The following is a 72,089-nucleotide window of genomic DNA, read 5'->3' as shown; positions in this document are numbered from 1 at the left end:
ACCACTGTACATCAGTCAACCGGGCTAACACCGGCTAAAGCCATGTTCGGGCGGGAGCTGCCAAACCAGTTGGACCTCATCATTGCATCGGAAGGACAGGAGGCTGCACAACCTGACCTACCCAAGAGTCGTCAACTCGTGCAAGGAGAAGCCGTATGGGTAAAACAATTCGGCAAGGGGCCAGACTGGGCAGAAGGAACTCTGGTTAAAAGGATAGGCCACAGATCCTGGCTTGTGAAATGCGCAGGAAGAATTGTTAGACGCCATCTAAACCAGCTCAGGAAGCGCACTGGCGAGACAAAGCTGGACAGACAAGCCTCAGCAACGCTCACGTGGGGCATGGACAGTAATCCAGCGGAAAGCGCACCAGCTATGCCATCTTCACGTCCACTCGAATCCGAATCGAACATACCGAAACGACCAGCACGGATCAGACGGCAGCCTATTTGGTACAAGGCATCCTTCTAAGGGGGGAAAGGTGTTGTGTCTGTGATTAGTTCTGGTTTCGGTCCTCGAATGCGGACGGGTGCAGCCGCGTAGTGGGAGTGTCCGGAACTATGTGTGAACCTTCCCCACTGTGCCGATGGGTGGAGCCACATCCCTGGCAAAGCCTGGTGTGGGACAATGACGTGGACAGTGTGTTCGTGCCGTGTGATGTAGTGTGGTCGCCATCTTTCCGAGGCTACGTTCTTTATGTGTTCTATGTGTGGAATAAAGTAATTCCCGAGGCGTCGCTGTGGAATACGTTACACATGCTACATGATATGTTACATCTAACCAAACTGCTGGCCCGCAATTTCTTTAACGGTATTAGAGTCAAACTTCCACCCTGATGAACAAAGGAAAGTTATTGAGTAAGACGTGCGACATGACATCTGAAAGGTTGTCTTGAGAGAAACGCAGTGGCGTTTCCCTTGAAGATAAAATGTTCAAAATTTTAAATCGCGGAGCTATGAGGCGTCGCTGTGGAATACGTTACACATACTACATAATATATTGCATCTAAACAATTTGCTGGCCCGAATTTTCTTTAACGATATTAGAGGAAAAATTCCGCCTTGATTAACAAAGGAGGGTATTGATTAGGACGTGCGACATGACACCTGAAAGGTTGTTTTGAGAGAAACGCAGTGGCGCTTCCTATGAAGAGAAATTTTCTGGATTTTAAATCACGCCGCTATGAGGCGTCGCGGTGGAATACGTTACACATGCTACATAATATATTGCATCTAACCAGTTTGCTGACCCGGATTTTCTTTAACGATATTAGAGGAAAACTTCCGCCTTGATTAACAAAGGAGGGTATTGTTAAGGACGTGCGGCATGACACCTGAAAGGTTGTTTTGAGAAAAACGCAGTGGCGCTTCCTCTGAAGAGAAAATGTTCTGGATTTTAAATCACGCCTCTATGAGGCGTCGCGGTGGAATATGTTACACATGCTACATAATATATTGCATCTAACCGGTTTACTGACCCGGATTTTCTTTAACGATATTAGAGTCAAACTTCCACCCTGATGAACAAAGGAAAGTTATTGAGTAAGACGTGCGACATGACATCTGAAAGGTTGTCTTGAGAGAAACGCAGTGGCGCTTCCTTTGAAGAGAAAATGTTCTCAATTTTAAATCACGCAGCTATAAGGCGTTGCTGTGGAATACGTTACACATGCTACATAATATATTGCATCTAACCAGTTTGCTGACCCGGATTTTCTTTAACGTTAATAGAGGAAAACTTCCGCCTTGATGAACAAAGGAAGGTTATTGATTAAGACGTGTGACATGACACCTGAAAGGTCGTCTTGAGAGAAACGCAGTGGCACTTCCTTTGAAGAGAAAATGTTCTGAATTTTAAATCACGGAGCTATGAGGTGCCGCTGTGGAATACGTTACACAAGCTACATAATATATTGCATCTAACCAGTTTGCTGACCCGGATTTTCTTTAACGATATTAGAGGAAAACTTCCGCCCTGAGTAACTAAGGAATGTTATTGATTAAGACGTGCGACATGACACCTGAAAGGTTGTCTTTACAGAAACGCAGTGGCGCTTCCTTTGAAGAGAAAATGTTCTGAATTTTTAATCACGCAGCTATGAGGCGTCGCTGCGGAATACGTTACACATACTACATATTATATTGCAGCTAACCAATTTGCTGGCCCAGGTTTTCGTTAACGATATTACAGAAAAACTTCCGCCTTGATGAACAAAGAAAGGTTATTGATTAAGACGTGCGACATGACACCTGAAAGGTTGCCTTGAGAGAAACGCAGTGACGCTTCCTTTGAAGAGAAAATGTTCAGAATTGTAAATCACGCAGCTATGAGGCATCGCTGTGGAATACGTTACGCATACTACATAATATATTGCATTTAACCAATTTGGTGGCCCCAAGTTTCTGTAACGATATTAGAGGAAAACGCCCGCCCTGATGAACAAAGGAATGTTATTGATTAAGACATGCGACATGACACCTGAAAGGTTGTCTTGAGAGAAATGCAGTGGCGCTTCCTTTGAAGAGAAAATGTTCATAATTTTATATCACGCAGCTATGAGGCGTCGCTGTGGAATACGTTACACTTGCAACATAATATATTGCATTTAACCACTTTGCTGGCCCGGATTTTCTTTCGCGATATTAGAGGAAAACGTCCGCCTTGATGAACAAAGGAAGGTTATTGATTAAGACGTGCGACATGACACCTGAAAGGCTGTCTTGAGAGAAACGCAGTGGCGCTTCCTTTGAGGAGAAAATGTTCCGGATTTTAAATCACGCAGCTATGAGGCGTCGCTGTGGAATACGTTTCGCATACTACATGATATATTGCATTTAACGAATTTGCTGGCCCGGATTTTCTTTAACGATATTAGAGGAAAACGTCCGCCTTGATGAACAACAGAAGGTTATTGATTAAGACGTGCGACATGACACCTGAGAGGTTGTCTTGAGAGAAACGCAATGGCGCTTCCTTTGAAGAGAAAATGTTCAGAATTTTAAATCACGCAGCTATGAGGCATCGCTGTGGAATACGTTACACATAATACATAATATATTGCATTTAACCAATTTGGTGGCCCCAAGTTTCTTTAACGATATTAGAGGAAAAAGCCCGCCCTGATGAACAAAGGAGTGTTATTGATTAAGACATGTGACATGACACCTGAAAGGTAGTCTTGAGAGAAATGCAGTGGCGCTTCCTTTGAAGAGAAAATGTTCATAATTTTAAATCACACAGCTATGAGGCGTCGCAGTGGAATACGTTACAGATACTACATAATATATTGCATTTAACCACTTTGCTGGCCCGGATTTTCTTTCGCGATATTTGAGGAAAACTTCCGCCTTGATGAACAAAGGAAGGTTATTGATTAAGACGTGCGACATGACACCTGAAAGGCTGTCCTGAGAGAAACGCAGTGGCGCTTCCATTGAGGAGAAAATGTTCTGGATTTTAAATCACGCCGCTATGAGGCGTCGCGGTGGAATACGTTACACATGATACATATTATATTGCATCTAACCAGTTTGCTGACCCGGATTTTCTTTAACGATATTAGAGGAAAACTTCCGCCTTGATTAACAAAGGAGGGTGTTGTTTAAGACGTGCGGCATGACACCTGAAAGGTTGTTTTAAGAAAAACGCAGTGGCGCTTCCTCTGAAGAGAAAATGTTCTGGATTTTAAATCACGCCGCTATGAGGCGTCGCGGTGGAATACGTTACACATGCTAAATAATATATTGCATCTAACCGGTTTACTGACCCGGATTTTCTTTAACGATATTAGAGGATAACTTCCAGCTTGATGAACAAAGGAAGGTTATTAGGACGTGCGACATGACATCTGAAAGGTTGTTTTGAGAGAAACGCAGTGGCGCTTTCTTTGAAGAGAAAATGTTCAGAATTTTAAATCATGCAGCTATGAGGCGTCGCTGTGGAATACGTTACACAAGCTACATAATATGTTACATCTAACCAATTTGCTGGCCCCATCTTCTTTTCCGTTATTAGAGCATAAATTCCGCCTTGATTAACAAAGGAGGGTATTGATTAAGACGTGCGACATGACACCTGAAAGGTTGTTTTGAGAAAAACGCAGTGGCGCTTCCTCTGAAGAGAAAATGTTCTGGATTTTAAATCACGCCGCTATGAGGCGTCGCGGTGGAATACGTTACACATGATACATATTATATTGCATCTAACCAGTTTGCTGACCCAGATTTTCTTTAACGATATTAGAGGAAAACTTCCGCCTTGATTAACAAAGGAGGGTGTTGTTTAAGACGTGCGGCATGACACCTGAAAGGTTGTTTTAAGAAAAACGCAGTGGCGCTTCCTTTGAAGAGAAAATGTTCTGAATTTTATATCACGCAGCTATAAGGCGTTGCTGTGGAATACGTTACACATGCTACATAATATATTGCATCTAACCAGTTTGCTGACCCGGATTTTCTTTAACGTTAAAAGAGGAAAACTTCCGCCTTGATGGACAAAGGAAGGTTATTGATTAAGACGTGTGACATGACACCTGAAAGGTCGTCTTGAGAGAAACGCAGTGGCGCTTTCTTTGAAGAGAAAATGTTCAGAATTTTAAATCACGCAGCTATGAGGCGTCGCTGTGGAATACGTTACACATACTGCATAATATATTGCATCTAAACAATTTGCTGGCCCGAATTTTCTTTAAAGATATTAGAGGAAAGCATCCGCCTTGAAGAACAAAGGAAGGTTTTTGATTAAGACGTGAGACACACACCTGAAAGGTTGTCTTTACAGAAACGCAGTGGCGCTTCCTTTGAAGAGAAAATGTTCTGAATTTTTAATCACGCAGCTATGAGGCGTCGCTGTGGAATACGTTACACATACTACATATTATATTGCAGCTAACCAATTTGCTGGCCCAGGGTTTCGTTAACGATAATACAGAAAAACTTCCGCCTTGATGAACAAAGAAAGGTTATTGACTAAGACGTGCGACATGACACCTGAAAGGTTGCCTTGAGAGAAACGCAGTGACGCTTCCTTTGAAGAGAAAATGTTCAGAATTTTAAATCACGCAGCTATGAGGCATCGCTGTGGAATACGTTACGCATACTACATAATATATTGCATTTAACCAATTTGGTGGCCCCAAGTTTCTGTAACGATATTAGAGGAAAACGCCCGCCCTGATGAACAAAGGAATGTTATTGATTAAGACATGCGTCATGACACCTGAAAGGTTGTCTTGAGAGAAATGCAGTGGCGCTTCCTTTGAAGAGAAAATGTTCATAATTTTAAATCACGCAGCTATGAGGCGTCGCTGTGGAATACGTTACACTTGCAACATAATATATTGCATTTAACCACGTTGCTGGCCCGGATTTTCTTTCGCGATATTAGAGGAAAACTTCCGCCTTGATGAACAAAGGAAGGTTATTGATTAAGACGTGCGACATGACACCTGAAAGGCTGTCTTGAGAGAAACGTAGTGGCGCTTCTTTGAGGAGAAAATGTTCCGAATTTTAAATCACGCAGCTATGAGGCGTCGCTGTGGAATACGTTACACATACTGCATAATATATTGCATCTAAACAATTTGCTGGCCCGAATTTTCTTTAAAGATATTAGAGGAAAACATCCGCCTTGAAGAACAAAGGAAGGTTTTTGATTAAGACGTGAGACACACACCTGAAAGGTTGTCTTTACAGAAACGCAGTGGCGCTTCCTTTGAAGAGAAAATGTTCTGAATTTTTAATCACGCAGCTATGAGGCGTCGCTGTGGAATACGTTACACATGATACATATTATATTGCATCTAACCAGTTTGCTGACCCGGATTTTCTTTAACGATATTAGAGGAAAACTTCCGCCTTGATTAACAAAGGAGGGTGTTGTTTAAGACGTGCGGCATGACACCTGAAAGGTTGTTTTAAGAAAAACGCAGTGGCGCTTCCTTTGAAGAGAAAATGTTCTGAATTTTATATCACGCAGCTATAAGGCGTTGCTGTGGAATACGTTTCGCATACTACATGATATATTGCATTTAACGAATTTGCTGGCCCGGATTTTCTTTAACGATATTAGAGGAAAACGTCCGCCTTGATGAACAAAAGAAGGTGATTGATTAAGACGTGCGACATGACACCTGAAAGGTAGTCTTGAGAGAAATGCAGTGGCGCTTCCTTTGAAGAGAAAATGTTCATAATTTTAAATCACACAACTATGAGGCGTCGCTGTGGAATACGTTACAGATACTACATAATATATTGCATTTAACCACTTTGCTGGCCGGGATTTTCCTTCGCGTTATTTGAGGAAAACTTCCGCCTTGATGAACAAAGGAAGGTTATTGATTAAGACGTGCGACATGACACCTGAAAGGCTGTCCTGAGAGAAACGCAGTGGCGCTTCCTTTGAGGAGAAAATGTTCTGAATATTAAATGTCGCAGCTATGAGGCGTCGCTGTGGAATACGTTTCATATACTACATGATCTATTGCATTTCACCAATTTGCTAGCCCGGATTTTCGTTAACGATATTAGAGGAAAACGTCCGCCTTGATGAACAAAGGAAGGTTATTGATTAAGACGTGCGACATGGCACCTGAAAGGTTGTCTTGAGAGAAACGCAGTTTCTCTACCTTTGAAGAGAAAATGTTCAGAATTTTGAATCACGCAGCTATGAGGCGTCACTGTGGAATACGTTTCGCATACTACATATTATATAGCAGCTAACCAATTTACTGGCCCGGATTTGCTTTAACGGTATTAGAGGAAAACTTCCACTGTGATGAACAAAGGAAGGTTATTGATTAAGACGTGCGACATGACACCTGAAAGGTTGTCTTGAATGAAACGCAGTTTCGCTTCCTTTGAAGAGAAAATGTTCAGAATTTTGAATCACGCAGCTATGAGGCGTCACTGTGGAATACGTTTCGCATACTACATGATATATTGCATTTAACGAATTTGCTGGCCCGGATTTTCTTTAATGATATTAGAGGAAAACTTCCGCCTTGATGAACTAAGAAAGGTATTGAATAAGACGTGCGACATGATACCTGAAAATGTGTCTTGAGAGAAACGCAGTGGCGCTTCATTTGAAGAGAAAATGTTTAGAATTTTAAATCACGCAGCTATGAGGCGTCGCTGTGGAATATGTTTCACATACTACATGAAATATTGCATTTAACGAATTTGCTTGCCCGGATTTTCTTTCGCGATATTAAAGGAAATCTTCCGCCTTGAAGAATAAAGCAAGGTTATTGATTAGCACGTGCGACATGACACCTGAAAGGTTGTCTTGTAACAAACGCAACGGCGCTTCCTTTCAAGAGAAAATATTCTGAATTATAAATCACGCAGCTATGAGGCATCGCTGCGGAATACGTTTCACATACTACATGATATATTGCATTTAACGAATTTGCTGGCCCGGATTTTCTTTAACGATATTAGGCGAAAACGTCCGGCTTGAAGAACAAAGGAAGATTATTGATTAAGACGTGCGACATGACACCTGAAAGGCTGTCTTGAGAGAAACGCAGTTTCGCTTGCTTTGAGGAGAAAATGTTCAGAATTTTGGATCACGCAGCTATGAGGCGTCGCAGTGGAATACGTTTCACATGCTACATGATATATTGCATTTAACGAATTTGCTGGCCCGGATTTTCATTAACAATATTAGAGGGAAACGTCCGCCTTGAAGAACAAAGGAAGGTTATTGATTAAGACGTGCGACATGACACCTGAAAGGTTGTTTTGGATGAAACGCAGTTTCGCTTCCTTTGAAGAGAAAATGTTCAGAATTTTGAATCACGCAGCGATGAGGCGTCACTGTGGAATACGTTTCGCATACTACATGATATATTGCATTTAACGAATTTGCTGGCCCGGATTTTCTTTAATGATATTAGAGGAAAACTTCCGCCTTGATGAACTAAGAAAGGTATTGAATAAGACGTGCGACATGATACCTGAAAATGTGTCTTGAGAGAAACGCAGTGGCGCTTCCTTTGAAGAGAAAATGTTTAGAATTTTAAATCACGCAGCTATGAGGCATCGCTGTGGAATACGTTACGCATACTACATAATATATTGCATTTAACCAATTTGGTAGCCCCAAGTTTCTGTAACGATATTAGAGGAAAACGCCCGCCCTGATGAACAAAGGAATGTTATTGATTAAGACATGCGTCATGACACCTGAAAGGTTGTCTTGAGAGAAATGCAGTGGCGCTTCCTTTGAAGAGAAAATGTTCATAATTTTAAATCACGCAGCTATGAGGCGTCGCTGTGCAATACGTTACACTTGCAACATAATATATTGCATTTAACCACTTTGCTGGCCCGGATTTTCTTTCGCGATATTAGAGGAAAACTTCCGCCTTGATGAACAAAGGAAGGTTATTGATTAAGACGTGCGACATGACACCTGAAAGGCTGTCTTGAGAGAAACGCAGTGGCGCTTCTTTGAGGAGAAAATGTTCCGAATTTTAAATCACGCAGCTATGAGGCGTCGCTGTGGAATACGTTTCACATACTACATGATCTATTGCATTTAACGAATTTGCTAGCCCGGATTTTCGGTAACGATATTAGAGGAAAACGTCCGCCTTGATGAACAAAGGAAGGTTATTGATGAAGACGTGCGACATGGCACCTGAAAGGTTGTCTTGAGAGAAACGCAGTTTCGCTTCCTTTGAAGAGAAAATGTTCAGAATTTTGAATCACGCAGCTATGAGGTGTCGCTGTGGAATAAGTTACACATACTACATATTATATAGCAGCTAACCAATTTACTGGCCCGGATTTTCTTTAACGGTATTAGAGGAAAACTTCCACCTTGATGAACAAAGGAAGGTTATTGATTAAGACGTGCGACATGACACCTGAAAGGTTGTCTTGAATGAAACGCAGTTTCGCTTCCTTTGAAGAGAAAATGTTCAGAATATTGAATCACGCAGCTATGAGGCGTCACTGTGGAATACGTTTCGCATACTACATGATATATTGCATTTAACGAATTTGCTGGCCCGGATTTTCTTTAACGATATTAGAGGAAAACGTCCGCCTTGATGAAAAAAAGAAGGTTATTGATTAAGACGTGCGACATGACACCTGAGAGGTTGTCTTGAGAGAAACGCAATGGCGCTTCCTTTGAAGAGAAAATGTTCAGAATTTTAAATCACGCAGCTATGAGGCATCGCTGTGGAATACGTTACACATAATACATAATATATTGCATTTAACCAATTTGGTGGCCCCAAGTTTCTTTAACGATATTAGAGGAAAAAGCCCGCCCTGATGAACAAAGGAGTGTTATTGATTAAGACATGCGACATGACACCTGAAAGGTAGTCTTGAGAGAAATGCAGTGGCGCTTCCTTTGAAGAGAAAATGTTCATAATTTTAAATCACACAGCTATGAGGCGTCGCTGTGGAATACGTTACAGATACTACATAATATATTGCATTTAACCACTTTGCTGGCCCGGATTTTCTTTCGCGTTACTTGAGGAAAACGTCCGCCTTGATGAACAAAGGAAGGTTATTGATTAAGACGTGCGACATGGCACCTGAATGGTTGTCTTGAGAGAAACGCAGTTTCTCTTCCTTTGAAGAGAAAATGTTCAGAATTTTGAATCACGCAGCTATGACGCGTCACTGTGGAATACGTTTCGCATACTACATATTATGTAGCAGCTAACCAATTTACTGGCCCGGATTTGCTTTAACGGTATTAGAGGAAAACTTCCACCGTGATGAACAAAGGAAGGTTATTGATTAAGACGTGCGAAATGACACCTGAAAGGTTGTCTTGAATGAAACGCAGTTTCGCTTCCTTTGAAGAGAAAATGTTCAGAATTTTGAATCACGCAGCTATGAGGCGTCACTGTGGAATACGTTTCGCATACTACATGATATATTGCATTTAACGAATTTGCTGGCCCGGATTTTCTTTAATGATATTAGAGGAAAACTTCCGCCTTGATGAACTAAGAAAGGTATTGAATAAGACGTGCGACATGATACCTGAAAATGTGTCTTGAGAGAAACGCAGTGGCGCTTCCTTTGAAGAGAAAATGTTTAGAATTTTAAATCACGCAGCTATGAGGCGTCGCTGTGGAATATGTTTCACATACTACATGAAATATTGCATTTAACGAATTTGCTTGCCCGGATTTTCTTTCGCGATATTAAAGGAAATCTTCCGCCTTGAAGAATAAAGCAAGGTTATTGATTAGCACGTGCGACATGACACCTCAAAGGTTGTCTTGTAACAAACGCAACGGCGCTTCCTTTCAAGAGAAAATGTTCTGAATTATAAATCACGCAGCTATGAGGCATCGCTGTAGAATACGTTTCACATACTACATGATATATTGCATTTAACGAATTTGCTGGCCCGGATTTTCTTTAACGATATTAGACGAAAACGTCCGGCTTGAAGAACAAAGGAAGATTATTGATTGAGACGTGCGACATGACACCTGAAAGGTTGTCTTGAGAGAAACGCAAAGGCACTTCCTTTGAAGAGAAAATGTACAGAATTTTTATTCACGCAGCTATGAGGCGTCGCTGTGGAATACGTTACACATGCTACACAATATACTGCATCTAACCAGTTTGCTCACCCAGATTTTCTTTAATGATATTATAGAAAAACTTCCGCCTTGATGAGCAAAGGAAGGTTATTGATTAAGACGTGCGACATGACACCTGAAAGGCTGTCTTGAGAGAAACGTAGTGGCGCTTCTTTGAGGAGAAAATGTTCAGAATTTTGAATCACGCAGCTATGAGTCGTCGCTGTGGAATACGTTAGACATACTACATGATATATTGCATTTAGCAAATGTGCTGGCCTGGATTTTCTTTAACGATATTAGAGGAAAACGTCCGCCTTGATGAACAAAGGAAGATTATTTATTAAGACGTGCGACATGACACATGAAAGGTTTGTCTTGAGAGAAACGCAGTGTCGCCTCCTTTGAAGAGAAAATGTTCAGAATTTTGAATCACGCAGCTATGAGGCGTCGCTGTGGAATACGTTACACATACTACATGATATATTGCATTTAGCAAATGTGCTGGCCCGGATTTTCTTTAACGATATTAGAGGAAAACGTCCGCCTTGATGAACAAAGGAAGGTTATTGCTTAAGACGTGCGACATGACACATGAAAGGCTCTCTTGAGAGAAACGCAGTGTCGCATCCTTTGAAGAGAAAATCTTCAGAATTTTGAATCACGCAGCTATGAGGCGTCAGTGTGGAATACGTTTCGCATACTACATATTATATAGCAGCTAACCAATTTACTGGCCCGGATTTGCTTTAACGGTATTAGAGGAAAACTTCCATCTTGATGAACAAAGGAAGGTTATTGATTAAGACGTGCGACATGACACCTGAAACGTTGTTTTGAGAGAAACGCAGTGGCGCTTCCTTTGAAGAGAAAATGTTCTGAATTTTAAATCACGCAGCTATAAGGCGTTGCTGTGGAATACGTTACACATGCTACATAATATATTGCATCTAACCAGTTTGCTGACCCGGTTTTTCTTTAATGTTAATAGAGGAAAACTTCCGCCTTGATGAACAAAGGAAGGTTATTGATTACGACGTGTGACATGACACCTGAAAGGTCGTCTTGAGAGAAACGCAGTGGCACTTCCTTTGAAGAGAAAATATTCTGAATTTTAAATCATGGAGCTATGAGGTGCCGCTGTGGAATACGTTACACATGCTACATAATATATTGCATCTAACCAGTTTGCTGACCCGGATTTTCTTTAACGATATTTGAGGAAAACTTCCGCCCTGAGTAACTAAGGAATGTTATTGATTAAGACGTGCGACATGACACCTGAAAGGTTGTCTTGAGAGAAACGCAGTGGCGCTTTCTTTGAAGAGAAAATGTTCAGAATTTTAAATCACGCAGCAATTAGGCGTCGCTGTGGAATACGTTACACATACTGCATAATATATTGCATCTAAACAATTTGCTGGCCCGAATTTTCTTTAAAGATATTAGAGGAAAACTTCCGCCTTGATGAACAAAGGAAGATTATTTATTAAGACGTGCGACATGACACATGAAAGGTTTGTCTTGAGAGAAACGCAGTGTCGCCTCCTTTGAAGAGAAAATGTTCAGAATTTTGAATCACGCAGCTATGAGGCGTCGCTGTGGAATACGTTACACATACTGCATGATATATTGCATTTAACAAATGTGCTGGCCCGGATTTTCTTTAACGATATTAGAGGAAAACGTCCGCCTTGTTGAACAAAGGAAGATTATTTATTAAGACGTGCTACATGACACATGAAAGGTTTGTCTTGAGAGAAACGCAGTAGCGCTTCCTTTGAAAAGAAAATGTTCAGAATATTGAATCACGCAGCTATGAGGCATCGCTGTCGAATACGTTTCACATACTACATGATCTATTGCATTTAAGGAATTTGCTGGCCCGGATTTTCTTTAATGATATTAGAGGAAAACTTCCGCCTTGATGAACAAGGGAAGGTTATTGATTAAGACGTGCGACATGACACCTGAAAGGCTGTCTTGAGAGAAACGCAATGGTGCTTCCTTTGAAGAGAAAATGTTCTGAATTTTAAATCACGCAGCTATGAGGCGTCGCTGTCGAATACGTTTCACATACTACATGATCTATTGCATTTAACGAAATTGCTGGCCCTTTTTTCTGTAAAGATATTAGAGGAAAACGTCCGCCTTGATGAACAAAGGAAGGTTATTGATTAAGACGTGCGACATGACACATGAAAGGTTTGTCTTGAGAGAAACGCAGTGTCGCATCCTTTGAAGAGAAAATCTTCAGAATTTTGAATCACACAGCTATGAGGCGTCAGTGTGGAATACGTTTCGCATACTACATATTATATAGCAGCTAACCAATTTACTGGCCCGGATTTGCTTTAACGGTATTAGAGGAAAACTTCCACCTTGATGAACAAAGGAAGGTTATTGATTAAGACGTGCGACATGACACCTGAAAGGTTGTCTTGAGAGAAACGCAGTGGCGCTTTCTTTGAAGAGAAAATGTTCAGAATTTTAAATCACGCAGCTATGAGGCGTCGCTGTGGAATACGTTACACATACTGCATAATATATTGCATCTAAACAATTTGGTGGCCCGTATTTTCTTTAAATATATTAGAGGAAAACATCCGCCTTGAAGAACAAAGGAAGGTTTTTGATTAAGACGTGCGGCATGACACCTGAAAGGTTGCCTTGAGAGAAACGCAGTGACGCTTCCTTTGAAGAGAAAATGTTCAGAATTTTAAATCACGCAGCTATGAGGCATCGCTGTGGAATACGTTACGCATACTACATAATATATTGCATTTAACCAATTTGGTGGCCCCAAGTTTCTGTAACGATATTAGAGGAAAACGCCCGCCCTGATGAACAAAGGAATGTTATTGATTAAGACATGCGACATGACACCTGAAAGGTTGTCTTGAGAGAAATGCAGTGGCGCTTCCTTTGAAGAGAAAATGTTCATAATTTTATATCACGCAGCTATGAGGCGTCGCTGTGGAATACGTCACACTTGCAACATAATATATTGCATTTAACCACTTTGCTGGCCCGGATATTCTTTCGCGATATTAGAGGAAAACTTCCGCCTTGATGAACAAAGGAAGGTTATTGATTAAGACGTGCGACATGACACCTGATAGGCTGTCTTGAGAGAAACGCAGTGGCGCTTCCTTTGAGGAGAAAATGTTCCGAATTTTAAATCACGCAGCTATGAGGCGTCGCTGTGGGATACGTTTCACATACTACATGATCTATTGCATTTAACGAATTTGCTAGCCCGGATTTTCGTTAACGATATTAGAGGAAAACGTCCGCCTTGATGAACAAAGGAAGGTTATTGATTAAGACGTGCGACATGGCACCTGAAAGGTTGTCTTGAGAGAAACGCAGTTTCGCTTCCTTTGAAGAGAAAATGTTCAGAATTTTGAATCACGCAGCTATGAGGTGTCGCTGTGGAATACGTTACACATACTACATATTATATAGCAGCTAACCAATTTACTGGCCCGGATTTTCTTTAACGGTATTAGAGGAAAACTTCCACCTTGATGAACAAAGGAAGGTTATTGATTAAGACGTGCGACATGACACCTGAAAGGTTGTCTTGAATGAAACGCAGTTTCGCTTCCTTTGAAGAGAAAATGTTCAGAATATTGAATCACGCAGCTATGAGGCATCGCTGTGGAATACGTTACGCATACTACATAATATATTGCATTTAACCAATTTGCTGGCCCAGGTTTTCGTTAACGATATTACAGGAAACCTTCCGCCTTGATGAACAAAGGAAGGTTATTGATTAGGACGTGCGACATGACACCTGAAAGGTTGCCTTGAGAGAAACGCAGTGGCGCTTCCTTTGAAGAGAAAATGTTCATAATTTTATATCACGCAGCTATGAGGCGTCGCTGTGGAATACGTCACACTTGCAACATAATATATTGCATTTAACCACATTGCTGGCCCGGATATTCTTTCGCGATATTAGAGGAAAACTTCCGCCTTGATGAACAAAGGAAGGTTATTGATTAAGACGTGCGACATGACACCTGATAGGCTGTCTTGAGAGAAACGCAGTGGCGCTTCCTTTGAGGAGAAAATGTTCCGAATTTTAAATCACGCAGCTATGAGGCGTCGCTGTGGAATACGTTACGCATACTACATAATATATTGCATTTAACCAATTTGCTGGCCCAGGTTTTCGTTAACGATATTACAGGAAACCTTCCGCCTTGATGAACAAAGGAAGGTTATTGATTAGGACGTGGGACATGACACCTGAAAGGTTGCTTAGAGAGAAACGCAGTGGCGCTTCCTTTGAAGAGAAAATGTTCATAATTTTATATCACGCAGCTATGAGGCGTCGCTGTGGAATACGTCACACTTGCAACATAATATATTGCATTTAACCACATTGCTGGCCCGGATATTCTTTCGCGATATTAGAGGAAAACTTCCGCCTTGATGAACAAAGGAAGGTTATTGATTAAGACGTGCGACATGACACATGAAAGGTTGTTTTGAGAGAAACGCAGTGGCGCTTCCTTTGAAGAGAAAATGTTCTGAATTTTAAATCACGCAGCTATAAGGCGTTGCTGTGGAATACGTTACACATGCTACATAATATATTGCATCTAACCAGTTTGCTGACCCGGTTTTTCTTTAATGTTAATAGAGGAAAACTTCCGCCTTGATGAACAAAGGAAGGTTATTGATTACGACGTGTGACATGACACCTGAAAGGTCGTCTTGAGAGAAACGCAGTGGCACTTCCTTTGAAGAGAAAATGTTCTGAATTTTAAATCATGGAGCTATGAGGTGCCGCTGTGGAATACGTTACACATGCTACATAATATATTGCATCTAACCAGTTTGCTGACCCGGATTTTCTTTAACGATATTTGAGGAAAACTTCCGCCCTGAGTAACTAAGGAATGTTATTGATTAAGACGTGCGACATGACACCTGAAAGGTTGTCTTGAGAGAAACGCAGTGGCGCTTTCTTTGAAGAGAAAATGTTCAGAATTTTAAATCACGCAGCAATTAGGCGTCGCTGTGGAATACGTTACACATACTGCATAATATATTGCATCTAAACAATTTGCTGGCCCGAATTTTCTTTAAAGATATTAGAGGAAAACGTCCGCCTTGATGAACAAAGGAAGATTATTTATTAAGACGTGCGACATGACACATGAAAGGTTTGTCTTGAGAGAAACGCAGTGTCGCCTCCTTTGAAGAGAAAATGTTCAGAATTTTGAATCACGCAGCTATGAGGCGTCGCTGTGGAATACGTTACACATACTGCATGATATATTGCATTTAACAAATGTGCTGGCCCGGATTTTCTTTAACGATATTAGAGGAAAACGTCCGCCTTGTTGAACAAAGGAAGATTATTTATTAAGACGTGCTACATGACACATGAAAGGTTTGTCTTGAGAGAAACGCAGTAGCGCTTCCTTTGAAAAGAAAATGTTCAGAATATTGAATCACGCAGCTATGAGGCATCGCTGTCGAATACGTTTCACATACTACATATTATATAGCAGCTAACCAATTTACTGGCCCGGATTTGCTTTAACGGTATTAGAGGAAAACTTCCACCTTGATGAACAAAGGAAGGTTATTGATTAAGACGTGCGACATGACACCTGAAAGGTTGTCTTGAGAGAAACGCAGTGGCGCTTTCTTTGAAGAGAAAATGTTCAGAATTTTAAATCACGCAGCTATGAGGCGTCGCTGTGGAATACGTTACACATACTGCATAATATATTGCATCTAAACAATTTGGTGGCCCGTATTTTCTTTAAATATATTAGAGGAAAACATCCGCCTTGAAGAACAAAGGAAGGTTTTTGATTAAGACGTGCGACATGACACCTGAAAGGTTGCCTTGAGAGAAACGCAGTGACGCTTCCTTTGAAGAGAAAATGTTCAGAATTTTAAATCACGCAGCTATGAGGCATCGCTGTGGAATACGTTACGCATACTACATAATATATTGCATTTAACCAATTTGGTGGCCCCAAGTTTCTGTAACGATATTAGAGGAAAACGCCCGCCCTGATGAACAAAGGAATGTTATTGATTAAGACATGCGACATGACACCTGAAAGGTTGTCTTGAGAGAAATGCAGTGGCGCTTCCTTTGAAGAGAAAATGTTCATAATTTTATATCACGCAGCTATGAGGCGTCGCTGTGGAATACGTCACACTTGCAACATAATATATTGCATTTAACCACATTGCTGGCCCGGATATTCTTTCGCGATATTACAGAAAAACTTCCGCCTTGATGAACAAAGAAAGGTTATTGATTAAGCCGTGCGACATGACACCTGAAAGGTAGTCTTTAGAGAAACGCAGTTTCGCTTCCTTTGAGGAGAAAATGTTCAGAATTTTGGATCACGCAGCTATGAGGCGTCGCAGTGGAATACGTTTCACATGCTACGTGATATATTGCATTTAACGAATTTGCTTGCCCCGATTTTCTTTAACGATATTAGAGGAAAACGTCCGCCTTGAAGAACAAAGGAAGGTTATTGATTAAGACGTGCGACATGACACCTGAAAGGTTGTCTTCAGAGAAACGCAAAGGCACTTCCTTTGAAGAGAAAATGTTCAGAATTTTTATTCACGGAGCTATGAGGCGTCACTGAGGAATACTTTACACATGATACACAATATACTGCATCTAACCAGTTTGCTCACCCGGATTTTCTTTAATGATATTATAGAAAAACTTCCACCTTGAAGAACAAAGGCTGGTTATTGATTAGGACGTGCGACATGACACCTGAAATGTTGTCTTGAGAGAAACGCAGTAGCGCTTCCTTTGAAGAGAAAATGTTCAGAATTTTTAATCACGCAGCTATGAGGCGTCGCTGTGGAATACGTTACACTTGCAACATAATGTATTGCATCTAACCAATTTGCTGCCCCGAAGTTTCTTTAACGATATTAGAGGAAAACTTCCGCCTTGAAGAACAAAGGATGGTTATTGATTAGTACGCGCGACATGACACCGGAATGGTTGTCTTGAGGGAAACGCAGTTTCGCGTCCTTTGAAGAGAAAATTGTCAGAATTTTGGATCACGCAGCTATGAGGCGTCGCTGTGGAATACGTGTCACATACTACATGATATATTGCAATTAACGAATTTGCTGGCCCGGATTTTCTTTAACGATATTAGAGGAAAACGTCCGCCCTGATGAACAAAGGAATGTTATTGATTAAGACATGCGACATGACACCTGAAAGGTTGTCTTGAGAGAAATGCAGTGGCGCTTCCTTTGAAGAGAAAATGTTCATAATTTTATATCACGCAGCTATGAGGCGTCGCTGTTGAATACGTCACACTTGCAACATAATATATTGCATTTAACCACTTTGCTGGCCCAGATATTCTTTCGCGATATTAGAGGAAAACTTCCGCCTTGATGAACAAAGGAAGGTTATTGATTAAGACGTGCGACATGACACCTGATAGGCTGTCTTGAGAGAAACGCAGTGGCGCTTCCTTTGAGGAGAAAATGTTCCGAATTTTAAATCACGCAGCTATGAGGCGTCGCTGTGAAATACGTTTCACATACTACATGATCTATTGCATTTAACGAATTTGCTAGCCCGGATTTTCGTTAACGATATTAGAGGAAAACGTCCGCCTTGATGAACAAAGGAAGGTTATTGATTAAGACGTGCGACATGGCACCTGAAAGGTTGTCTTGAGAGAAACGCAGTAGCGCTTCCTTTGAAGAGAAAATGTTCAGAATTTTGAATCACGCAGCTATGAGGTGTCGCTGTGGAATACGTTACGCATACTACATAATAGATTGCATTTAACCAATTTGGTGGCCCCAAGTTTCTGTAACGATATTAGAGGAAAACGCCCGCCCTGATGAACAAAGGAATGTTATTGATTAAGACATGCGACATGACACCTGAAAGGTTGTCTTGAGAGAAATGCAGTGGCGCTTCCTTTGAAGAGAAAATGTTCATAATTTTATATCACGCAGCTATGCGGCGTCACTGTGGAATACGTTTCGCATACTACATGATATATTGCATTTAACGAATTTGCTGGCCCGGATTTTCTTTAACGATATTAGAGGAAAACGTCCGCCTTGATGAACAAAAGAAGGTTATTGATTAAGACGTGCGACATGACACCTGAGAGGTTGTCTTGAGAGAAACGCAATGGCGCTTCCTTTGAAGAGAAAATGTTCAGAATTTTAAATCACGCAGCTATGAGGCATCGCTGTGGAATACGTTACACATAATACATAATATATTGCATTTAACCAATTTGGTGGCCCCAAGTTTCTTTAACGATATTAGAGGAAAAAGCCCGCCCTGATGAACAAAGGAGTGTTATTGATTAAGACATGCGACATGACACCTGAAAGGTAGTCTTGAGAGAAACGCAGTTTCTCTTCCTTTGAAGAGAAAATGTTCAGAATTTTGAATCACGCAGCTATGAGGTGTCACTGTGGAATACGTTTCGTATACTACATATTATATAGCAGCTAACCAATTTACTGGCCCGGATTTGCTTTACCGGTATTAGAGGAAAACTTCCACCGTGATGAACAAAGGAAGGTTATTGATTAAGACGTGCGACATGACACCTGAAAGGTTGTCTTGAATGAAACGCAGTGGCGCTTCCTTTGAAGAGAAAATGTTTAGAATTTTAAATCAATCAGCTATGAGGCGTCGCTGTGGAATATGTTTCACATACTACATGATATATTGCATTTAACGAATTTGCTTGCCCGGATTTTCTTTCGCGATATTAAAGGAAATCTTCCGCCTTGAAGAATAAAGCAAGGTTATTGATTAGCACGTGCGACATGACACCTGAAAGGTTGTCTTGTAACAAACGCAACGGCGCTTCCTTTCAAGAGAAAATGTTCTGAATTATAAATCACGCAGCTATGAGGCATCGCTGTGGAATACGTTTCACATACTACATGATATATTGCATTTAACGAATTTGCTGGCCCGGATTTTCTTTAAAGATATTAGACGAAAACGTCCGGCTTGAAGAACAAAGGAAGGTTATTGATTAAGACGTGCGACATGACACCTGAAAGGCTGTCTTTAGAGAAACGCAGTTTCGCTTCCTTTGAGGAGAAAATGTTCAGAATTTTGGATCACGCAGCTATGAGGCGTCGCAGTGGAATACGTTTCACATGCTACATGATATATTGCATTTAACGAATTTGCTTGCCCCGATTTTCTTTAACGATATTAGAGGAAAACGTCCGCCTTGAAGAACAAAGGAAGGTTATTGATTAAGACGTGCGACATGACACCTGAAAGGTTGTCTTGAGAGAAACGCAAAGGCACTTCCTTTGAAGAGAAAATGTTCAGAATTTTTATTCATGGAGCTATGAGGCGGCGCTGAGGAATACTTTACACATGCTACATAATATACTGCATCTAACCAGTTTGCTCACCCGGATTTTCTTTAATGATATTATAGAGAAACTTCCGCTTTGATGAACAAAGGAAGGTTATTGATTAAGACGTGCGACATGACACCTGAAATGTTGTCTTGAGAGAAACGCAGTAGCGCTTCCTTTGAAGCGAAAATGTTCAGAATTTTTAATCACGCAGCTATGAGGCGTCGCTGTGGAATACGTTACACTTGCAACATAATGTATTGCATCTAACCAATTTGCTGCCCCGAAGTTTCTTTAACGATATTAGAGGAAAACTTCCGCCTTGAAGAACAAAGGATGGTTATTGATTAGTACGTGCGACATGACACCGGAATGGTTGTCTTGAGGGAAACGCAGTTTCGCGTCCTTTGAAGAGAAAATTGTCAGAATTTTGGATCACGCAGCTATGAGGCGTCGCTGTGGAATACGTGTCACATACTACATGATATATTGCATTTAACGAATTTGCTGGCCCGGATTTTCTTTAACGATATTAGAGGAAAACGTCCGCCTTGAAGAATAAAGGAAGGTTATTGATTAAGACGTGCGACATGACACCTGAAAGGTTGTCTTGTAACAAACGCAACGGCGCTTCCTTTCAAGAGAAAATGTTCTGAATTATAAATTACGCAGCTATGAGGCATCGCTGTGGAATACGTTTCACATACTACATGATATATTGCATTTAACGAATTTGCTGGGTCGGATTTTCTTTAACGATATTAGACGAAAACGTCCGCCTTGAAGAACAAAGGAAGGTTATTGATTAAGACGTGCGACATGACACCTGAAAGATTGTTTTGAGAGAAACGCAGTTTCGCTTCCTTTGAGGAGAAAATGTACAGAATTTTGGAACACGCAGCTATGAGGCGCCGCTGTGGAATACGTTTCACATACATGATATATTGCATTTAACGAATTTACTGGCCCGGATTTTCTTTAACTATATTAGAGGAAAAGTCCGCCTTGAAGAACAAAGGAAGGTTATTGATTAAGACGTGCGACATGACACCTGAAAAGTTGTCTTGAGAGAAACGCAATGGCGCTTCCTTTGAAGAGAAAATGTTCAGAATTTTTAATCACGCAGCTATGAGGCGGCGCTGAGGAATACTTTACACATGCTACATAATATACTGCATCTAACCAGTTTGCTCACCCGGATTTTCTTTATTGATATTATAGAAAAACTTCCGCCTTGATGAACAAAGGAAGGTTATTGATTAAGACGTGCGACATGACACCTGAAATGTTGTCTTGAGAGAAACGCAGTAGCGCTTCCTTTGAAGAGAAAATGTTCAGAATTTTTAATCACGCAGCTATGAGGCGTCGCTGTGGAATACGTTACACTTGCAACATAATATATTGCATCTAAGCAATTTGCTGCCCCGAAGTTTCTTTAACGATATTAGAGGAAAACTACCGCCTTGAAGAACAAAGGAAGGTTATTGATTAGTACGTGCGACATGACACCTGAAAGGTTGTCTTGAGGGAAAGGCAGTTTCGCTTCCTTTGAAGAGAAAATGTCCAGAATTTTGGATCACGCAGCTATGAGGCGTCGCTGTGGAATATGTTTCACATACTACATGAAATATTGCATTTAACGAATTTGCTGGCCCGGATTTTCTTTAACGATATTAGAGGAAAACGTCCGCCTTGAAGAACAACGGAAGGTTATTGATTAAGACGTGCGACATGACACCTGAAAGGTTGTCTTGAGAGAAACGCAATGGCGCTTCCTTTGAAGAGAAAATGTTCTGAATTTTAAATAACGCAGCTATGAGGCGTCGCTGTGGAATACGTTACACATACTACATAATATATTGCAGCTAACCAATTTGCTGGCCCAGGTTTTCGTTAACGATATTACAGGAAACCTTCCGCTTTGATGAACAAAGGAAGGTTATTGATTATGACGTGTGACATGACACCTGAAAGGTTGTCTTGAGAGAAACGCAGTGGCGCTTCCTTTGAAGTGAAAATGTTCAGAATTTTGAATCACGCAGCTATGAGTCGTCGCTGTGGAATACGTTACACATACTACATGATATATTGCATTTAGCAAATGTGCTGGCCTGGATTTTCTTTAACGATATTAGAGGAAAACGTCCGCCTTGATGAACAAAGGAAGATTATTTATTAAGACGTGCGACATGACACATGAAAGGTTTGTCTTGAGAGAAACGCAGTGTCGCCTCCTTTGAAGAGAAAATGTTCAGAATTTTGAATCACGCAGCTATGAGGCGTCGCTGTGGAATACGTTACACATACTACATGATATATTGCATTTAGCAAATGTGCTGGCCCGGATTTTCTTTAACGATATTAGAGGAAAACGTCCGCCTTGATGAACAAAGGAAGATTATTTATTAAGACGTGCGACATGACACATGAAAGGTTTGTCTTTAGAGAAACGCAGTAGCGCTTCCTTTGAAAAGAAAATGTTCAGAATTTTGAATCACGCAGCTATGAGGCATCGCTGTCGAATACGTTTCACATACTACATGATCTTTTGCATTTAAGGAATTTGCTGGCCCGGATTTTCTTTAATGATATTAGAGGAAAACTTCCGCCTTGATGAACAAGGGAAGGTTATTGATTAAGACGTGCGACATGACACCTGAAAGGCTGTCTTGAGAGAAACGCAATGGTGCTTCCTTTGAAGAGAAAATGTTCTGAATTTTAAATCACGAAGCTATGAGGCGTCGCTGTCGAATACGTTTCACATACTACATGATCTATTGCATTAACGAATTTGCTGGCCCAGTTTTCTGTAAAGATATTAGAGGAAAACGTCCGCCTTGATGACCAAAGGAAGGTTATTGATTAAGACGTGCGACATGACACATGAAAGGTTTGTCTTGAGAGAAACGCAGTGTCGCATCCTTTGAAGAGAAAATCTTCAGAATTTTGAATCACGCAGCTATGAGGCGTCAGTGTGGAATACGTTTCGCATACTACATATTATATAGCAGCAAACCAATTTACTGGCCCGGATTTGCTTTAACTTTATTAGAGGAAAACTTCCACCTTGATGAACAAAGGAAGGTTATTGATTAGGACGTGCGACATGACACCTGAAAGGTTGTCTTGAATGAAACGCAGTTTCGCTTCCTTTGAAGAGAAAATGTTTAGAATTTAAATCACGCAGCTATGAGGCGTCGCTGCAGAATATGTTTCGCATACTACATGAAATATTGCATTTAACGAATTTGCTTGCCCGGATTTTCTTTCGCCAAATTAAGGAAATCTTCCGCCTAGAAGAATAAAGCAAGGTTATTGATTAGGACGTGCGACATGACTCCTGAAAGGTTGTCTTGTAACAAACGCAACGGCGCTTCCTTTCAAGAGAAAATGTTCTGAATTATAAATCACGCAGCTATGAGGCATCGCTGTGGAATACGTTTCACATACTACATAATATATTGCATTTAACGAATTTGCTGGCCCGGATTTTCCTTAACGATATTAGACGAAAACGTCCGCCTTGAAGAACAAAGGAAGGTTATTGATTAATACGTGCGACATGACACCTGAAATGTTTTCTTGAGAGAAACGCAGTAGCGCTTCCTTTGAAAAGAAAATGTTCAGAATTTTGAATCACGCAGCTATGAGTCGTCGCTGTGGAATTTGTTACACGTACTACATGATATATTGCATTTAGCAAATGTGCTGGCCTGGATTTTCTTTAACGATAATAGAGGAAAACGTCCGCCTTGATGAACAAAGGAAGATTATTTATTAAGACGTGCGACATGACACATGAAAGGTTTGTCTTGAGAGAAACGCAGTGTCGCCTCCTTTGAAGAGAAAATGTTCAGAATTTTGAATCACGCAGCTATGAGGCGTCGCTGTGGAATACGTTACACATACTACATGACATATTGCATTTAGCAAATGTGCTGGCCCGGATTTTCTTTAACGATATTAGAGGAAAAGTTCCGCCTTGATGAACAAAGGAAGGTTATTGATTAAGACGTGCGACATGACACCTGAAAGGTTGTATTGAGAGAAACGCAATGGTGCTTCCTTTGAAGAGAAAATGTTCTGAATTTTAAATCACGCAGCTATGAGGCATCGCTGTCGAATACGTTTCACATACTACATGATCTATTGCATTTAACGAATTTGCTGGTCCAGTTTTTTGTAAAGATATTAGAGGAAAACGTCCGCCTTGATGAACAAAGGAAGGTTATTGATTAAGACGTGCGACATAACACATGAAAAGTTTGTCTTGAGAGAAACGCAGTGTCGCATCCTTTGAAGAGAAAATCTTCAGAATTTTGTATCACGCAGCTATGAGGCGTCGCTGTCGAATACGTTTCACATACTACATGATCTATTGCATTTAACGAATTTGCTGGCCCAGATTTTCTGTAATGATTTTAGAGGAAAACGTCCGCCTTGATGAAGAAAGGAAGGTTATTGATTAAGATGTGCGACATGACACCTGAAAGGTTGTCTTGAGAGAAACGCAATGGTGCTTCCTTTGAAGAGAAAATGTTCTAAATTTTAAATCACGCTGCTATAAGGCGTCGCTGTGGAATACGTTACACATGCTACATATCATACGCATCTAACCAGTTTGCTGAGCCGGATTTTCTTTAACGATATTAGAGGAAAACTTCCGCCTTGATGAACTAAGAAATGTATTGATTAAGACGTGCGACATGATACCTGAAAATGTGTCTTTAGAGAAACGCAGTGGCGCTTCCTTTGAAGAGAAAATGTTTAGAATTTTAAATCACGCAGCTATGAGGCGTCGCTGTGGAATACGCTTCACATATCCCTATTGAAAATCCCAGCATTGCCCATCATGAATTTTATGCTGGGCATGATGTAAAATGTGCTGGGCATGATGGAAAACATGGTGGTGATGGTGGAATAGATCCTGGGTATAATGGGTGGATGGTGGTTACAGTGGCAGATGGTGGGATGTATTGGTGGGATACACACTGGGTGACTTGTCTCAATGGTGGGCGGGCTGGGTGAATGGTGGGTGTAGTGAGTGGATGGTGGCATGACTACTGGGTGACCTGTGTAAATGGTGGGTGAATGCTGGGCGTGCTGGGAGGATGGTGGGTACATACTGGGTGAACTGTGGGAATGGTGGGTGAATGATGGATGTGCTGGGTGAATACTGCATGTACGTACTGGGTGAAATGTAAATGGTGTGCATGCTGGGTGAATGGTGGGTGTTCTCGGTGGTTCGTGAAACACATAGTGAAGAAAAATTAACATTATAGTACGATTTCTACAGCTAGATTGCTATGATATTTCAACCCCACTAGAGGCATTTTACTGTCAAGCAGGAACAGCTTTAAAAGGACACTTATTGAAGAAGGCGAAGACAAAATTAGTCACAATGTGACGTCAGGTCCCACTTTAAAAAAAACAACATGATCAATATATAATTAAAAATTGAGAGACCTCTTTAAGGAAAATGTAAATTGATTAGTTCAAAAAAAAGAAAAGTATAAAAAATTACCCTTTCAAACGCGATTCGAACCTGAAACCTAAGGATCACGAGCCTAGCATCTTACCACTGCACCACGACGCTTTTTTTTTTTTCTTTATTGCCGACTTCAACACGTCAGTTTACAAAATCAGTCCGCGCGAAGAACACAACACGTATGCTAAAAATACGTCACCCTCACTTGGGGTTACGTGATGAGATTAAAATTCACGCATGTGTAGCAAAGCTTCCATTCTTGGAAGCCACTCAGGCACTGGGTCTTGTATCTTGTATCCTTCAATAGCTCTGCTAACAGATTCACAAAAATACTGTCTTATCGGCCTGGCATCAATGTCTGCGTGGCTGACCGCCATCCTGGATCGCCAAATACTGTACAGGCCCAATATCATAATCATGTCAAAAGGAACCCCGTCTTCACTCTCGACGGGCAGAAATCTAATTCCGAAAGCATCAACCGGTAAGTCTTTTTTAATCGTGCGTTGGAGAATGTCCCAAAAGAAAAGGGCTTCCCAACAATCTAAGAAAACATGTTCGATAGTTTCCGGCTTCCGGCATATGAAACAATGATTTCCCCAAGGCACAAAGAAACCCTTCGCTTCCAAATACGTCTTGACTTCAAGAGTGTTCGTATGGAGCTTAAAGAAGAAACTTTTAACTCCGCCTGGTACAGTCATTCTTTTCACACGTTTTAGAACTGACTGCCATGGACCTGCACAGTACAACGACCTGTACAACGGTACCGGAAGAAAGACCTCACACAGGTCCTTACAAAGTTTCTTTCGCGACACCACTGACAAATATTCAAACGAAAATCGCACTTGCAAGACGCGACATGCCATGTATACCTCTTTAAGGAAGCCAAAAATGCTCCCTTGCATACTCTCCGAACTAACAACCAAATTTGGCAAAACCCTGCCCAACCTAACCTGACACACAGTTCGCAAAAAGGGGTCATTCGTGTCACGAAAAAACATAAATCGGTTAACCAACTGGCGCAGATATAAATGGGCCAAACCTAGTCCTCCAGAGCGGACGCGGTGAAACAGATTGGTGCGTCGTGTCCGCTCCCAAGTGCTTCCCCACACAAAAACCGCAAATACACGGTGCAGCTTCTGCACATTGACGCGAGAACAATGAATTGCTTGCAAGACATACCACAGCTTGGTTACGAAAAAAAAAGGTTACAAATTGTGGCACGCGCGAAAATAGACCAGCTGAAGCCTTTGAGCCTGTCGGCCTTCTCACGCATTTCAGCAACTTGGCATTTCCAATATGGCTCACTGTCGCGATAATTCTCCAGCGGCACTCCTAAATATTTTACTGGGGTTGCTGTCCAAGTCATGTTTGCGAAATTCGTTGGGGTTAAGGGCCAGTCGCCGTGCCAGAACCCCAAACACTTAGCCCAGTTCACAGCACTCCCGCTCACAGAACAAAAGTCTTTCACAATTTGAACCACGACACGAACGCTTTCGTAGTCAGCACAGAATACGGCAATGTCATCAGCATACGCGAGAATGCGGACCTCCGCCGCATGCAAACGAAAACCATGAACGCTGTTGCTTTCAATAACGCTCAAAGAAAAAGGTTCAATATACAAACAAAAAAGCAATGGTGACAGGGGGCAACCCTGACGCACAGAGCGTTGCACTTGGATGCGCGCTCCCACCCCCTTATTTACTAACAACCGCGTCGTGCATCCTCTGTACGCCATGGCTACGCCTTGGCAGATGACTGATCCGACATTAACGTGCTCTAAAACAGAGAACAAGAGGTCATGCGGCACCCTGTCGAAGGCTTTCTCTAGATCGAGCTGGAGCATTGCGATGCTTTCATGCAAAGCGTCGCAACACTCGAGCACGGACCGGGCTGTGTGTATGTTGGTATATATGGTGCGACCTTTGATACCACAGGTCTGATGTGGTCCCACTAATTCTTGCATCACGGCTTGGAGTCTTTTAGCCAGAATTTTCATGAAGATCTTGTAGTCTACATTAGTCAGGGATATGGGTCGGTAAGCGGTAACCTGTCGCAGTCTAGCTTCATCTTCGCTTTTTGGTATTAAAATTGTATGGGATGTTAAAAATGAAGGAGGAAGCATATCCTTGTCATAAGCCTCATTAAACAGTGTGGCTTATGACAAGGATACGCACTTATCTTTCAGCGTACATTTTGGCTATGTCAACAGTAAAAACCACGGTCTGCGTAGCTGTTTACATTTGTGTTTTAAAAGCCAAGATGCGGGTTCCCTCCACCACGTCAGCTGCCGCATCTCTAGAAGAGCACAAGTGTTGTTACCATCGACAGGTGGTAACAACATCGTGGAGTGATAGAACATCGATTTTGCTGTACGATATACATATTGAATAAGAAATTCTGAAATAGACAACGGTGACCGGGGACATTGTTAGGGTTGTTACTGCTAATTTCGACAGTTGTCTATCGCTCTTTACACTTTTGAGCGCGCACATAATTCGTGTGCTCAACGCAAAATAGCTACGTAAACACTCGTGGATGAGTCTTCATTCTGACAGCATAGTGGCTTCTCACGGCAGCGCTGTACCAGATTAATGAGACCCGAGCGAGACAGGTTTTCACGCAACTTTGTGGAATAACCGAAAACTTCTTTTCCGCTTCGCATAAGCTTGTGAAATAATTCTGGGAAATTAACTAATGTGTCAGTGTAACCGCACATGTAAGTCCACAGGCTTGTGTGCCACATCTTACCAAATAAAACAAAACGGATAAGCAGCCATTCCCGCAGATGGTATGATCTTGATCAGCGGCCGATTTTGAGGAGGCGGGTAGGTGCCGCGTCGTCATGGCACAATTATAACAATTGGCCACGTCGACTTTAATACCGGTGTCGGTGCTGTCAGCATTGCCGGCTTGAGAGAAGCACGGTTGAATAGCGCGCAAGAGAAAAGTACAGTGCACACCACCGATGCGAAACTGACAATTTTAAATGGCAGCGACGGAAAGCGCTTCTGTTGCGACTTCAGAACTCTTGGCGGTCGCGACCGAATGTTTCTGTTGCGACGTCAGAATTGCTGTCGTAACGTCACAGTCGCTGTCATGATAGAAAGCTGTTGTTCCGACTTCAGAACTCTTGTTGTCGCGACAGAACGTTTCTGTTGCGACTTCAGAGATCTTGGTCTTTGCGACAGAATGCTTCTGCTGCGACATCAGAATTTCTGTCGTAACGTCAGGAATGTCTGTCAACTACGGAAACGTGAGGAACTTCTGTCGTACAACAGAAATTTCTCTAGTTGCGACATGAATTCCTGTTGTCTTTTTCAACTGGGGTACCTTGTGGATTCTATCGCAGACGCAAGTAAATCACAAAGCTAATGAAGAAACACTGAATAAAACCGTGCACAAGCAGCCGCGTCAATTCGCAGGAATGCACGGTAGCACTTGGCTGCGAACATATTGTACACCGCCGCACATTTCTGGCACCCACCACATAGAACACATTCACGCGGCAGAGACATGTGGTTTTTTCGAGGAATATTCGTGGGCCGCACGATAAATACAGAAGGCATGGACGACCGGAGCGCAATACGCACACATTCACCACACCAACACGAAAGCAATGCGGATGACACGGGTGTAACCCGCGCCACACGAGCGATTAATCCTCGTAGATTTGATGCTTTCTGACTGAATAAATTACAACGCGCACGGAAACATCGCACACTGGACGTGTACCTCCGAGATCATGTCAACAATTTCTAATGCTGCAATAGAGGGTGACGAAAGCAACAAGTCGTTTAAAACGAAGTGACGGCGCAGGCAGCACGGGCCAATGCACGGGCAGTAGCGCAAGGCGTCGTGGGTGGGCATGGATGGGCTTCAAAACAGCTGAAAGTAGGCGGCAAACTTTCCGGAAGGGAGCAATGGGAGACCTGGCTCGCCAGCCTCGACCAGGCGCGGCGGACCGCACAAGCCAGTGGAGTTCTGGGCTAGGGGCTCCACCCCCTCGCTTTCCACACGTTTTTTTTACTTTTTTTACTAAACCTTTTTATATATATTTCTTCAAATTAAAGCCCAGAGAAGGCTTCCTAAGAATGGCATACGCGAATCTCGAAGGCCATCTTTTTACTGCCCGCATGCGACGGAAGCTACTGGAAATCGAAAATACGTCATAGAATTTCTTTCTGCGCTAAAGTATAGCAGATAATATAACCTGTGCGATGGTTGTTTATGTATTGCAACATCTATATGTAGTTCGGCGCAACAAGGCACAAAGCGAGTGTGTGCTGGTTATTATTTTAGTCATCGCAGAGGCCAAACAAACTCCCCATTTCACAGGTGGCGCCACCCACCGCTTCGTTTCAAAGAGGTTGCTCATAGTATCCATCCACCAGTCTTGTTCCCTTGTTTACATGTGCTGTCGGTCGTACGGGTTGCTACGATGTGTTTGTTTGATCGTGTTTTTGCGTTTGCTGTAATGAATTGCGACTTAGTTCGCGTGCACAAAAGTGCCAGAAGATAGCTTGTGTCTCGCTGCAAACTCGCGGTATGCGTGGTGCGCCAGGCAAACGTGGACCAACGATTTTCATGCCATGGAGTGCGTTCCCTTTGTCCGTGGTGGTTGTGGAGAGTTCGGTGGACGCCGCAAAGAAATGATGCGCATTATTAGCGTTCCGCAGGTCGTCCACTACGCAACGGCATGTGTGCGGGAATAACTTTGCAGCTCCGGCAACTTGGAGGGCGCTTTTCGACAGCATCATACCATTTAACAGGTGAGTACACGCATGCTGTGCTTGCTTCTCGTGTGTGCATAGAGTGCCTTGCGAGCGTATAAGAAATCGAACTCTCACGACGACATTGACTGTGCCGATGCTTGCTGAGCGTTGGTTGACATAATTTGCTTGCGCAAGTTTATTGGCTTAATGCTAAATTGAAAATCTTGGTGAGCGCTTCCTTCCGGTGAGAGGGATTAGGTTCGGCAACAGTCCTCATTTGCGCGAGCTGCCACTTTTCTGCTGACGTTGGATAATAAAGACTCATCTGCCTCTTTACCTATTCTTACTGCAATGACGTTTCCTCTCTTACTTATGCTTCGAGGTTGTAAATAATGTCTGTTTACGCGATTGTCGGTTTGTGAGCAGTTATTGGGAAAAAGTATAAACACCATGCAAGTGATCTTGCGCGCGACAGCGACGCGATGTAGATGGCTGTCGCGCTCGCTCGTTCCCTACAAGTCGTACCCCATGCGAGCAGTCTTGCGCGCGACAGAGACGCGATGTAGATGACTGTCGCGCTAGCTCGTTCCGTACAAGTCGTACCCTATGCGAGCGACGACATTGAGAGCCGACTCCCCGGTGTTGCCGGTATGAGGGCAACAAATACGCGCCAAAAGTGTGCTTTATTAATTTAGGTTGCTGTGTTTTACTCAAAGGAGCAGCGTAAAACATTTCTTTAAAGTCTTGCAGTAGGTTCTTAACCTTGCACGTATCAAAATAGTCGTTTGCTTGTTCCGTGCCACAAGCGGTAGTACTCGACTGATGTACATCCAGTTCCGGCTTCGCGCTATTGTCTGTTCGCTCATAGCACTTCTGGGCGACGAGCGACGAATTCTAGATTTCCAGAACCAGGCGACAAGAACGAGCGATATGTTCGCGCGACGGCCCGTTTTCTCGCTCAAAGCCGTCGCGCGTCGCCGTCGCGCACAAGATCTCCCTCATAGGCTTCGGGCAAAAAAATTTAAGCAATTACGGCTTGCTACTACTACAGCTTACGTTTTGAGACAAGGTGTTTTGACATAACTTTGACATAACTAGAGATGACAAGGGAAAGTTGCTTAACTGATAGAAAAAAATGAATTGTTACGTAAACAAACATTTGTTTGTAATGTACTGTAGCTGTAGGTCTTAAAAATTTTATTGTCATGAAGAGGTCCCTATTATCACAATATTCATCAGTAACTTTGACATTGTGCTCTGTTCCCACCCTGCAGTGGTGCAAACATTGTTTTTGTGACTTTTTCTGTGCTCCTTGCATGTGTTCACGATGACTTCTTTAATGTGCCACTGCTATAAGTTAACACAGAACCTATCTTGCAGTGGCAAGGCCGTGACCAACAACAGTGTCCACGTCAGGGAGGAGCTATGGCTGCAGCAGCGCTGTGTGTAATCGGATGGTCTGGTCAGGTATGACTGAAGTGTATGTGTTTGCAAAAGTAGGATCTCGGTATCATTCGTCAATAAGTTTATGGACATATTATTCAGAAGTGCTTACTAGAGAAGCTAAATATCTGCTCAACTTTATTCAACTTGCTGCTTATTTGTGTTTGTAGACATTATGTACACATTACCTTGTTCACTTTAAAACTAGACCTAACATGTCTTGAGGTTTATTTTTTCTTGCATCAATCACTTGGCTGCGCGTTACATTTTATTTTTCTTAGTACACATTATATCTACCTCTTGTTATTTTGTTTTATTGATTTGAAACTTTCCTGTGTTATACCTTTTATATCCACTTTCTTTTGTTTAGGCTACACACTTGTGCAGTTTCTGCACACGTAAGGATTAAAAGTGTAATGGGCCAAATATGTCACAGGTCTAAGCATGCAGCATGCTTACCATTGTTTAACATTGGTATTACAATTATTGTGATGGTTACTTGCACGAACAAGACTAATTGAAAAAAGTTGGACATGACAGTGCAGACTTCAACTTACAAGCTTTATTTAGAAAACACACAATGAGGCCCCACCTTATGCTCAAAAATATCTGCAGACAGATGCATAAATAAATGTGCCACATGGGAGGAAACCAACTGCGCAACGAAGCCAATACTGCCACAACAAGCCATTACAAAGCATTCAGCAGGGTCTTCTCAAGGTACAACAAACACTCCTTTATCAGTGAGTTCCAGTGAAGGAGTGCTTACACATTCATCAGCAGCCTTTGAAATGCCAAACACCAAATATTTCCTTATCTAACTGCCTGCCAAACCGTCTGAGCACTTGCTTGTTTTGAAAACACAGGTAGCATTTACGAGCACATCTTCGGCAGTGGTCAGCCAAATGGGCAGTGCCTGCTAGAGCGTTTGCAGCGTTCCGGTGCTCCCTAAGCCTCTCAGTCAAGAACCTGCCCTTTTGTCCAATACAGCACTTTCTACAGGGAAGTGAAATTTTGTATACCACCCCCACATTGCAGTTAAAAAAGTGGGTGACATGCTCCTTTGTGCATGTACCCTGATTCCCGGCGTTGCTTACCAACCTGCACATTCTTGCGAGCTCTAGTGGCGCTGAAGAAAACACCTACACTGCACTGGCTTGCCACATTGTTTAGGTAGTGGGACACCCCATGTACAGATGGCACAGCCACAGAGCGCCCACTGGGATGTGCGTTATTGCACCGAGCAGCTGCCAGATCTGTTTTTACCTCTTTAATGAGGCTCCCAGTAATTGACACCAAGGTGTTATCGAGATACCCGGCCCTACATAAATGGCTCGCTTGTTGCTGAGCGCTGAGGAAACCTGGTGCACAAGATTTAACCAGAACAGCTCTCGAGCAGCTAGGAGCTATGCATCTTTTAACATGGAGTATGCCAAACGGTGGTCGAGCAAGGGCTTCTTTTTCCTAAAAGAGTATATATAATAAGGGAAAGTATGATTTAAAATTATACGAATATCGAATGATTGCAGGTGATCATCTTCTGGCAACTCATGTGTGAACTTGAGTCCTACTGAACACTGTTCGAAAACACCCACAATGTTTTTAACAGCAAAGCCAGCACAACAAGAAAGTCATTGGCACTACCACATTGCCCACTGGACGTGCAGTAATGCATATCCCAGTGGTAGCCGTGCAGCTCTGCCATACATACACAGGGTGTCCCACCGCCTAGAAGAAAGGTGGCGAACAAGTTTGGTGTAGGCATTTTTTCAGCACCGCTAACGCTCACAAGAATATGCAAGTTGGTAAACATTGCCGAGCGTCAAGGTACATGCACTAAGGAGCATGTCACCTGCTTTGTTAACTGAAATGTAGTGGTGGTATACTACATTGCGCTTCCCTGTGGAAAGTGGTATATTGAACGAACAGGTGCCTGAATGAGTGGCTTGGGGAGTACCGGAACGCTGTAAATGCTCTCACAGGCACTGGCTACTTGGCTGATCACTGTTGAAGTACCCATAAATGCTCCCCATGTTTTCATAACACACAAGTGCTCAGTCAGTTTGCCAGGCAGTTATATAGGGAAATGTTTGAGGTGTTTTGCATTTCGAAAGCTGCTGATGAATGCATAAGCACTCCATCACTGGTACTAGCTGATAAATAAGTGTTGTGTCTTCAGAAAAATCTGGTGAATGCTTTGTAATCGCTTCTTGTGGATGCTTATCAGCTTCTATGTGCATTTGGTTATCCCCTATGTGGCACATTCGTTTATGCATCTGTCTCCACCTTAACTGAGCATGCGGTGGCCTGTTTGCATGTTTCTTCTGAATAAAGCTTGTCAGTTGAAGTCTACTGCTTTGACTAGTCCGACCTTTATTCCATTCGCCTTGTTTGTGCTAGTAGCTATGTCACAGGAGCTGTGTCAATGCCAACTAGCCCAGCCTTCTGCATTAATTTCCCAATTATTTCTCAAGTTCCCAGAACAATGGACACGAGCTTGAATTTCTTTAAATGGTACATGAAGGCCAGTATTCACTGTGCTGTAAGTACTACAGCAGTGAGGAGTTTTCTAGTAAGCTTGCTTTCTTTCTCTACATTTTTTTATACTCTTCTTAAGCTATACCCATTCATGCAAGTAGGCATTGTGGCAGAGTCTGTGCCCAGTTGCATCGTTTTCGACTTTGTCTATACTGCATAGACCACATAGTTGGTACATAGTTCAGTCTATTGATGCACTCTCATTAAATAAGCATGCAGTTTTGCACATGCAAGATTGCCTGCTCGCTATTGCTAAAGCATTTGCTGGTTATTGCTATGTTGCTCATCAAGTGAACTTGATTTCAACAGCACCACACAGAACATCTGCTTGGCAGTGGTGTAATTTTAATAGTGATTATCAGCCAACAAGCTCTAAGTCTACAGCTGTCCAGAAATAATTCTATTACTTTGGGTCTCTCCACATATTTGGTTAGCACAGTGGGCAGTTTTCTATTTATTCTGCTTGTTGCTGTTCAGGTGAGAATATTTTCAACTCGCAAGTACAAAGTGGAATGCTGTCAAAAGCCTTTGATTACTGGGCAAATCAATTGGAAGCATTGTACGTAATCCAAAAAGTATTTTTCACAAAATACTAGTGTCAAGAACAAGCATCATATGCACTGCAACTCATGGTTTTATGTTGGTATGCAGGTATCTCAAGCTAAGGGTGCTTGTGCATGTATTTTCCACATATTAGCTAATGCTTTAGCTACATGAAACTGCCTATGTTGTGGCTGCTGAATTCAAATTTGTGGTTGATGAACCTGCTTGTTTTTGATGTGCACTTACATTTCTGTTGTTTCTTAAGGGTTGTAGCCATGTGACAACTGATGTATTGCAGCAATGTCAAAGGTAGCTTGCACTCATTATTGCTACAGTGTGCCCACAGACACCTGTTTCCGTATTTGTGCATTTTCTGAGAACCAGTCGTATCCTCTAGGTAAAATTTGTAGTGTCGTTTTGAGTTTGCCAGTCAGCTCACATAACTCTTGAGGACAAAATTTACACAGTGAAGGAAGGGAGACCATACAACATGACCAGTGATGACTGAATATTTTGATAGAAGGAATAAAAACACTGAATGTGTGCTTATATTGTGCACAAGTTCCTTCAGAAGGAAAATGTGAGTTGTAATACAAAGGCAAAAAATCATAATAAACAGTATTTGCGTAAAAAAAGGTGAATAGTCAGACTAATTTCTATCCCTTGTCATCTAGAAAGGGCGCCTTTTTTCATGCATTCATAATGGGGGCTTGCTCACACGTCTTGTGGTATGCCTCTGATTTCTCTTGTCAATTTTTCACCGTGGGTGGAAACAGATAAACTAATTTAATCTGGCCTAAAGCCCTATCGCGGCAATGCACGGCCAAGTCATACGAGCATGCCGGTCTTCTCAGTAAAATGTGGTGATTTCTTTGGTACATATTTAGTTCCTGGCCTGTCAGCTTCCTAACATTGGAATGCAGTACACTCCCCCTAACACGCACTAGACATATTTCGTGGTATGTTTAACCAAGCGTACCTCGCTTGCCTGCTCGCTTTTCTCAGTTCACTTGTGGACTGTGCTGCATACCTGCCTACTTTATTTTTTCGCTCGAAATATGTGTGCATAGCATTTCACAAGCGCATTGAGAATGACGTCCAGGCAAAGGAGATTTGTATAAATTACCACTAAATATGTCTTGTGTCCGTCATTAGTAGTGTAGTCTATGCCTCTGTTCATGTGTATGTTTGGTCAAATGTACAGGGTCGTCAACTCTTGGCACGAACACGACTCAGCGTGACCACGCCCCGCGAAGTGCCAGCGTGCATGGCGCAGGGGGGATGTGGAGCTTCGTGTCATCTGCTAAGTGCGGGAGCATGCCATGCTTTAGCGGATGACACACGACATGAAGTCCCACCTCTAAGCCCCTGTGCGCCTGCGCCGCTTAGCTCCGTAACACAGCCATGCCATGCGCGCTGGCAACCCGCAGAGTTCGGCCACTCTGCACCATCTTCGTACTAAGAATCATCATCATCATCATCAGCCTGGTTACGCCCACTGCAGGGCAAAGGCCTCTCCCATACTTCTCCAACAACCCCGGTCATGTACTAATTGCGGCCATGCCGTCCCTGCAAACTTCTTAATCTCATCCGCCCACCTAACTTTCTGCCGTCCCCTGCTACGCTTCCCTTCCCTTGGGATCCAGTCCGTAACCCTTAATGACCATCGGTTATCTTCCCTCCTCATTACATGTCCTGCCCATGCCCATTTCTTTTTCTTGATTTCAACTAAGATGTCATTAACTCGCGTTTGTTCCCTCACCCAATCTGCTCTTTTCTTATCCCTTAACGTTACACCTATCATTCTTCTTTCCATAGCTCGTTGCGTCGTCCTCAATTTGAGTAGAACCCTTTTCGTAAGCCTCCAGGTTTCTGCCCCGTAGGTGAGTACTGGTAAGACACAGCTATTATACACTTTTCTCTTGAGGGATAATGGCAACCTGCTGTTCATGATCTGAGAATGCCTGCCAAACGCACCCCAGCCCATTCTTATTCTTCTGATTATTTCCGTCTCATGATCCGGATCCGCCGTCACTACCTGTCCTAAGTAGATGTATTCCCTTACGACTTCCAGTGCCTCGCTGCCTATTGTAAATTGCTGTTCTCTTCCGAGACTGTTAAACATTACTTTAGTTTTCTGCAGATTAATTTTTAGACCCACTCTTCTGCTTTGCCTCTCCAGGTCAGTGAGCATGCATTGCAATTGGTCCCCTGAGTTACTAAGCAAGGCAATATCATCAGCGAATCGCAAGTTACTAAGGTATTCTCCATTAATTTTTATCCCCAATTCTTCCCAATCCAGGTCTCTGAATACCTCCTGTAAACACGCTGTGAATAGCATTGGAGAGATCGTATCTCCCTGCCTGACGCCTTTCTTTATTGGGATTTTGTTGCTTTCTTTATGGAGGACTACGGTGGCTGTGGAGCCGCTATAGATATTTTTCAGTATTTTTACATACGGCTCGTCTACACCCTGATTCCTTAATGCCTCCATGACTGCTGAGGTTTCGACAGAATCAAACGCTTTCTCATAATCAATGAAAGCTATATATAAGGGTTGGTTATATTCCGCACATTTCTCTATCACCTGATTGATAGTGTGAATATGATCTATTGTTGAGTAGCCTTTACGGAATCCTGCCTGGTCCTTTGCTTGACAGAAGTCTAAGGTGTTCCTGATTCTATTTGCGATTACCTTAGTAAATATTTTGTAGGCAACGGACAGTAAGCTGATCGGTCTATAATTTTTCAAGTCTTTGGCGTCCCCTTTCTTATGGATTAGGATTATGTTAGCGTTCTTCCAAGATTCCGGTACGCTCGACGTCATGAGGCATTGCGTATACAGGGTGGCCAGTTTCTCTAGAACAATCTGCCCGCCATCCTTCAACAAATCTGCTGTTACCTGATCCTCCCCAGCTGCCTTCCCCCTTTGCATTTCTCCCAAGGCTTTCTTTACTTCTTCCGGCGTTACCTTTGGGACTTCGAATTCCTCTAGACTATTTTCTCTTCCATTATCGTCGTGGGTGCCACTGGTACTGTATAAATCTCTATAGAACTCCTCAGCCACTTGAACTATCTCATCCATATTAGTAATGATATTGCCGGCTTTGTCTCTTAACGCATACATCTGATTCTTGCCAATTCCTAGTTTCTTCTTCACTGTTTTTAGGCTTCCGCCGTTCCTGAGAGCATGTTCAATTCGATCCATATTATACTTCCTTATGTCAGCTGTCTTACGCTTGTTGATTAACTTCGAAAGTTCTGCCAGTTCTATTCTAGCTGTAGGGTTAGAGGCTTTCATACATTGGCGTTTCTTGATCAGATCTTTCGTCGCCTGCGATAGTTTACTGGTATCCTGCCTAATCGAGTTACCACCGACTTCCATTGCACACTTCTTAATGATGCCCACAAGATTGTCGTTCATTGCTTCAACACTAAGGTCCTCTTCCTGAGTTAAAGCCGAATACCTGTTCTGTAGCTTGATCTGGAATTCCTCTATTTTCCCTCTTACCGCTAACTCATTGATCGGCTTCTTATGTACCAGTTTCTTCCGTTCCCTCCTCAGGTCTAGGCTAATTCGAGTTCTTACCATCCTGTGGTCACTGCAGCGCACCGTGCCGAGCACGTCCACATCTTGTATGATGCCAGGGTTAGCGCAGAGTATGAAGTCTATTTCATTTCTAGTCTCGCCGTTCGGGCTCCTCCACGTCCACTTTCGGCTATCTCGCTTGCGAAAGAAAGTATTCATTATCCTCATATTATTCTGTTCCGCAAACTCGACTAATAACTCCCCCCTGCTATTCCTAGTGCCTATGCCATATTCCCCCACTGCCTTGTCTCCAGCCTGCTTCTTGCCTACCTTGGCATTAAAGTCGCCCATTAGTATAGTGTATTTGGTTTTCACTCTACCCATCGCCGATTCCACGTCTTCATAGAAGCATTCGACTTCCTGGTCATCATGACTGGATGTAGGGGCGTAGACCTGTACAATCTTCATTTTGTACCTCTTATTAAGTTTAACAACAAGACCTGCCACCCTCTCGTTAATGCTATAGAATTCCTGTATGTTGCCAGCTATATTCTTATTAATCAGGAATCCGACTCCTAGTTCTCTTCTTTCCTCTAGGCCGCGGTAGCACAGGACGTGCCCGCTTTTTAGCACTGTATATGCTTCTTTTGGCCTCCTAACTTCACTGAGCCCTATTATATCCCATTTACTGCCCTCTAATTCCTCCAATAGCACTGCTAGACTCGCCTCACTAGATAACGTTCTAGCGTTAAACGTTGCCAGGTTCATATTCCAATGGCGGCCTGTCCGGAATGGACTAAGAATGGACGGTCTTGTATATGGGGCAGACTGGCCGGTGTATAACCATGTGCCCAGGAGAGCACCATTATTCACTCAAGGGACAAGCATGCTCGTCCCACTTGACAATGCATTGACACAACTGGTGATGCACGCCAGATTTAGATTGTTCATCTCTTTTGTTTACTTAAGGCAACCGATTGATCAACATCACTGAGGCATACCATTTAAAAAAGAGGGACACCTGTCAGCAAGTGCTCATTATGATTGCATTACAAAGAGGAATACTATCTAAATGACACGGAATAGTGATCACTCCGTGCTTATTTGTTATATTTTTGTGCAAGTACTGTTTATCATGATTTTGTACATTTGTATTGCAACTTGTGCCCTTTGTCTTAAAAGATTGCTTGTGCAGTGCAAGAGCACACGCAGTATAAATATTATCTTTAATTTTTGCATCAAAATTAATGTTGAATTGGTAGCTTTTGTGTCCTGTTGTCTTCTTTCTGTCCCTTGTATCACTCAAAAGGTAAACATTAACGTACACCAACTTTCTTAATTAGTTGCCCGTCAGTGTTGATAAACATGAAATGGGGGGTTGTTTTCAGCCAGAATATTCTTACCATTTCTAATTTCCGGTCAGCATAGTGCTAATCCTTTGGCTTTTTATAAAGCGTGCTAATATGTACTTCTGATTAATGCAAAAGTTAGTTCTAGTTGGTGGTAGCTGAACTTGGACATCATGAAAAGTGCAAGGGCACACACACACACAAAGAGACACAGTCTGAACGGGCTCTAGGCATCAACTGAAGGGCTTAATGACAAAAAACAGCAACGCACATATTGCGCAAAAACCTACAAAAAGATGTAGAAGGTGCAATTGTCCCTAAAGAGAATTCCACTGCCGCTGTACTAGCGCTGTACTGTTACAACAAACATTGCAAACCTGGTCGCAGTAAAAGGAGCGTGCACACTGAGTTCTGAAGTTTGAAGTTGTGACGGGACTTGGCGCATTTGTCGCTGCAGTTTAGTCATGACGAAAATATAACTGCTGAGATGAGTGAGTGGTGCGAGTGGTTTTCAGAGCCCACAAGGGAATTCACTTGTTTTCAGCCATGCAAGAGCAATCATACTTTCAAGGCATGTCTCCAGTGTTCTTTAGAACAAGGCCATGTAGTGTGTGATGGTGGTGGCCAAAGCTTTGGAGACTGGCGCGCGTAGGTCTCTAGGTAACATGTGCTGCACTGTTCTCCGTGTGACACTGCAATTTTGGAGGCCTTGACGTCACTTGTTCTTGCACTGTTCTCTGCATGGTGGTGCGCCTATTTGAATCAATTGTTTCGCTTTCTCTGTTAATTTTATTATTGCAAGGTTAGACTGTACGAAATATGAGTGCTTGCTGCCCTTAAAATGGGAAAATTTTATTAGTTTATTCCTTTACTCAAAAATGAATTTCTTGGTGAGGTTGGGTTTAACCCCATTTTTTTTTAAAACTTGTTCGAGGGGCAGAAATTGGAAATTATAGAGTTGCATCAGAAATTGACGGACCTAATTAACCTATATCATATTGTTTTATACAAGTGTGTTTTAGTGTTAAGAATACTGCTCAGGAAAAAAACACTTCATATCTATTGCAGGTACAGATTGGTGTGGGATTTGTGATGCCACTCAACAAGTGGCATTACATATTCAAGTCTGCTTCCGGCGGAAAGTGCCCATTAGAGCTGGCATGGCACCTGTGGACACCAGTGCAAGCAGGTGAAAGCAGCGTGACTGGACAGGCCTGCCGGACAATGTGCCGCGCATCTGGGAAGCTTCCGGCAACACCGGAGAAAGTGGCTGCTTTGAAGAGTAAGTCAACAGTCACCTCATTTAAGAAACATAACTGCATATCTACAAGCTATCTGAATGAGTTAGCATTGCATGATGTATACAGAGCGACATGAAATGCCTAAGCAAGAATAAGGCAAGTGCCTATATGTATATCTTTTTCTTCTGCTGTATATGCACTGTGTCTCGACACACAATTTAAATGTCTCTGTGGGTATGAAAAGCAGAACAAGATAATTTCGGGATATGGGTTTCTTGCGAAAACCGCCCACAAAGTTTCCCCCATAATCAGTTTGAATTAAAAAACAATCAAGAAAGTCGGGTGGCTACACGAGCGGTTAATTTTGACAGGACCTTGATAGCTTGCATTCACCTGCTGCTCATTGTCTTAACAGAAGTGAACATTTAAGCACCTCATTGTCTTTGAAATTTCTAATGTAGACTTGGCATGCGTTATTGTAGCTTTTCACGCTGCAGCTTTCATTTCACTTTTTTGAAATAATGCTTCTCAAGAAAATTGGGTTCCGACAAAGCTTGGCAAATTGTATGGTCTAAAAGAAGCTTTTTAAACCACTGCCTTCCAAAGTGTTGACTGTGGTCACCTGATGTGCTGCTTTACAATCTGCAGCGTTCACAGCCATGCAATTTCAAAACACTATTCTGATTATTGGGATGTAAAAGTTATAAACAGGGATAAAGTGCCTCAGAAAGGGTGGCCAACGTTCCGTTAGGAGGACCTATCTTCTCAAAGGCTGCCTCGTCATCCTTGTCATGTTAGTTTTAAAGTGTTAGTAGAGTGACGTCACATGCAGTTGTCGGGAGTGGCTGGTTGTAAAGGGAGAGACTTGAAGGAGAATGAGTGTGGTCACCTGATGTCTGTAAGCATGATTCCTAAGATGTAGGAACAAGAGTGGGAGTGGGAAGGTTGGGAGAAAAGGAGAAAAAAAGAGACACCAAGAGGGAAAGAAAGAACAAGAAAAGAAAAAGAAGGGCATATGAGGGTGTTGGGGAAGCAAGAGGTTAGGGAGCATTCAGGGGTGTCTTTGGCAGCATGTTCTTGTGGCTTTAATGGAGCCGGTGAGGCGGTCAGTGCTCGAGTAACAAAAACAACCCGAAAAGACATTAGTTGAAAGAATGACTTGAGTAGCATAGCAGCAAGGCGTCGGATAATTTAAAAGGAGTTAAGATGGCAGCAAGGAGTCCAGAATGCAGTGCATAGGGTAGCTGAAAGGCATCGGCATGGTCTTTCTATGGACGTTAGTCCCAGTAGCTCAACGTAGGTGTCGTCACAGCGGTATACAGAAGTGGCGATACCCTGTGTGGCTGAGGCACCGAAGAAGGTATCCTGGTGCCTGGGACTTTGGAATGTGTTGGTGAGGGTGTTTCGAAAAAATTTAATAAAGAACAGACAAATATGGGGGTGAACTGAAACTGGAATAACAAATAAGAGGGTGGCATGAGCAAAAGCGGGCGGAAGCAGATGTACATGGGAAAACATTTATGCGAACATATTTATGGGGATTCTACAGACTTCCTATTGCGCTGCACTGACAGGCCCCACACATACCTACGATACATAGACGACATATTCATAATATGGTGACACGGTCAAGACAGCCTAGATAAATATGTAGGATTTCTAAATTCTTTTCACCCAACAATAAAATTCACATCAAAATCTTCAATGGAGCGCATAAACTTTGTGGACACAACAATATACATTGACACTGGGAAACTAATGACAATGCTGTATGGAAACCTTTTGACAAACAACAGTACCTAGAATATACAAGCCACCATCAAGCCACATTGCAAAGAAGGCATCTTTAAAGGCCAAGCACATGGCTACGTCACATGTGTGTTGAAAACCAAGACTACATAGATAGACTTGATCACCTTAAAGAAACCCTATCAAACGGGAACCACCCAAAGAGTGCCCTTCAGAAAGCCTGCACCAATGCAACCAAACTTGACTGAGCCGAGGTGCTCAAGCCCCACCCTAGGATCACAAGAACAGCGCCTCTTACTACTAAATTCTCAAACACACTCCCAAACATGACCAACATCCTCAATAAATACTACCCAATTCTCACCAGCAACCAGAAACAAGATTTTTTACGCCCTACCCAGAGTAGTTTTGAGATTAAACACTATAATATTAAGGATATTCTTGTACGTGCCAAACTAAAAACAAAAACGAAGTTAGGAACCAGTCCCTGTGGCCGCCCGGGTACTCTACATGCGAACATATTTAATCTACTACTACAGTAATAAGTACAGCATCAAATTACTCAAACAAGGTAACTTCGAGTTTCATCTGCACATCAAGCAATGTAGTCTACTGTCTAGAATGTGACGCTTGTAGCAAATAATGCATAGGTAAGACAGGACAAAAAATTCATAAAAGACTGAACGGTCACCGCGCAGATACAAGACAATTTACCTAAAGCAGTAGCCAGCCACTTCCATGAACATGTCATATGTGACAAAGCAAGGCTCTATAGACCACAAATTTCCGCTCACCTCGCTAGAGGAAATATATGGAATCATACCTCATACACAAGTTTAAATGCCTACATCTAATGGGAATTAATTTAACACATAGCAGCTTAGAATCTTTAAAAACTTTAAAGCTGTAACTTAAATCGGAAAGCCTCATGTCATCAACCAAGGCACAAAACACATGGTGCCACCAGCTAAACCTAATTCTTAACCTCGCCTATTCCACCGTTTCTAATTTTTACCTGCTTACTACTCAATTTATTATATTTTTTCATGTTTTAATGTTTATATCAACTGTATGACCCCTTTTCCCATGTACACCTGCCTCCACCCGCTTTTGCTCATGTAACCCTCCTATTTCTTATTCCACTTTCAGTTCCCCCCTTTTGTCTGTTTTCTAGCATATTTTTTTAACACCCTCACCACCACAATCCAAAGTCCCAGATGCCAGGATACCTTTTTCTGCGCATCAGTCACACAGGGTATCACCAGCTCTATATACCACTGTGACGACACCTACGTTGAGCTACTGAGGCTGACATCCCTAAAACACCATGCCTCTGCCTGCCAGCTACCACATGCATTGCATACGAGACACCTTGTCGCCATCTTAACTTCAAAATTACCCGACGCGTTGCTGCTACGCTACTCAAGTCATTCTTTCAACTGATGTCTTTTGGGGTCTTTTTTGTTACTCGCACACTGACCGCCTGACCAGTTCTAAAACGGCAGAAACATGCTGCCAATGACACTCCTGAATGCTCCCTAACCCCTCACTTCCTTAACACGCTCCCATGCCCTTCTTTTTCTTGTCTTTCTTTTTTTGCCTCTTGGCATCTCTTTTTTCTCCTTTTCTTTCGTTTCTTTTCTTGCCGCATTCCTATTCTCACGGTCTTGTGCCCTCGTCTTAGGAACCATGCTTACAGACGTCAGACGACAGCGCTCATTCTCTTTAAAGTCGCTCCCTTTACAACCAGCTGCCACTGACAACAACCGCACGTGACGACACCCTACTAGTCCTTTAAAACTAACATGCCAAGGCTGACCAGGCCGCTTTTGACAAAGATAGCTCCTATCGAAACATTGGCCAGCCTTTCTGAGGCACCTCATCCATATTTATAACCTTCATACCACAGTGTGCTATCCCATCTGTCAGCCGCTTTCTTGATTTTAGATGTTCTGATTATTGAAGTTTGTAAGATATGACCTATCAGCACTTTCGGCATACTTTCAGTGATCTCATTTTATTTAAGCATAAGAATGAGGAAAGAACTGCTACACAAAGAAAGCACCTCATACATAAGTCGCATGTACGCTCTGATCTGCATAGCTGATCTTGTTCTACGCAAAGCATCCTAAAGTTTTCATGCCTCTCGTCGGTGCCAAGAAAAGCAAGGTGCTGGGCATCATGCGGAATTCCAGCACTTTCCGCCAGCCTGGATTAGAAAGGACTATATAGTGTGGCTGTAACTGGCATTCTTCTGCCAAGATTCAATTGTTTTATGGATCAAAGTACCAGTTACTCTCGTAGTCACATCAACACTCTGCCGCAGATTTCATTTCCTACAGAAATGTGTTTTTTTTAAACAGACGAGCATGAAAGATTGTATTACGTTAAGGTGCTTCTTTAGGCATTTTTTACATTGAAGATGTAGGTTAGCTTAGCAAAGTAGCAATATGGAGATTGAAAAGTAGAACAAAAAAAAATGGCAGATCCCATGCACTGTGAGAATCGATGTACACGAAGCACACAGTGTTTGCTTTGATTGACAATAATTAACGGTGATGTTAATGGCAAGTTTATAATCTTTCAGCGTTTAGTCCAATACGAAAGTGGCGAGTTGATGTTAAGCGTTACCTTGCATGCACCACTTCTGTTTGTCTGCATAGTCCACAGAACACACAGGGAGATGTGTTTGCTTGAGGCGTTGTTGCGAGTCATTGTTCATAATCTCAGAGAGGGAATTGAGCATTGTCATTGCCTCACATGGCACACCGCATCATGGCAGAAATATTAAACTTTAATTGAATTATGAGGCTGTGCATACTTCAATTACGTATTGTAATTGTATGTATACAATGTATACATAAGTTCGCGGTCTGCACTACATTTCACTGCGTAGCGAAGACGGTCCTGTTCTGTGTGACGCTTCTTTCAAGTCTGGGTGTCCTCGACGTCGAGTGCGCGCCTTGCTGGCGCGTGTTAATGGGCTCCTTCTACATACATGGCCAACACACTGTTGAGATTCCAGCTCAAAGCGCTCTCTTCAGACTAAGGACGATTCTAATGTTTACACTATCACAGCCCAGCAACTGCATTTTTCTCGCATAGAAATTAAAACCAGCACAGCACGTGTGATACACACTAACGGTGAAATGCAGGGGCAGGAGCGCCGGTCAGGATGTGCAGAGGTGAGCGCCATCTGGTAATGTTGCAAGAAATCCAACGGCACGCATGACAAGACCTTAGCAGCTGCAGCGCCCGTAATGTTGGGAGAAGAGGCAAAAAAAGCTTCACTTTAAAACATTGGTTTGCTTGCAAGCCAGCCATTATACAGCTTTTACATGAAATCTTTTATGCCTATATGGCAAATGCTAAAGTTACGACTTCCTCACCAACTGCACGAGCAACAAGTAAAGATAACAAATGATAGAATGGACAAACCAGACAGTTTGCACCTTGCAGCTCTCCTACATGCGTTAGAGAAAGTGTAGCCAAATTGTGGCTCTCCAAATTTGACAGGAATTTGGGTGGTCGAAGAGCAGACAAATTATGCAAAATCAGAAGCCAAATATCCGCCCCATAAAGCTTTGAGTACAGCTCCCATGTAAATCTGCAAAACAATGTGATGCATGTATATGCATTCTCACTGCAAATAAATCTGTGCTGGCTTGCGCCCTGGGTAGCATGTTTGTGTGTAACATTTGCTGCATTTTGTTATCTGAAACTTTTGTTGAAGTGATTAGAGCAGATTTCCTTCATTCACTTATTGCTAGAAATCATTGGAAAAACAATTTACTTATATATTTATTGCACTCTCCTTTTAGACTGCCTGGAGAAATACATAAGTGACCATCCAATGATGCCACCTGCACCACATCCGGAGAACCACCTTGCTTCCCTGCGAAAGCAACTTTGGAGCTTTCTTTTACACAAGCAGGACGCCAGGGCAAGCGAGTGGAAAAGTAAATACAGTACAAGTCCAGTGATGCTTTTTCAATAAAGTGTGATGATATGCTACGTAGTATGGTGCTTTACAGATTGATTCGTTATGGCATGAAAATAGCTGCATCTTGGCAACACGTATATACAGACGGGACACTTCACAAGACTCAACATCACATAAAGATAGCCCGTCATGAGCTTCCGAATAGCAATGGTTGCTCCTTCAATTCATCACACAACTTGCCTTTGACGTGCTGCGCCCACGATGATATCCAACCCAGTGCCCATCGTGCCACCCATCACCCACCGTGCCGCCCAGCACCCACCGTGCCACCCAGCACCCACTGCCCAGCAACCACCATGCCGCCCAGCACCCGCCGTGCCCAGCAACCACCACGCCCAGCAACCACCATGCCCAGCACCCACCATGCCACCCGTCACCCAGCATGCCACCGACTACCATAATCCACCATGATGATGGATGATGGATTCCACTATGCCCAGCATCGGGCAAATTTTCAATAGGGATACTACATGAAAAATTGCATTTAACGAATTTGCTTGCCCGGATTTTCTTTCGCGATATTAAAGGAAATCTTCCGTCTTGATGAACAAAGGAAGGTTATTGAATAGGTCGTGCGACATGACACCTGAAAGGTTGTCTTGAGAGAAACGCAATGGCGCTTCCTTGAAGAGAAAATGTTCAGAATTTTAAATCACGCAGCTATGAGGCGTTGCTGTGGAATACGTTACACATGCTACATAATATATTTCATCTAACCAATTTGCTGACCCGGATTTTATTTAGTGATATTAGAGGAACACTTCCGCCTTGATGAACAAAGGAAGGTTATTGCTTAGGACGTGCGACATGACACCTGAAAGGTCGGCTTGAGAGAAACGCAGTGGCACTTCCGTTGAAGAGAATTGTTCTGAATTTTAAATCACGCAGCTATGAGGCGTCGCTGTGGAATACGTTTCACATACTACATTAAATATTGCATTTAACGAATTGGCTTGCCCTGATTTTCTTTCGCAACATTAGAGGAAAATTTCCGCTTTGATGAACAAAGGAAGGTCATTGATTAAGACGTGTGACATGACACCTGAAAGGTTGTCTTGAAAGAAACGTAGTTTCGCTTCCTTTGAAGATGAAATTTTCAGAATTTTAAATCACGCACCTATGAGACGTCGCTGTGGAATACCTTTCACATACTACATGAAATATTGCATTTAACGAATTTGCTTGCCCGGATTTTCTTTCGGGACATTAGAGGAAAACTTCCGCCTTGATGAACAAAGGAAGGTTATTGATTAGGACGTGCGACATGACACCTGAAAGGTTGCCTTGAGAGAAACGCAGTGGCGCTTCCTTTGAAGAGAACATGTTCTGAATTTTAAAACACACAGCTATGAGGCGTTGCTGTGGAATACGTTACACATGCTAGATAATATATTGCCGCTAACCAATTTGCTGGCCCAGGTTTTCGTTAACAATATTAAAGGAAATCTTCCGCCTTGATAACCAAAGAAGGTTATTGATTAGGACGTGTGACATGACACCTGAAAAGTTGCCTTGAGAGAAACGCAGTGGCGCTTCCTTTGAAGAGAAAATGTTCTGAATTTTAAAACACGCAGCTATGAGGCGTTGCTGTGAAATACGTTACACATGCTACATAATATATTGCATCTAACCAATTTGCTGACCCGGATTTTCTTTAGTGATATTAGAGGAACATTTCCGCCTTGATGAACAAAGGAAGGTTATTGATTAGGACGTGCGACATGACACCTGAAAGGTTGTCTTGAGAGAAACGCAGTTTCGCTTCCTTTGAGGAGAAAATGTTCAGAATTTTGGATCGCGCAGCTATGAGGCGTCGCTGTGGAATACGTTTCACATACTACATGATATATTGCATTTAACGAATTTGCTGGCCCGGATTTTCTTTAACGACATTAGACGAAAACGTCCGCCTTGAAGAACAAAGGAAGGTTATTGATTAAGACGTGCGACATGACACCTGAAAGGTTGTCTTGAGAGAAACGAAATGGCGTTTCCTTGGAAAAGAAAATGATCAGAATTTTAAATCACGCAGCTATGAGGCGTTGCTGTGGAATACGTTACACATGCTACATAATATATTGCATCTAACCAATTTGCTGGCCCGGATTTTCTTTAAAAATATAAGAGGAAAACTTCCGCCTTGATGATCAAAGGAAGGTTTTTGATTAAGACGTTCGACATGACACCTGAAACGTTGTCTTGTGAAAATCGCAGTGGCGCTTCCTTTGAAGAGAAAATGTTCTGAATTTTAAAACACGCAGCTATGAGGCGTTGCTGTGGAATACGTTACACATGCTACATAATATATTGCATATAACCAATTTGCTGGCCCGGATTTTCTTTCGCAACATTAGAGGAAAACTTCCGCTTTGTTGAACAAAGGAAGGTCATTGATTAAGACGTGTGACATGACACCTGAAAGGTTGTCTTGAAAGAAATGTAGTTTCGCTTCCTTTGAAGAGAAAAAGTTCAAAATTTTAAATCACGCAGCTATGAGGCGTCGCTGTGGAATACGTTTCACATACTACATAATATGTAGCATCTAATCAGTTTGCTGCCCCCGATTTTCTTTAACGATATTAGAGGAACATTTCCGCCTTGATGAACAAAGGAAGGTTATTGATTAGGACGTGCGACATGACACCTGAAAGGATGCCTTGAGAGAAACGCAGGGGCGCTTCCTTTGAAGAGAAATTGTTCTGAATTTTAAAACACGCAGCTATGAGGCGTTGCTGTGGAATACGTTACGCATGCTACATAATATATTGCAGCTAACCAATTTGCTGGCCCAGGTTTTCGTTAACGATATTACAGGAAATTTACCGCCTTGATAACCAAAGAAGGTTATTAATTAGGACGTGCGACATGACACCTGAAAGGTTGCCTTGAGAGAAACGCAGTGGCGCTTCCTTTGAAGAGAAATGTTCTTAATTTTAAAACACGCAGCTATGAGGCGTTGCTGTGGAATACGTTACACATGCTACATAATATATTGCATCTAACCTATTTGCTGACCCGGATTTTCTTTAGTGATATTAGAGGAATATTTCCGCCTTGATGAACAAAGGAAGGTTATTGATTAGGACGTGCGACATGACACCTGAAAGGTTGTCTTGTGAAAATCGCAGTGGCGCTTCCTTTGAAGAAAAAATGATCTGAATTTTAAATCACGCAGCTATGACGCGTCGCTGTGGAATGCGTTACACATGCAACCTAATATATTGCATCTAACCAGTTTGCTGACACGGATTTTCTTTACGGATATTACAGGAAAATTTCCGCCTAGATGAACAAAGGAATGTTATTGACAAAGAGGTGCGACATGACACCTGAAAGGTAGTCTTGAGAGAAACGCAGTTTCGCTACCTTTGAAGAGAAAAAGTTCAGAATTTTAAATCACGCAGCTATGAGGCGTCGCGGTGGAATACGTTTCACATACTGCATGATATATTGCATTTAACGAATTGGCTCGCCCGGATTTTCTTTTGCGATATAAAGAAAATTTTCCGCCTTGATTTACAGAGGACGGTTATTGATTAAGACGCGCGACATGAGACCTGAAAGGTTGTCTTGAGAGAAACGCAGTTTCGCTTCCTTTGAAGCGAAAATGTTCTGAATATTAAATCACGCAGCTATGAGGCGTCGCTGTGGACTACGTTACACATGCTACATAATATATTGCATCTAACCAGTTTGCTGACTCGGATTTTCTTTAACGATATTAGAGGAAAACTTCCGCCATGATGAACAAACGAAGGTTATTGATTAAGACGTGTGACATGACACCTGAAAGGTTGTCTTGAGAGAAAAGCAGTGACGCTTCCTTTGAAGAGGAAATGTTCACAAATTTGAATCACGCAGCTATGAGGCGTCGCTGTGGAATGCGTTTCACATACTACATGATATATTGCATTTAACGAATTTGCTGGCCCGGATTTTCATTAACGATATTAGAGAAGAACGTCCGCCTTGAAGAACAAAGGAAGGTTACTGATTAAGACGTGCGACATGACACCTGAATGGTTGTCTTGAGATAAACGCAAAGGCGCTTCCTTTGAAGAGGAAATGTTCAGAATTTAAATCACGCAGCTATGAGGCGTCGCGGTGGAATACGTTTCACATACTACATGATATATTGCATTTAACCAATTTGCTGGCCCGGATTTTGTTTCGCGATATTAGAGGAAAACGTCCACCTTGATGAACAAAGGAAGGTTAATGATTAAGACGTGCGACATGAGACCTGAAAGGTTGTCTTGAGAGAAACGCAATTTCGCTTCCTTTGAAGAGAAAATGATCAGAATTTTAAATCACGCAGCTATGAGGTGTCGCTGTGGAATACGTTTCACATACTACATGAAATATTGCATTTAACGAATTGGCTCACCCGGATTTTCTTTCGCGATATAAAGGAAATTTTCCGCCTTGATTAACAAAGGAAGGTTATTGATTAAGATGTGCGACATGACACCTGAAAGGTTGTCTTGAGAGAAACGCAGTTTCGCTTCCTTTGAAGAGAAAATGTGCTGAATTTTAAATCACGCAGCTATGAGGCGTCGCTGTTGACTGCGTTACACATGCTACATAATATATTGCATCTAACCAGTTTGCTGACTCGGATTTTCTTTAACGATATTAGAGGAAAACTTCCGCCTTGATGAACAAAGGAAGGTTATTAATTAAGAGTTGCGACATGACACCTGAAAGGTTGTCTTGAGAGAAACGCAGTTTTGCTTCCTTTGAAGCGAAAATGTTCTGAATTATAAATCTCCCAGCTATGAGGCGTCGCTGTGGAATACGTTTCACATACTACATGAAATATTGCATTTAACGAATTTGCTCGCCCGGATTTTCTTTCGGGACATTAGAGGAAAACTTCCGCCTTGATGAACAAAGGAAGGTTATTGATTAAGACGTGCGACATGACACTTGAAAGGTTATCTTGAGAGAAACGCAGTTTCGCTTCCTTTGAAGAGAAAATGTTCTGAATTTTAAATCACGCAGCTATGAGGCTTCGCTGTGGAATACGTTTCACATACTACATGATATATTGCATTTAACGAATTTGCTGGCCCGGATTCTCATTAACGATATTTGAGAAAAACGTCCGCCTTGAAGAACAAAGGAAGGTTATTGATTAAGGCGTGCGTCATGACACCTGAATGGTTGTCTTGAGATAAACGCAAAGGCACTTCCTTTGAAGAGGAAATGTTCAGAATTTAAATCACGCAGCTAAGAGGCGTCGCTGTGGAATACGTTTCACATACTACATGATATATAGCATCTAACCAGTTTGCAGACCCGGATTTTCTTTAGTGATATTAGAGGAAAATTTGCGCCTTGATGAACAAGGGAAGGTTATTGATTAGAACGTGCGACATGACACCTCTAAGGTTGTCTTGAGAGAAACGCAGTGGCGCTTCCTTTGAAGAGAAAATGTTCTCAATTTTAAATCACAGAACTATGAGGCGTCGCTGTGGAATACGTTACACATGCTACCTAATATATTGCATCTAACCAATTTGCTGGCCCGGATTTTCTTTAAAGGTAACAGAGAAAAACTTTCACCTTGATGAACAAAGGAAGGTTATTTATTCAGACGTGCGACATGACACCTGAAACGTTGTCTTGAGAGAATCGCAGTGGCGCTTCCTTTGAAGAGAAAATGTTCTGAATTTTAAATCACGCAGCTATGAGGCGTCGCTGTGCAATACGTTACACATACTACATAATACGTTGCGTTTAACCAATTTGGTGGCCCCAAGTAGCATTAACGATATTAGAGCAAAACGCCCGCTCTGATGAACAAAGGAAGGTTATTAAGACGTGCGACATGACACCTGAAAGGTTGTCTTGAGGGAAACGCAGTTTCGCTTCCCTTGAAGAGAAAATGTTCTGATTTTTAAATCACGCAGCTATGAGGCGTCACTGTGGACTACGTTACACATGCTACATAATATATTGCATCTAACCAGTTTGCAGGCCCGGATTTTCTTTCGCGATATAAGAGGAAAACTTCCGCCTTGACGAACAAAGGAAGGTTATTGATTAAGGCGTGCGATATGACACCTGAAAGGTTGTCTTGAGAGAAACACAGTTACGCTTCCTTTGAAGAGAAAATGTTCAGAATTATAAATCACGCAGCTATGAGGCGTCGCTGTGGAATACGTTACACATGCTACCTAATATATTGCATCTAACCAATTTGCTGGCCCGGATTTTCTTTAATGATACCAGAGGAATACTTCCGCCTTGATGAACAAAGGAAGGTTATTGATTAAGACGTGTGACATGACACCTGTAAGGTTGTCTTGAGAGAATCGCAGTTACGCTTCCTTTGAAGAGAAAATGTTCAGAATTATAAATCACGCAGCTATGAGGCGTCGCTGTGGAATACGTTACCCATGCTACCTAATATATTGCATCTAACCAATTTGCTGGTCCGGATTTTCTTTAATGATATTAGAGGAAAACTTCCGCCTTGATGAACAAAGGAAGGTTATTGATTAAGACGTGCGATATGACACCTGAAAGGTTGTCTTGAGAGAATCGCAGTGGCGCTTGATTTGAAGAGAAAATGTTCTGAATTTTAAATCACGCAGCTATGAGGCGTCGCTGTGGACTACGTTACACATGCTACATAATATATAGCATCTAATCAGTTTGCTGCCCCGGATTTTCTTTAGTGATATTAGAGAAAAATTTATGCCTTGATGAACAAAGGAAGGTTACTCATTAGGACGTGCGACATGACACCTGAAAGGTCGTCTTGAGAGAAACACAGTTACGCTTCCTTTCAAGAGAAAATGTTCAGAATTATATATCACGCAGCTATGAGGCGTCGCTGTGGAATACGTTACACATGCTACCTAATATGTTGCATCTAACCAATTTGCTGGCCCGGATTTTCTTTAATGATATCAGAGGAATACTTCCGCCTTGATGAACAAAGGAAGGTTATTGATTAAGACGTGTGACATGACACCTGAAAGGTTGTCTTGAGAGAATCGCAGTGGCGCTTCCTTTGAAGAGAAAATGTTCTGAATTTTAAATCACGCAGCTATGAGGCGTCGCTGTGGACTACGTTACACATGCTACATAATATATAGCATCTAATCAGTTTGCTGCCCCAGATTTTCTTTAGTGATATTAGAGGAAAATTTCCGCCTTGATGAACAAAGGAAGGTTACTCATAAAGACGTGCGACATGACACCTGAAAGGTCGTCTTGAGAGAAACACAGTTACGCTTCCTTTGAAGAGAAAATGTTCAGAATTATAAATCACGCAGCTATGAGGCGTCGCTGCGGAATACGTTACACATGCTACCTAATATAGTGCATCTAACCAATTTGCTGGCCCGGATTTTCTTTAATGATACCAGAGGAATACTTCCGCCTTGATGAACAAAGGAAGGTTATTGATTAAGACGTGTGACATGACACCTGTAAGGTTGTCTTGAGAGAATCGCAGTTACGCTTCCTTTGAAGAGAAAATGTTCAGAATTATAAATCACGCAGCTATGAGGCGTCGCTGTGGAATACGTTACCCATGCTACCTAATATATTGCATCTAACCAATTTGCTGGTCCGGATTTTCTTTAATGATATTAGAGGAAAACTTCCGCCTTGATGAACAAAGGAAGGTTATTGATTAAGACGTGCGATATGACACCTGAAAGGTTGTCTTGAGAGAATCGCAGTGGCGCTTGATTTGAAGAGAAAATGTTCTGAATTTTAAATCACGCAGCTATGAGGCGTCGCTGTGGACTACGTTACACATGCTACATAATATATAGCATCTAATCAGTTTGCTGCCCGGATTTTCTTTAGTGATATTAGAGAAAAATTTATGCCTTGATGAACAAAGGAAGGTTACTCATAAGGACGTGCGACATGACACCTGAAAGGTCGTCTTGAGAGAAACACAGTTACGCTTCCTTTGAAGAGAAAATGTTCAGAATTATATATCACGCAGCTATGAGGCGTCGCTGTGGAATACGTTACACATGCTACCTAATATGTTGCATCTAACCAATTTGCTGGCCCGGATTTTCTTTAATGATATCAGAGGAATACTTCCGCCTTGATGAACAAAGGAAGGTTATTGATTAAGACGTGTGATATGACACCTGAAAGGTTGTCACGAGAGAATCGCAGTGGCGCTTCCTTTGAAGAGAAAATGTTCTGAATTTTAAATCATGCAGCCATGAGGCGTCGCTGTGGAATACGTTTCACATACTACATGATATATAGCATCTAACCAATTTGCAGACCCGGATTTTCTTTAGTGATATTAGAGGAAAATTTCCGCCTTGATGAACAAAGGAAGGTTATTGATTAGAACGTGCGACATGACACCTCTAAGGTTGTCTTGAGAGAAACGCAGTGGCGCTTCCTTTGAAGAGAAAATGTTCTCAATTTTAAATCACAGAACTATGAGGCGTCGCTGTGGAATACGTTACACATGCTACCTAATATATTGCATCTAACCAATTTGCTGGCCCGGATTTTCTTTAATGATATTAGAGGAAAACTTCCACCTTGATGAACAAAGGAAGGTTATTGATTAAGACGTGCGATATGACACCTGAAAGGTTGTCCTGAGAGAATCGCAGTGGCGCTTCCTTTGAAGAGAAAATGTTCTGAATTTTAAATCACGCAGCTATGAGGCTTCGCTGTGGACTACGTTACACATGCTACATAATATATAGCATCTAATCAGTTTGCTGCCCCGGATTTTCTTTAATGATATTAGAGGAAAACTTCCGCCTTGATGAACAAAGGAAGGTTCTTGATTAAGACGTGTGACATGACACCTGAAAGGTTGTCTTGAGAGAATCGCAGTGGCGCTTCCTTTGAAGAGAAAATGTTCTGAATTTTAAATCACGCAGCTATGAGGCGTCGCTGTGGAATACGTTTCACATATTACATGATATATAGCATCTAACTAGTTTGCAGACCCGGATTTTCTTTAGTGATATTAGAGGAAAATTTCCGCCTTGATGAACAAAGGAAGGTTATTGATTAGATCGTGCGACATGACACCTCTAAGGTTGTCTTGAGAGAAACGCAGTGGCGCTTCCTTTGAAGAGAAAATGTTCTCAATTTTAAATCACAGAACTATGAGGCGTCGCTGTGGAATACGTTACACATGCTACCTAATATATTGCATCTAACCAATATGCTGGCCCGGATTTTCTTTAAAGATATTAGAGAAAAGCTTCCACCTTGATGAACAAAGGAAGGTTATTTATTCAGACGTGCGACATGACACCTGAAACGTTGTCTTGAGAGAATCGCAGTGGCGCTTCCTATGAAGAGAAAGTGTTCTGAATTTTAAATCACGCAGCTCTGAGGCGTCGCTTTGCAATACGTTACACATACTACATAATACATTGCTTTTAACCAATTTGGTGGCCCCAAGTTACTTTAACGATATTATAGGATAACATCCGCCTTGATGAACAAAGGAAGGTGATTGATTAAGACATGCGAGATGACACCTGAAAGGTTGTCTTGAGAGAAACGCAGTTTCGCTCCCTTTGAAGAGAAAATGTTCAGAATTTTGAATCACGCAGCTATGAGGCGTCGCTGTAGAATACGTTTCGCATACTACATGATATATTGCATTTAACGAATTTGCTGGCCCAGATTTTCTTTAATGATATTAGAGGAAATCTTCCGCCTTGATGAACAAAGGAAGGTTATTGATTAAGACGTGCGACATGACACCTGAAAGGTTGTCTTGAGAGAAACGTAGTGGCGCTTCCTTTGAGGAGAAGAGGTTCTGAATTTTAAATCACGCAGCTGTGAGGTGTCGCTGCGGAATACGTTTCACATACTACATGATATATTGCATTTAACGAATTTGCTTGCCCGGATTTTCTTTCGCGATATTAGAGGAAAACTTCCGCCTTGATGATGAAAGGAAGGTTATTGATTAAGACGTGCGACATGACACATGAAAGGTTGTCTTGAGAGAAACGCAGTTTCGCTTTCTTGGAAGAGAAAATGTTCAGAATTTGGAATCACGCAGCTAAGAGGCGTCGCTATGGAATACGTGTCACATGCTACATGATCTATTGCATTTACCGAATTTGCTTGCCCGGATTTTCCTTAATGATATTAGAGGAAAACTTCCGCCTTGATGAACAAAGGAAGGTTATTGATTAAGACGTGCGACATGACACCTGAAAGGTTGTCTTGAGAGAAACGTAGTGGCGCTTCCTTTGAGGAGAAAATGTTCTGAATGGTAAATCACGCAGCTATGAGGCGTCGCTGTGGAATACATTTCACATACTAAATGATATGTTGCATTTAACGAATTTGCTGGCCCGGTTTTCTTTAACGATATTAGAGGAAAACTTCCGCCTTGAAGAACAAAGGAAGGTTATTGATTAAGACGTGCGACATGACAACTGAAAGGTTGCATTGAGAGAATCGCAGTGGCGCTTCCTTTGAAGAGAAAATGTTCTGAATTTTAAATCACGCGGCTATGAGGCGTCACTGCGGACAACGTTACACATGCTACATAATATATAGTATCTAATCAGTTTGCTGCCCCGGATTTTCTTTAACGATATTAGAGGAAAACGTCCACCTTGATGAACAAAGGAAGCTTATTGATTAAGACGAGCGCATGACACCTGAAAGGTTGTCTTGAGAGAAACGCATTGTCGCTTCCTTTGAAGAGAAAATGTTCCGAATTTTATATCACGCAGCTATGACGCGTCGCTGTGGAATACGTTTCACATACTACATGATCTATTGCATTTAACGAATTTGTTAGCCCGGATTTTCTTTAAAGATTTTTGAGAAAAACGTCCGCCTTGAAGAACAAAGGAAGGTTATTGAATAAGACGTGCGGCATGACACCTGAAAGGTTATCTTGAGAGAAACGCAGTTTCGCTTCCTTTGAAGAGAAAATGTTCTGAAGTTTAAATCACGCACCTATGAGGCGCCGCTGTGGAATTCGTTTCACATACTACCTGAAATATTGCATTTAACGAATTGGCTGGCCCGGATTTTCTTTCCAACATTAGAGTAAAACTTCTGCCTTGATGAACAAAGGAAGGTTATTGATTAAAACGTGCGACATGACACATGAATGGTTGTCTTGAGATAAACGCACTGGCGCTTCCTTTGAAGAGGAAATGTTCGGAATTTAAATCACGCAGCTATGAGGCGTCGCTGTGGAATACGTTTCCCATACTACATTATATATTGCATTTAACCAATTTGCTGGCCCGCATTTTTTTTCGCGATATTAGAGGAAAACGTCCGCCTTGATGAACAAAGGAAGGTTTTTGATTAAGATGTGCGGCATGACACCTGAAAGGTTGTCTTGAGAGAAACGCAGTGTCGCATCCTTTGAAGAGAAAATGTTCAAAATTTTAAATCACGCAGCTATGAGGCGTGGCTGTGGAATTCATTTCACATACTACATAAAATATTGCGTTTAACGAATTGGCTAGCCCGGATTTTCTTTCTAACATTAGAGGAAAACTTCCGCCTTCATGAACAAAGGAAGGTTATTGATTAGACGTGCGACATGACACCTGAATGATTGTCTTGAGATAAACGCAATGGCGCTTCCTTTGAAGAGGAAATGTTCAGAATTTAAATCACGCAGCTTTGAGGCGTCGCTGTGGAATACGTTTCACATACTACATGATATGTTGCATTTAACCAATTTGCTGGCCCGGATTTTTTTTCGCGATATTAGAGGAAAACGTCCGCCTTGATGAACAAAGGAAGTTTATTGATTAAGACGTGCGACATGACACCTGAAAGGTTGTTTTAAGAGAAACGCAATGGCGCTTCCATTGAAGAGAAAATGTTCTGAATTTTGAATCTCGCAGCTGTGAGGCGTCGCTGTGGAATACGTTTCACATACTACATGATATATTGCATTTAACGAACTTGCTGGCCCGGATTTTCATTAACGATATTAGAGAAATACGTCCGCCTTGAAAAACAAAGGAAGGTTATTGATTAAGACGTGCGGCATGACACCTGAAAGGTTGTCTTGAGAGAAACGCAGTGTCGTATCCTTTGAAGAGAAAATGTTCAAAATTTTAAATCACGAAGCTATGAGGCGTCGCTGTGGAATACGTTTCACATACTACATGATATATTGCATTTAACGAATTTGCTTGCCCGGATTTTCTTTCGGGACATTAGAGGAAAATTTCCGCCTTGATGAACAAACGAAGGTTATTGATTAAGACGTGCGACATGAGACCTGAAAGGTTGTCTTGAGAGAAACGCAATTTCGCTTCCTTTGAAGAGAAAATGATCAGAATTTTAAATCACGCAGCTATGAGGTGTCGCTGTGGAATACGTTTCACATACTACATGAAATATTGCATTTAACGAATTGGCTCACCCGGATTTTCTTTCGCGATATAAAGGAAATTTTCCGCCTTGATTAACAAAGGAAGGTTATTGATTAAGATGTGCGACATGACACCTGAAAGGTTGTCTTGAGAGAAACGCAGTTTCGCTTCCTTTGAAGAGAAAATGTGCTGAATTTTAAATCACGCAGCTATGAGGCGTCGCTGTTGACTGCGTTACACATGCTACATAATATATTGCATCTAACCAGTTTGCTGACTCGGATTTTCTTTAACGATATTAGAGGAAAACTTCCGCCTTGATGAACAAAGGAAGGTTATTAATTAAGAGTTGCGACATGACACCTGAAAGGTTGTCTTGAGAGAAACGCAGTTTTGCTTCCTTTGAAGCGAAAATGTTCTGAATTATAAATCTCCCAGCTATGAGGCGTCGCTGTGGAATACGTTTCACATACTACATGAAATATTGCATTTAACGAATTTGCTCGCCCGGATTTTCTTTCGGGACATTAGAGGAAAACTTCCGCCTTGATGAACAAAGGAAGGTTATTGATTAAGACGTGCGACATGACACTTGAAAGGTTATCTTGAGAGAAACGCAGTTTCGCTTCCTTTGAAGAGAAAATGTTCTGAATTTTAAATCACGCAGCTATGAGGCTTCGCTGTGGAATACGTTTCACATACTACATGATATATTGCATTTAACGAATTTGCTGGCCCGGATTCTCATTAACGATATTTGAGAAAAACGTCCGCCTTGAAGAACAAAGGAAGGTTATTGATTAAGGCGTGCGTCATGACACCTGAATGGTTGTCTTGAGATAAACGCAAAGGCACTTCCTTTGAAGAGGAAATGTTCAGAATTTAAATCACGCAGCTAAGAGGCGTCGCTGTGGAATACGTTTCACATACTACATGATATATAGCATCTAACCAGTTTGCAGACCCGGATTTTCTTTAGTGATATTAGAGGAAAATTTGCGCCTTGATGAACAAGGGAAGGTTATTGATTAGAACGTGCGACATGACACCTCTAAGGTTGTCTTGAGAGAAACGCAGTGGCGCTTCCTTTGAAGAGAAAATGTTCTCAATTTTAAATCACAGAACTATGAGGCGTCGCTGTGGAATACGTTACACATGCTACCTAATATATTGCATCTAACCAATTTGCTGGCCCGGATTTTCTTTAAAGGTAATAGAGAAAAACTTTCACCTTGATGAACAAAGGAAGGTTATTTATTCAGACGTGCGACATGACACCTGAAACGTTGTCTTGAGAGAATCGCAGTGGCGCTTCCTTTGAAGAGAAAATGTTCTGAATTTTAAATCACGCAGCTATGAGGCGTCGCTGTGCAATACGTTACACATACTACATAATACGTTGCGTTTAACCAATTTGGTGGCCCCAAGTAGCATTAACGATATTAGAGCAAAACGCCCGCTCTGATGAACAAAGGAAGGTTATTAAGACGTGCGATATGACACCTGTAAGGTTGTCTTGAGAGAAACGCAGTGGCACTTCCTTTGAAGAGACAATGTTCGCCATTTTAAATCACGCAGCAATGAGGCGTCGCTGTGGAATACGTTTGACATACTGCACGATATATTGCATTTAACTAATTTGCTTTTTGGATTTTCTTTCGCGATATTAGAGGAAAACTTCCGCCTTGATGAACAAAGGAAGGTTATTGATTAAGACGTGCGACATGACACCTGAAAGGTTGTCTTGAGGGAAACGCAGTTTCGCTTCCCTTGAAGAGAAAATGTTCTGATTTTTAAATCACGCAGCTATGAGGCGTCACTGTGGACTACGTTACACATGCTACATAATATATTGCATCTAACCAGTTTGCAGGCCCGGATTTTCTTTCGCGATATAAGAGGAAAACTTCCGCCTTGACGAACAAAGGAAGGTTATTGATTAAGGCGTGCGATATGACACCTGAAAGGTTGTCTTGAGAGAAACACAGTTACGCTTCCTTTGAAGAGAAAATGTTCAGAATTATAAATCACGCAGCTATGAGGCGTCGCTGTGGAATACGTTACACATGCTACCTAATATATTGCATCTAACCAATTTGCTGGCCCGGATTTTCTTTAATGATACCAGAGGAATACTTCCGCCTTGATGAACAAAGGAAGGTTATTGATTAAGACGTGTGACATGACACCTGTAAGGTTGTCTTGAGAGAATCGCAGTTACGCTTCCTTTGAAGAGAAAATGTTCAGAATTATAAATCACGCAGCTATGAGGCGTCGCTGTGGAATACGTTACCCATGCTACCTAATATATTGCATCTAACCAATTTGCTGGTCCGGATTTTCTTTAATGATATTAGAGGAAAACTTCCGCCTTGATGAACAAAGGAAGGTTATTGATTAAGACGTGCGATATGACACCTGAAAGGTTGTCTTGAGAGAATCGCAGTGGCGCTTGATTTGAAGAGAAAATGTTCTGAATTTTAAATCACGCAGCTATGAGGCGTCGCTGTGGACTACGTTACACATGCTACATAATATATAGCATCTAATCAGTTTGCTGCCCCGGATTTTCTTTAGTGATATTAGAGAAAAATTTATGCCTTGATGAACAAAGGAAGGTTACTCATTAGGACGTGCGACATGACACCTGAAAGGTCGTCTTGAGAGAAACACAGTTACGCTTCCTTTCAAGAGAAAATGTTCAGAATTATATATCACGCAGCTATGAGGCGTCGCTGTGGAATACGTTACACATGCTACCTAATATGTTGCATCTAACCAATTTGCTGGCCCGGATTTTCTTTAATGATATCAGAGGAATACTTCCGCCTTGATGAACAAAGGAAGGTTATTGATTAAGACGTGTGACATGACACCTGAAAGGTTGTCTTGAGAGAATCGCAGTGGCGCTTCCTTTGAAGAGAAAATGTTCTGAATTTTAAATCACGCAGCTATGAGGCGTCGCTGTGGACTACGTTACACATGCTACATAATATATAGCATCTAATCAGTTTGCTGCCCCAGATTTTCTTTAGTGATATTAGAGGAAAATTTCCGCCTTGATGAACAAAGGAAGGTTACTCATAAAGACGTGCGACATGACACCTGAAAGGTCGTCTTGAGAGAAACACAGTTACGCTTCCTTTGAAGAGAAAATGTTCAGAATTATAAATCACGCAGCTATGAGGCGTCGCTGCGGAATACGTTACACATGCTACCTAATATAGTGCATCTAACCAATTTGCTGGCCCGGATTTTCTTTAATGATACCAGAGGAATACTTCCGCCTTGATGAACAAAGGAAGGTTATTGATTAAGACGTGTGACATGACACCTGTAAGGTTGTCTTGAGAGAATCGCAGTTACGCTTCCTTTGAAGAGAAAATGTTCAGAATTATAAATCACGCAGCTATGAGGCGTCGCTGTGGAATACGTTACCCATGCTACCTAATATATTGCATCTAACCAATTTGCTGGTCCGGATTTTCTTTAATGATATTAGAGGAAAACTTCCGCCTTGATGAACAAAGGAAGGTTATTGATTAAGACGTGCGATATGACACCTGAAAGGTTGTCTTGAGAGAATCGCAGTGGCGCTTGATTTGAAGAGAAAATGTTCTGAATTTTAAATCACGCAGCTATGAGGCGTCGCTGTGGACTACGTTACACATGCTACATAATATATAGCATCTAATCAGTTTGCTGCCCGGATTTTCTTTAGTGATATTAGAGAAAAATTTATGCCTTGATGAACAAAGGAAGGTTACTCATAAGGACGTGCGACATGACACCTGAAAGGTCGTCTTGAGAGAAACACAGTTACGCTTCCTTTGAAGAGAAAATGTTCAGAATTATATATCACGCAGCTATGAGGCGTCGCTGTGGAATACGTTACACATGCTACCTAATATGTTGCATCTAACCAATTTGCTGGCCCGGATTTTCTTTAATGATATCAGAGGAATACTTCCGCCTTGATGAACAAAGGAAGGTTATTGATTAAGACGTGTGATATGACACCTGAAAGGTTGTCACGAGAGAATCGCAGTGGCGCTTCCTTTGAAGAGAAAATGTTCTGAATTTTAAATCATGCAGCCATGAGGCGTCGCTGTGGAATACGTTTCACATACTACATGATATATAGCATCTAACCAATTTGCAGACCCGGATTTTCTTTAGTGATATTAGAGGAAAATTTCCGCCTTGATGAACAAAGGAAGGTTATTGATTAGAACGTGCGACATGACACCTCTAAGGTTGTCTTGAGAGAAACGCAGTGGCGCTTCCTTTGAAGAGAAAATGTTCTCAATTTTAAATCACAGAACTATGAGGCGTCGCTGTGGAATACGTTACACATGCTACCTAATATATTGCATCTAACCAATTTGCTGGCCCGGATTTTCTTTAATGATATTAGAGGAAAACTTCCACCTTGATGAACAAAGGAAGGTTATTGATTAAGACGTGCGATATGACACCTGAAAGGTTGTCCTGAGAGAATCGCAGTGGCGCTTCCTTTGAAGAGAAAATGTTCTGAATTTTAAATCACGCAGCTATGAGGCTTCGCTGTGGACTACGTTACACATGCTACATAATATATAGCATCTAATCAGTTTGCTGCCCCGGATTTTCTTTAATGATATTAGAGGAAAACTTCCGCCTTGATGAACAAAGGAAGGTTCTTGATTAAGACGTGTGACATGACACCTGAAAGGTTGTCTTGAGAGAATCGCAGTGGCGCTTCCTTTGAAGAGAAAATGTTCTGAATTTTAAATCACGCAGCTATGAGGCGTCGCTGTGGAATACGTTTCACATATTACATGATATATAGCATCTAACTAGTTTGCAGACCCGGATTTTCTTTAGTGATATTAGAGGAAAATTTCCGCCTTGATGAACAAAGGAAGGTTATTGATTAGATCGTGCGACATGACACCTCTAAGGTTGTCTTGAGAGAAACGCAGTGGCGCTTCCTTTGAAGAGAAAATGTTCTCAATTTTAAATCACAGAACTATGAGGCGTCGCTGTGGAATACGTTACACATGCTACCTAATATATTGCATCTAACCAATATGCTGGCCCGGATTTTCTTTAAAGATATTAGAGAAAAGCTTCCACCTTGATGAACAAAGGAAGGTTATTTATTCAGACGTGCGACATGACACCTGAAACGTTGTCTTGAGAGAATCGCAGTGGCGCTTCCTATGAAGAGAAAGTGTTCTGAATTTTAAATCACGCAGCTCTGAGGCGTCGCTTTGCAATACGTTACACATACTACATAATACATTGCTTTTAACCAATTTGGTGGCCCCAAGTTACTTTAACGATATTATAGGATAACATCCGCCTTGATGAACAAAGGAAGGTGATTGATTAAGACATGCGAGATGACACCTGAAAGGTTGTCTTGAGAGAAACGCAGTTTCGCTCCCTTTGAAGAGAAAATGTTCAGAATTTTGAATCACGCAGCTATGAGGCGTCGCTGTAGAATACGTTTCGCATACTACATAATATATTGCATTTAACGAATTTGCTGGCCCAGATTTTCTTTAATGATATTAGAGGAAAACTTCCGCCTTGATGAACAAAGGAAGGTTATTGATTAAGACGTGCGACATGACACCTGAAAGGTTGTCTTGAGAGAAACGTAGTGGCGCTTCCTTTGAGGAGAAGATGTTCTGAATTTTAAATCACGCAGCTGTGAGGTGTCGCTGCGGAATACGTTTCACATACTACATGATATATTGCATTTAACGAATTTGCTTGCCCGGATTTTCTTTCGCGATATTAGAGGAAAACTTCCGCCTTGATGATGAAAGGAAGGTTATTGATTAAGACGTGCGACATGACACATGAAAGGTTGTCTTGAGAGAAACGCAGTTTCGCTTTCTTGGAAGAGAAAATGTTCAGAATTTGGAATCACGCAGCTAAGAGGCGTCGCTATGGAATACGTGTCACATGCTACATGATCTATTGCATTTACCGAATTTGCTTGCCCGGATTTTCCTTAATGATATTAGAGGAAAACTTCCGCCTTGATGAACAAAGGAAGGTTATTGATTAAGACGTGCGACATGACACCTGAAAGGTTGTCTTGAGAGAAACGTAGTGGCGCTTCCTTTGAGGAGAAAATGTTCTGAATGGTAAATCACGCAGCTATGAGGCGTCGCTGTGGAATACATTTCACATACTAAATGATATGTTGCATTTAACGAATTTGCTGGCCCGGTTTTCTTTAACGATATTAGAGGAAAACTTCCGCCTTGAAGAACAAAGGAAGGTTATTGATTAAGACGTGCGACATGACAACTGAAAGGTTGCATTGAGAGAATCGCAGTGGCGCTTCCTTTGAAGAGAAAATGTTCTGAATTTTAAATCACGCGGCTATGAGGCGTCACTGCGGACAACGTTACACATGCTACATAATATATAGTATCTAATCAGTTTGCTGCCCCGGATTTTCTTTAACGATATTAGAGGAAAACGTCCACCTTGATGAACAAAGGAAGCTTATTGATTAAGACGAGCGCATGACACCTGAAAGGTTGTCTTGAGAGAAACGCATTGTCGCTTCCTTTGAAGAGAAAATGTTCCGAATTTTATATCACGCAGCTATGACGCGTCGCTGTGGAATACGTTTCACATACTACATGATCTATTGCATTTAACGAATTTGTTAGCCCGGATTTTCTTTAAAGATTTTTGAGAAAAACGTCCGCCTTGAAGAACAAAGGAAGGTTATTGAATAAGACGTGCGGCATGACACCTGAAAGGTTATCTTGAGAGAAACGCAGTTTCGCTTCCTTTGAAGAGAAAATGTTCTGAAGTTTAAATCACGCACCTATGAGGCGCCGCTGTGGAATTCGTTTCACATACTACCTGAAATATTGCATTTAACGAATTGGCTGGCCCGGATTTTCTTTCCAACATTAGAGTAAAACTTCTGCCTTGATGAACAAAGGAAGGTTATTGATTAAAACGTGCGACATGACACATGAATGGTTGTCTTGAGATAAACGCACTGGCGCTTCCTTTGAAGAGGAAATGTTCGGAATTTAAATCACGCAGCTATGAGGCGTCGCTGTGGAATACGTTTCCCATACTACATTATATATTGCATTTAACCAATTTGCTGGCCCGCATTTTTTTTCGCGATATTAGAGGAAAACGTCCGCCTTGATGAACAAAGGAAGGTTTTTGATTAAGATGTGCGGCATGACACCTGAAAGGTTGTCTTGAGAGAAACGCAGTGTCGCATCCTTTGAAGAGAAAATGTTCAAAATTTTAAATCACGCAGCTATGAGGCGTGGCTGTGGAATTCATTTCACATACTACATAAAATATTGCGTTTAACGAATTGGCTAGCCCGGATTTTCTTTCTAACATTAGAGGAAAACTTCCGCCTTCATGAACAAAGGAAGGTTATTGATTAGACGTGCGACATGACACCTGAATGATTGTCTTGAGATAAACGCAATGGCGCTTCCTTTGAAGAGGAAATGTTCAGAATTTAAATCACGCAGCTTTGAGGCGTCGCTGTGGAATACGTTTCACATACTACATGATATGTTGCATTTAACCAATTTGCTGGCCCGGATTTTTTTTCGCGATATTAGAGGAAAACGTCCGCCTTGATGAACAAAGGAAGTTTATTGATTAAGACGTGCGACATGACACCTGAAAGGTTGTTTTAAGAGAAACGCAATGGCGCTTCCATTGAAGAGAAAATGTTCTGAATTTTGAATCTCGCAGCTGTGAGGCGTCGCTGTGGAATACGTTTCACATACTACATGATATATTGCATTTAACGAACTTGCTGGCCCGGATTTTCATTAACGATATTAGAGAAATACGTCCGCCTTGAAAAACAAAGGAAGGTTATTGATTAAGACGTGCGGCATGACACCTGAAAGGTTGTCTTGAGAGAAACGCAGTGTCGTATCCTTTGAAGAGAAAATGTTCAAAATTTTAAATCACGAAGCTATGAGGCGTCGCTGTGGAATACGTTTCACATACTACATGATATATTGCATTTAACGAATTTGCTTGCCCGGATTTTCTTTCGGGACATTAGAGGAAAATTTCCGCCTTGATGAACAAACGAAGGTTATTGATTAAGACGTGCGACATGACACCTGAAAGGTTATCTTGAGAGAAACACAGTATCGCTTCCTTTGAAGAGAAAATGTTCTGAAGTTTAAATCACGCAGCTATGAGGCGTCGCTGTGGAATTCGTTTCACATACTACATGAAATATTGCATTTAACGAATTGGCTGGCCAGGATTTTCTTTCCAACATTTGAGGAAAACTTCCGCCTTGATGAACAAAGGAAGGTTATTGATTAAGACGTGCGACATGACACCTGAATGGTTGTCTTGAGATAAACGCAATGGCGCTTCCTTTGAAGAGGAAATGTTCAGAATTTTAATCACGCAGCCATGAGGCGTCGCTGTGGAATACGTTTCACATACTACATGATATATTGCATTTAACCAATTTGCTGGCCCGGATTTTCTTTAGTGATATTAGAGGAAAATTTCCGCCTTGATGAACAAAGGAAGGTTATTGATTAGAACGTGCGACATGACACCTCTAATGTTGTCTTGAGAGAAACGCACTGGCGCTTCCTTTGAGGAGAAAATGTTCTGAATTTTAAATCACGCAGCTATGAGGCGTCGCTGTGGAATACGTTTCACATACTACAGGATATATTGCATTTAACGAATTTGCTGGCCCGGATTTTCTTTAACGATATTAAAGGAAAACGTCCGCCTTGATGAACAAAGGAAGGTTATTGATTAAGACGTGCGACATGACACCTGAAAGGTTGTCTTGAGAGAAACGCAGTGTAGCATCCTTTGAAGAGGAAATGTTCAGAATTTTAAATCACGCAGCTATGAGGCGTCGCTGTGGAATACGTTACACATACTACATATTATATTGCATTTAACGAATTTGCTGGCCCGGATTTTCTTTAACGGTATTATAGGAAAACGTCCGCCTTGATGAACAAAGGAAGGTTATTAATTAAGACGTGCGACATGACACCTGAAAGGTTGTCTTGAGAGAAACGCAGTGTAGCATCCTTTGAAGAGAAAATGTTCAGAATTTTAAATCACGCAGCTATGAGGCGTCGCTGTGGAATACGTTTCACATACTACAGGATATATTGCATTTAACGAATTTGCTGGCAAGGATTTTCTTTAATGATATTAGCGGAAAACTTCCGCCTTGATGGACAAAGTAAGGTTATTGATTAAGACGTGCGACATGACACCCGAAAGGTTGTCTTGAGAGAAACGTAGTGGCGCTTCCTTTGAGGAGAAAATGTTCTGAATTTTATATCACGCAGCTATAAGGCGTCGCTGCGGAACACGTTTCACGTGCTACATGATCTATTGCATTTACCGAATTTGCTTGCCCGGATTTTCTTTAATGATATTAGAGGAAAACTTCCGCCTTGATGAACAAAGGAAGGTTATTGATTAAGACGTGCGACATGACACCCGAAAGGTTGTCGTGAGAGAAACGTAGTGGCGCTTCCTTTGAGGAAAAAAAGTTCTGAATAATAAATCACGCAGCTATGAGCCGTCGCTGTGGAATACGTTTCACATACTACATGATATATTGCATTTAACGAATTTGCTGGCCCGGATTTTCTTTAATGATATTAGAGGAAAACTTCCGCCTTGATGAACAAAGGAAGGTTATTGATTAGGACGTGCGACATGACACCTGAACGGTTGTCTTGGGAGAAACACAGTTACGCTTCCTTTGAAGAGAAAATGTTCTGAATTTTAAATCACGCAGCTATGAGGCGTCGCTGTGGAATACGTTACACATGCTACCTAATATATTGCATCTAACCAATTTGCTGGCCCGGATTTTCTTTAATGATATTAGAGGAAAACTTCCGCCTTGATGAACAAAGGAAGGTTACTGATTAAGACGTGCGACATGACACCTGAAAGGTTGTCTTGAGAGAAACACAGTTACGCTTCCTTTGAAGAGAAAATGTTCAGAATTTTAAACCACGCAGATTTGAGGCGTCGCAGGGGAATACGTTACACATGCTACATAATATATTGCATCTAACCGGTTTGCAGACCCGGATTTTCGTTAGTGATATTAGAGGAAAATTTCTGCCTTGATGAACAAAGGAAGGTTATTGATTAGAACGTGCGACATGACACCTCTACGGTTGTCTTGAGAGAAACGCAGTTGCGCTTCCTTTGAAGAGAAAATGTTCTGAATTTTAAATCACAGAACTATGAGGCGTCGCTGTGGAATACGTTACACATGCTACCTAATATATTGCATCTAACCAATTTGCTGGCCAGGATTTTCTTTAAAGATATTGGAGGAAAACTTCCACCTTGATGAACAAAGGAAGGTTATTTATTCAGACGTGCGACATGACACCTGAAACGTTGTCTTAAGAGAATCGCAGTGGCGCTTCCTTTGAAGAGAAAATGTTCTGAATTTTAAATCACGCAGCTATGAGGCGTCGCTGTGCAATACGTTACAAATACTACATAATACATTGCGTTTAAACAATTTGGCAGCCCCAAGTTTCTTTAACGATATTAGAGGAAAACGCCCGCCCTGATGAACAAAAGAAGGTTATTGATTAAGACATGCGACATGACACCTGAAAGGTTGTCCTGAGAGAAACGCAGTTTCGCTTCCTTTGAAGAGAAAATGTTCTGAATTTTAAATAACGCAGCTATGAGGCGTCGCTGTGGAATACGTTACACATGCTACCTAATATATTGCATCTAACCAATTTGCTGGCCCGGATTTTCTTTAAAGATATTAGAGAAAAACTTCCACCTTGATGAACAAAGGAAGGTTATTTATTCAGACGTGCGACATGACACCTGAAAGGCTGTCTTGAGAGTAACGCAGTTTCGCTTCCTTTGAAGAGAAGATGTTCTGAATTTTAAATCACGCAGCTATGAGGCGTCGCTGGGGAATACGTTTCACATACTACATGAAATATTGCATTTAACGAATTGGCTCGCACGGTTTTTTTTCGCGATATAAAGGAAATTTTCCGCCTTGATTAACAAAGGAAGATTATTGATTAAGACGTGCGACATGACACCTGAAAGGTTATCTTGAGAGAAACGCAGTGTCGCATCCTTTGAAGAGAAAGTGTTCTGAATTTTAAATCACGCAGCTATGAGGCGTCGCTGTGGAATACGTTTCACATACTACATGATATATTGCATTTAACGAATTTGCTTGCCCGGATTTTCTTTCGGGACATTAGAGGAAAGCTTCCGCCTTGATGAACAAAGGAAGGTTATTGATTAAGACGTGCGACATGACACCTGAAAGGTTATCTTGAGAGAAACGCACTTTCGCTTCCTTTGAAGAGAAGATGTTAAGAATTTAGAATCACGCAGCTATGAGGCGTCGCTGTGGAATACGTTTCAATTTTACATGAAATATTGCATTTCACGAATTGGCTGGTCCGGATTTTCTTTCGCGATGGTAAAGGAATTCTTCCGCCTTGATGAACAAAGGAAGGTGATTGATTAAGACGTGCGACATGACACCTGAAAGGTTGTCTTGAGAGAAACGCAGTTTCGCTCCCTTTGAAGAGAAAATGTTCAGAATTTTGAATCTCGCAGCTATGAGGCGTCGCTGTGGAATACGTTTCACATACTACATGATATATTGCATTTAACGAATTTGCTTGCCCGGACTTTCTTTAATGATATTAAAGGAAATCTTCCGCCTTGATGAACAAAGGAATGTTATTGATTACTATGTGCGACTTGACACCTGAAAGGTTGTCTTGAGAGAAACGCAGTTTCGCTTCCTTTGAAGAGAAAATGTTCTGAATTATAAATCTCGCAGCTATGAGGCGTCGCTGTGGAATACGTTTCACATACTACATGATATATTGCATTTAACGAATTTGCTGGCCCGGACTTTCTTTAAAGTTATTAGAGGAAAACTTCCGCCTTGATGAACAAAGGAAGGTTATTGATTAAGACATGTGACATGACACCTGAAAGGCTGTCTTGAGAGAAACGCAATAGCGCTTCCTTTGAAGAGAAAATGTTCTGAATTATAAATCTCGCAGCTATGAGGCGTCGCTGTGGAATACGTTTCACATACTACATGATATATTGCATATAACGAATTTGCTGGCCCGGATTTTCTTTCGGGACATTAGAGGAAAACTTCCGCCTTGATGAACAAAGGAAGGTTATTGATTAAGACGTGCGATATGACACCTGAAAGGTTATCTTGAGAGAAACGCCGTTTCGCTTCCTTTGAAAAGAAAATGTTCTGAATTTTAAATCACGCAGCTATGAGGCGTCGCTGTGGAATACGTTTCACATACAACATGAAATATTGCATTTAACGAATTGGCTGGCCCGGATTTTCTTTCCAACATTAGAGGAAAACTTCCGCCTTGATGAACAAAGGAAGGTTATTGATTAAGACGTGCGACATGACACCTGAATGATTGTCTTGATATAAACGCAATGGCGCTTCCTTTGAAGAGGAAATTTTCAGAATTTAAATCACGCAGCTATGAGGCGTCGCTGTGGAATACGTTTCACATACTGCATGATATATTGCATTTAACCAATTTGCTGGCCCGGATTTTCTTTAGTGATATTAGAGGAAAATTTCCGCCTTGATGAACAAAGGAAGGTTATTGATTAGAACGTGCGACATGACACCTCTAATGTTGTCTTGAGAGAAACGCAGTGGCGCTTCCTTTGAAGAGAAAATGTTCAGATTATTAAATCACAGAACTATGAGGCGTCGCTATGGAATACGTTACACATGCTACCTAATATATTGCATCTAACCAATTTGCTCTCCCGGGTTTACTTTAAAGATATTAGAGGAAAACTTCCGCCTTGAAGAACAAAGGAAGGTTATTGATTAAGACGTGCGACATGACACCTGAAATGTTGTCTTGAGAGAAACGCTATGGCGCTTCCCTTGAAGAGAAAATGTTCAGAATTTTAAATCACGCAGCTATGAGGCGTCGCTGTGGAATACGTTTCAATAATACATGAAATATTGCATTTCACGAATTGGCTGGTCCGGATTTTCTTTCGCGATGTTAAAGGAATTCTTCCGCCTTGATGAACAAAGGAAGGTTATTGATTAAGACATGCGACATGACACCTGAAAGGTTGTCTTGAGAGAAACGCTGTTTCGC

The 72,089-nt window shown here is 41.8% G+C and overlaps 1 long non-coding RNA gene across 1 annotated transcript; it reads left to right on the top strand.

The window, feature by feature from the left end:
• Window positions 1-31,544: 31,544 nt before the first annotated feature.
• On the top strand, window positions 31,545-46,563 carry LOC140214336 (uncharacterized). Its single transcript, XR_011891292.1, has 3 exons — window positions 31,545-31,624; window positions 40,628-40,841; window positions 46,371-46,563. It is a non-coding gene; the product is annotated as an uncharacterized lncRNA (long non-coding RNA).
• Window positions 46,564-72,089: the final 25,526 nt, after the last annotated feature.

This window comes from Dermacentor andersoni, unplaced genomic scaffold (genome assembly GCF_023375885.2).
Source record: "Dermacentor andersoni unplaced genomic scaffold, qqDerAnde1_hic_scaffold ctg00000039.1, whole genome shotgun sequence".
Lineage (NCBI taxonomy): Eukaryota > Metazoa > Arthropoda > Arachnida > Ixodida > Ixodidae > Dermacentor > Dermacentor andersoni.
The sequence above is the reverse complement of the archived record's forward strand: the minus strand, read 5'-3'. Positions and strand labels throughout refer to the sequence as shown.